We start from the raw sequence: 72,089 nt of genomic DNA, 5'->3' as shown, positions 1-72,089 counted from the left end.
ACTTCAGATTTGGCTTCGTCCGTAGTTTCCTCCACATACTACACTGTTCCCCTACCCTGGAATTCTCCTCACCTTTGTCCTGTCTTTGCCTGTTCAGCTCCTACTTATCCAAGAAACCTTCTCTAACTGGCTAAAATGTACCTCTGTGCTTCCACAGCCCCCTATTTATAGAGCATAGCTCATTCTCCTGAAATGATCTTTTACGTAACGATCTTCCCCAGTAGTATATGAGCCCCCTGAAGGAAGGTATTATGCCATGGCTTGTTCATCTTTGTATCTCCAGTGCCTGGAACTTAGTTACTTAGGAAATGTTTATGAACTGAACACTTAAACCAACAGTAGTTCTTAGGAACATCAGCCTCTAACAGTAAATATGCTGCCATCAACACAGAAATTGGCAGAGTAGCAAAATGACACAGTAATAAAAAGTAAAATACTGCCCGTTGTGCTAATCTGAATATTGATAACTTCTTAGGAAGGTTATTAGTAGGCAATGTCATTGACTCCAGGAGTTTGGACATGAATGTATTCTTTAACCAAATATGGGTGGTAGGAAATTTGATCTTTATTTAAAACATATTCTTGGACATTTTACCTACTATAATTGTGAGTATCCAAGTACATAGCTGCAGTGCTTATTAGAAATCTCACAAGAGCTCCAAGGTTTGCTCTTGGAAGGCAGGATTTCAAACTGGGTCTAGAGAATCCAGGCCAGGTTTTTGGTGCTCCCATTCAACTATTAGCACACTCACTTGTGTATCCATTTTCCGTGAAGGGTATTTGTAGGGCACAAATTTGTTTTAAGAGGTGAGTTACAGGTTAATTTAGCTTGATGTAAAGTGTCTGCAGAGTTCCCTTTTGAAGCTTGGTGCTGTGATGGAAGTATCAACTCCTGTTGCGTTGAATAATAAGGTGAAAGTGTAGTTTGAATGAGTACTTGTCATCTCTTCTCTAAAGGAAAAGCAGCCTCTGGGAGTGAGAGTTCTGAGAAGAAGGCTCAGGGTCCCAAAGGTGGTGGCAATGCAGTAAAGGTGAGTTACTTGTTCCTTTTATTATTTTAAATATAAATACATATACATCTGTTATTTTGGTACACAGAAAAGGAAAAGAAAGCATGCTTAACTCATCCTAAGGCTAGCCTAATACTGATAGAAGATCAAGATAACACAAAAGTGGAAAATAATAGATCACTCGCTTACGAAAAGTAATTCCTTTGAAATATTTCTGAAATGTTTTCTCAGACATCCAGAAATTCTTCATACTCTAGTATTTTTCCTTAAAATGTATTAAGTCTTTCCAAGTAAGTGACTGAGTTATTTCTCAGAATGAAATACTACTTGACAAAACCAAGAGCTGAGATGAGCAGGCAAAGGCATGGGTCTCATTAGACAGCTTCCTCACTGGTGAGCTACAAGCCAGAGCCCTGACCATGAAAATTAAGGTGGGAGACAATTGCAAATAATTACTTGAAGTTCCTGACATAGTGCCAGAGGTATGTCTGCCCTGGGATAATATAATCTGAAATAGAATTATACCGTTTAATGCTACATAAAAAGGCAATTTCCATGTTTCAGTCAGGATGTGGGATTCCATACTTTGATTCATTCATTCCTTAAGGATTTAGTGACATCTGCTCTGTGCCAAGCAGTGTACTAAATTCTGGGTATTAAAAAAAACAAACAAACAAACAGGTAAGAGATGTTCCCTGTTATTACAGTCTAGTTGGGAGCAGTTAGGTAAAGAAATTTCATTGCTATATGAGAAGAGCTATAGTGGAGTTGTAGCATATAAATGCACCTATATGTATGCAGCCAAAAAGAGAGCCAATGTAAACAGAGAGGGCCATTCTGCCCATTTTTCTACTCAGTGAACCCATAGAAAGATAGAGAGATGGGAGACATGAATTTGCTTTTCATGTATAATTGACCTTCATTCTCATATGAACATCCCACCATGTGAAGTGGGATTCTGGTATCCAAAGATAATTTTCATAAAACATGGTGCCTAAATGCAAGCCAGCTACTTTGTCCAGGCATCCAGCTGAAGAAGTGGCTTTAAAGAGGCATCTTGCCCTTTCTGGAAACAAAAATAAGTTCAGTGTGGCTATATTTGAGGTATATGGAAAGGTGGTGGTTGTTCAGTCACTCAGTCCTGTCCGACCCTTTGTGACCCCATAGACTGCAGCATGCCAGGCTTCCCTGTCCATCACCATCTCTCAGAGTTTGCTCAAATTCATATCCATTGAGTCAGTGATGGTATTCAACCATCTCATCCTCAGTCACCCCCTCCTCCTCCTGCCCTCAATCTTTCCCAGCATCAGGGTCTTTTCCAATGAGTTGGCTCTTTGCATAAGGTGGCCAAAGTATTGGAGGTTCAGCTTCAGTATCAGTCCTTCCAATGAATATTCAGGGTTGATTTCCTTGAGGATTGACTGGTTTGATCTTCTTGCTGTCCAAGGGACTCTCAAGAGTCTTCTCCAACACCAGTTTGAAAGCATCAATTAGCTAGGAAAGTCAGTTAAGGTTAAACTCTTTTGTTAAACTTTTCCTTTTGAAATAATTTTTGACTCACATTCAGTTGTAGGATAGATGTACTTTTTATACGTGTACATGTGCCTTTTATCAGGGGCTTTCCAGATGGTGCTAGTGGTAAAGAACCTGCCTGCTAGTGCAGGAGATGTAATAGACATGGATTCAATCCCTGGGTTAGGAAGATCCCCTGGAGGAGGGCATGGCAACACACTCCAGTATTCTTCCTGGATAATCCCATGGACAGAGGACGCTGGCGGGCCACAGTCCATAGGGTCGCAAAGAGTCGGACACAACTGAAATGACTTAGCACTATACCTTTTATCCTGTTTTCCCAATGGTAACATCTTACAAAACCCTAGTACATTAGCACAACCAGGAGGTTGACACCGCTACAGTCAAGATCTAGACATTTCCATCATCCCTCCTGTTGCCCTTTTATAGCCATACCCACTTCCCCCCTGGATCCCCTACCCCTGCCCTCCATGATCTCAGAGCAGCAGCTCATCTCTTCTCCATTTCTATAATTTTATAATTTCTATATAAGTGGAATGATACAGTGTGTAGCCTTTCGGGGTTGGCTTTTTTCACTCACCATAAACCTCTGGAGATTTCATTCCACTTGTTGTGTGTATCCAGTCTGTTCTTTGTATTACTGAGTAGTGTTCCATGGACACTTGAGAGTAGTATGTTGAACTTTTCACCTGCTAGGGGATGGCTGGTTTGTCTCCAGTGTTTGTGAAGGCCCCAGTAGCAGAGGGACCCCAAACCCTTCGGCCTTTTAGGGTCTAGACTCCTTCCACACCTGCCATTCTGCTGTAGACCGCACTCTTGAACCCAGCCCTGCCCTGTGTCACTAGAGCTGCCCAGATTCTGAAACCTACCTTCCGATCACAGCTTCCTTCCTCTTGTTTCCCACCTCCCCCAATCCTGTTCTGTTCCTCTCCATGCACAGACCTCTAGGCCCTCTAGCTTGCCCTGTGCTTCACCTTCTCCCAGGCTTTGTGTCTGTTCTCTGAGCCCTGTATGTCGTATAGGCTGGAAACTAGATGGATCATGGAGCCCTGACTCCTTTCCTTTTGGTGATCCACTACGTCTATCTGCCAGACCACAACTCAGGATCAGTCCAGTGATCTCCTTTCTTTACACTCAAACCCAGAACTGCTGGGGCCCACTGGAGAGTCACACAGCCTCGGGGGTTGGGGCCACTGATTCCTGGTCTGTACCCTGATCTGGGCCATCAGAACTGCACAGAGACCCCTTGCCATTTGCCTCAAGCCATCCACCACCCTCCTCCAGTCAATCAGCAGACAGCTTTGTCCAGTGGTTCTCAACCCTGGTATACATAAACTTCACCTGGAGAGCTTCTGAAAGTCTCCATGCCTAGGGATCTACCCCAGACCAGCTGCCTCACAGTCTCTAGGGGTGGGGACTAGATCTTGGTATATTTTTTAGAAGCTCTTGGGGTGACTCTGACATGTGCCAAGGTTGAGAAACACTGATTCAGTCTCACAGGGTTGGTGTGAAGATTTCATGAGATCACATATGTAAAGCACTTAGCACAGTTAGTATTAAGTACTCGATAACTGAAATATTGTTACAATTGTCACAAGAAAATGGAAACCAGACCTATAGTCAGGAACTCATTGACCAGCAAAGTTATCTTCACCACACCTCCCTCCTCATTCTTCTTACCTCTCTTCTTTTAAGGCTAATTTTTCCAGCAGTGCTCTGAATGCCTAGCCTCGCTCCTTCATTTATCTCTACCCTCTTTCTTTGCTCTGTCTTCAACTTTTCCCTCTTTACTGCATCTTTCCCTTCATTCTGAAAATATACCCAGGGATCTTTAAAATATATTAATGCATGTGACTCTTTCCCTCTGACCAGAGCCCTTTCTCCTTTTCTAACTCAGTTAGTTGGGGGAACCCTACCCACATTGCTGCTCCCTGGTGGTTCAGCAGTAAAGAATCTGACTGCCAAGCAGGAAACAGGGTTCAATCCCTGGGTCAGGAAGATCCCCTGGAGAAGGAAATTGCAACCCACTCCAGTATTCTTGCCTGGGAAATCCTATGGACAGAGGAGCCAGGCAGGTTACAGTCCATGGGGTCGCAAACAGTCAGACACGACTGAGCAACTAACCACCACCACCACCCTCATTACTGTCCTGCTTCCCATTATTTCCTCCGTCAGCTGCTGCACCCTGGCTTCTTCACTTACTGCTCTTCTGAAACAGCTTTTGCTAAGGACCTGGATCCTCATCATTCTGCAGCATTTAACCCTGTTGCCCATTTTCTCCTTGAAACTTTCTCTTGCCTTGATTTCTGTTAACACACCTTTCTCTCTACCTGTCTGGTTCTTTTTATTATGCTTGTTGAGCTTCTTTCTTTGCTTATTGTTTAAACACCAATATTCTCCACCGATGAGTCTTGAGTGTACTTTCCTCTTCTTCTTATTGTGTGTACTACTTCTCGTTCTGTGTAGCCTCCTTGGGTGATCCATCACCTCCCATAGCATCAGCTGCTACCTCCATGCTCATCGCTCCCACATTCTCTCTGGAGCTTGGCTCTCTTTTTTCTAATCTTTTGTCTGCACCACCAGGCATGAAGGATCTTAGTTCCCCGACCAGGGATCGAACCCAGGCCCACTGCATTGACTGCATGGAGTCTTAACCACTGCCAGGAAAGACCCTTGGCTCTCTTCTAAGATGTCAGTCTCATACAGTTGCCAGTTGGTCAGTCACACTTGCAAACTCCACAGGTACTACAGACTAATTTTGTCTAACCCGTCAAACTATGTAAAACCAGAATACTTGCTTATTCATTTATAAAGTGATAGATGGGATCCCCTTTCTGTGATCACGAATGCTGTGTGCACTTTCCCAGTCATTGAACCAGGTTTGTTTTGTGAATGTAAAAGCAGAAAGAGGGAAACAGTGGAGAAGTTTTAGCCAGGCTAAGATAAGGTCTGAGGAACCATCCTCATCCCCCAACATGTATCTCTCTAGTGTCCAGATTGTCCCTGTCTCCCCTAGGCAGTGCTGGACACATTCTATAGAAGTTTGCCTCTCTGAGCCCTGCTTTTTGACACATTCTTTTCTTTGCTGTGTCTGTCTTCTGTGTAGCTCCTCCAGTCCAGGATTCTGTCATCCCCAGTTTTACTAACTGAACCCTGAGGACATGGTTTGTCTGTCTCTAAATTTATAAGGGAGACATCTTTAGGCCCTATCCTAGTGTATCACCTATAATAAGAAATGAATAATGGATTCTGTTTGAATGAGAAATGGGAAATCCTACAAAACATATCTTGACAAAAGCATTTCTAAGGACATAGTGATTTTTTAAAAAACATGACTTTATATAAACATAAGTTGCATTTGAACACTTTTTTCGGGTTGAGTATTCTTAAAATTCAACATATTCTTTAAGTGTTAAATTGTGGAGGGGCTTTATACAATTGGCCTCTTTTGGTAAAAAGTATTTCTTTGCGGGTTTTTTTCATATCATTCTACCTCTGATAAATTAATAGGTAACCTTTATTGAGTGCTAGCTGCATTATCTCAGTCTTCACAACACAGTTACTGTTATTTCAGTGCACAAATGGGAAAACATTTAGATTTAAAACATGCCTAAAACCATACAGGAGAGTGGGGATTTGACTCCAGTACCCAGCTCTCAACCATTATCATGTTTCCTCCTCCTCATGTACCATTGAGGTACATGGTAAAGGATGGGAGCATTCCACAGCCAGGTGCCCATTTTCCACCTAAATCTGAGTTCTAAGATACTGTCTTATACAGGAAATGGGTTTTTGCCCCATTGGGCTATTGCGCACTTGGGCAGACTTCCAGGATTTTCCATTGCCATGAGTGAATGCATTTTTTTCCCCCACTAGTATGGGGGTAATCCCGATGTGACTGCTGTATTGTGAGAGGAAGGAAATCGTTTGGGTCTCCAGGTATTACATGAACATGTTTTTTCCTTGTAGGTCAGACACATTCTGTGCGAAAAACATGGAAAAATCTTGGAAGCCATGGAAAAGTTAAAGTCTGGAATGAAATTCAATGAAGTGGCTGCACAATATAGTGAAGATAAAGCCAGGCAAGGGGTATGGTGCACTCATCATTTAAAATGTCTCTCATGGAGGACACACAGCAGTAGGGATTATTCTGTTTTGCCATTAGTTTTAGGCATATCTTAAAGATCTTAAAAGCAGAAATGTCCAACTTGTGAACAGTTGAATACAGGTCACCTTTGTCTAAACCTTGGCATAACCAAATTTACACAGCTAACAGATACCTAGGGCTTCCCTGGTGGCTCAGATGGTAAAAAATCCACCTGCAATGAGACCTGGATTTGATCGCTGGGTTGGGAAGTTCCCTGAGGAGGGCAGCCAGCAACCCACTCCAGTATTCTTGCCTGGAGAATTCCATGGACAGAGGAACCTGGAGGGCTACAGTCCATGGGGTCACAGAGTCAGACACAACTGAGTGACTAAGTACAGAGTAGACACCCAGCAACATTGTGAGTGCTTGTGTATGCAGCCTGGGGTTGGACCTCTTCCCCATTTTGTGCCCATTGAGTCTTCTTCTCTCCAGCCCAGAAGAATAAACCTAGGAACCTTAGCATTCATGTTGGGAAGTTTTCAAGCTACAGTAGAACTGTTCCCTCTTCGGGGCCACTTGATATCACATATCTTTTGGATTTTCCAGGGTGACTTGGGTTGGATGACCAGAGGGTCCATGGTCGGACCATTTCAAGAAGCAGCATTCGCCTTGCCTATAAGTATGCTGGATAAGCCTGTGTTTACAGACCCTCCAGTAAAGACAAAATTTGGGTATCATATTATAATGGTTGAAGGGAGAAAATAAAATTGTATGAAAGACTACATGTTTTATACATTATTTCTTTAAAAGGTATTGAATAAGCATTGTATTTTATGAACTCTGTCATTGTGGGTTTGTGGGTACAAAATCAGGTGGGTAAAGGTTGGTGTGCACAACAGTAGGTATTTAGTTGATGGGCTTCCCTGGTGGCTCAGACGGTAAAGCATCTGCCTGCAATGTGTGAGACCCAGGTTCGATCCCTGGGTCGGGAAGATCCTCTGGAGAAGGAAATGGCAACACACTCCAGTACTCTTGCCTGGAAAATCTCATGGATGGAGCCTGGTAGGCTACAGTCCATGGGGTCACAAAGAGTCGGACACGACTGAGCGACTTCACTTCACTTCTCTAAGATAAGTCAAGCAGACTCCTTTTAAACCTGTTAGTCCTTTCCCTCCAAGAACTGCTTTATCTGATTCTCAGTATATCCCATAAATTAATTTAGAAAGCTTCTCTAGAAAAGTCAAATATCAGCTCATACAATTCAGACTGAATTGGATATTGAATAGATGGATTAGCATATGAATATCATAAAATAAGTTCCTAGACACTTGTTTTATAAGGTAGCCAACATGATCTGCCAGGACAGTTGTTATTAGCTCCAGTGTCATAACATAGCACATGGCACATTCAACATTATGGCCATTCAACATTAACTCCTTTCTTTTTAAATAAACATTTGTTGGAAGAAAAAACACTCAGTTCTTCTGTCAGTTTTTTGTACTAAACAGTAGCCATTCACCAACTGCTGATTAAAGGGAAAAATGTGGGCGTTCCCTGGCGATTCAGTGGTTAGGACTCTGAGCTTCCACTGCAGGCGTCTGGGTTTGATCCCTGGTCAGAGAACTAAGATCTCACAAGCCACAGGCCAAAAAAGAAAAACAAAACAAAACAGGGATGTCAGCCTAAAAACATTCCCTCATCCTCAAATGTATGGGTTACGTTATGACAGTCCTCTCCAGGGTCAATGTTCTGTGTATCTACATTTTTTAAATGCCACTTTTAAGACATAACAAAAAAGCATATAAATATTATAAATACTACACTTCAAAAATCAAAGTTTGCGAGTGCAACTGTGTGATTATTAACAGTGATTTTTTCAACACACTGTGTTCTCTCTCGGCTGCATTTGACATACCCACATTATGCCACATAGCAGCAGTTCACCTTAGAGAGTTAAGTTTCCCATTTTAGACATTTCTGACCACCTGTGCTTCCATGCAGTATTCCCCACTGAGCAGACTAAAGGCTGCCCCCTCCCTAGAATACATAGATATAGCAGCATCATACAGAGGGATGATCAAAATAGTAGGTATCAGATGAAACTGCTTTAAAACCACATATAAAACACTCTCTAAATAAGGGCTATAAATTCTGAAAATCTTGAAGAAAATTCTGAAAAGATTGTTCATTTTAAATGAATACATAGAACTACAAAGAACATCAATTATACTGAAATTGAGTAATCAAAAAATAGTTTAATTGTTTTATATAGCTCTATTAATACATTGGGATGTAGTGGTAGGACTAAAAACCACTGTGAGGGAATTCCCTGGTGGTCCAGTGATTAGGACTCTGCACTTCCACTGCCATGGGCCTAGGTTCAACCCCTGGTCAGGGAACTAAGATCCTCCAAGCCATGTAACATGGCCAAAATTAAAAGATAAAACCCACCATGATTTTGTGGTGGTGAATATCAATGGTGTTTTGAAATAGCTGCAATAACTATGGAATCTCTGATTTCTATTATCAAGAAAGTTGTGGTACTGCTAATATTTCTGTACTTTGTTGCCAACATTCATAATGAAAGGAAACATTAAATTCCAGATAGAGTACAGTAGTGGGGGAGGAGGGGGAGATGTAAGTCTTCCCATCCAGATTCAGACATGTGAATTCTTCAGTTTAAAAATCCCTGCCTTAGATACTGTTTTAACATTTTACCACGTACATGTATTCCGTGCCCCTCCCCCACCAAACTGTCATAATAGGTACTCAAGAAGCACTGTTGTTTTTCAGTGAGAAATACATCTAGGACCTTTAAGTCTTACTCTTCAGATCAAATGGACACAGGCCCTGAAAGCCTCCTGGCAGGCAAATAAATCACGTGGGGGCCTTTTTTTTCATATCAAGGGAGAGAATTTATCAGCTGAATTTTCATGAACATTGTGTTTGATGGGAGACTGAAAAACTTTAAGATGTAGGACACAGCCAATGATGCACTTGCATGACGATAGTCATTCAGTTCTTGTAGGGAAACTGGAACTGGAGTTAGATGCAGACTATGAATTGCTGAATCACAGTATTAATCGGATTTTTTTCAATGATACATACTCAATCATATCATCCTCTCTAAAGTAACAGTCGGCCCTCTCTTTCCATGGTTCTGCATTAGCAGATTCAACAACTGCAGATAAAAAATATATTTAATTTCCAGAAAGTTCCAAAAAGTAAAACTTGAATTTGCCATGCACTGGCAACTATTTACATAGCAGTTATACTGTATTTACAAACTTTGCAACTTACATTTATGTTGTATAAGTAATCTAGAGATGATTTAAAATATAATACATGTGAGAATGTATGTAGGATATATGTGAATACTACATCATTTTATATGGGCAACTTGAGCATCTGTGGACTCTAGTATCAGCAGAAAATACTGCAAGCAATCCCCCTTGGATCTGAGGGACACCTGCAATAATTTCTTTTGGTAAGAGCAAAGTTTTATACTATCAGATCAGATCAGATCAGTCGCTCAGTCATGTCCGACTCTTTGCGACCCCATGAATCGCAGCACACCAGGCCTCCCTGTCCATCACCAACTCCTGGAGTTCACTCAGACTCACGTCCATCGAGTCAGTGATGCCATCCAGCCATCTCATCCTCTGTCGTCCCCTTCTTCTCCTGCCCCCAATCCCTCCCAGCATCAGGGTCCTTTCCAATGAATCAACTCTTCGCATGAGGTGGCCAAAGTACTGGAGTTTCAGCTTTAGCATCATCCCTTCCAAAGAAATCCCAGGGCTGATCTCCTTCAGAATGAACTGGTTGGATCTCCTTGCAGTCCAAGGGACTCTCAAGAGTCTTCAACACCACAGTTCAAAAGCATCAATTCTTCGGCGCTCAGCCTTCTTCACAGTCCAACTCTCACATCCATACATGACCACAGGAAAAACCATAGCCTTGACTAGACGGACCTTTGTTGGCAAAGTAATGTCTCTGCTTTTCAATATGCTATCTAGGTTGGTCATAACTTTCCTTCCAAGGAGTAAGCGTCTTTTAATTTCATGGCTGCAGTCACCATCTGTAGTGATTTTGGAGCCCAGAAAAATAAAGTCTGACACTGTTTCCACTGTTTCCCCATCTATTTCCCATGAAGTGGTGGGACCAGATGCCATGATCTTCGTTTTCTGAATGTTGAGCTTTAAGCCAACTTTTTCACTCTCCACTTTCACTTTCATCAAGAGGCTTTTGAGTTCCTCTTCACTTTCTGCCATAAGGGTGGTGTCATCTGCATATCTGACGTTATTGATATTTCTCCCGGCAATCTTGATTCCAGCTTGTGTTTCTTCCAGTCCAGCGTTTCTCATGATGTACTCTGCATATAAGTGAAATAAACAGGGTGACAATATACAGCCTTGACGAACTCCTTTTCCTATTTGGAACCAGTCTGTTGTTCCATGTCCAGTTCTGTTGCTTCCTGATCTGCATACAAATTTCTCAAGAGGCAGATCAGGTGGTCTGATATTCCCATCTCTTTCAGAATTTTCCAGTTTATTGTGATCCACACAGTCAAAGGCTTTGGCATAGTCAATAAAGCAGAAGATAACCTATTATTTAAGCTTCAGCTCATCTTTTTCAAGATTCTATATATTTTATAATACATATAACAGTAACATGTATTACATGTCATTTACAAGTAGCTTTCATATGTGTGTATGTGTGTTAGTTGCTTAGTCATGTCTGACTCTTTGCAATCCTGTAGACCACAGCCCACCAGGCCCCTCCATCCATGGGATTCTCCAGGCAAGAACACAGGAGTGGGTTGCCATTTCCTTCTCTCCATAAGAAATGATAGAAAGAAAGAAAGTAAATTTGTTCAGTTGTGTCCAACTCTTTGCGACCCCATGGACTGTAGCCTATCAGGCTCCTCCATCCATGGAACTTTCATGTGTGTATGTGATAAAAAAAAAATATCTTTGTCCCTAGTTACTGGCAACATGGCTCCCTTGGAATCTATGTAGTGATTTGGCCTTTTTTATGTTAATGATATGATTGGTGGCTGAGGACCCCTCAATAGCTTCAGGATGGGAACTGGTCACCAGAAAGACTTAATTAGTGGCTTGGAACTCTTGGCCTCACCCCCTGGCCTCTAGGGAGAAGAGAGGTGCTAGAAATAGATATTTACTAATGGCCAGTGATTTAAATGATTTAAGCAATCATGCCTACACAATGGAACCTCTGTAAAAAAAAATTCTAAATGACAGGGTTCAGAGAGCTTCAGGTTGGTGAACACATCAAGATGCTGGAAGTGTGACCATGCCCAGAGAAGACACAGAAGCTCACACACACCTCATTCTCCATACCTTGCCCCATGCATCTTTCATTTGGCTGTTCCTGAGTTATAGTTATAAAGACCAGTAATAACAGGTTTTCCTAAGTTCTATGAGCTGTTCAAACAAATTACTGAACCTGAAGAAGCAGCCATCCTCAGGAACCCTCAATTTGTAGCCAAGCTGAAGAGAAGTGTGGATAACATGGGACCCTAATACTAGTAACTGGCATCTGATGTGAGGGCAGTCTTATGGGAGTGAGTCCTTAAACCTGTGTGCAGTTTGACTCTAATCCAGGGAGTGTCAGAATTGAGTTGAATTGTAGAATACCCAGTTGGTGTCTGCAAAGAAATGGAGAACTGCTAGGTGTGGAAAAACCCCACATTTGGTGTCAGAAATGTTGTGAGTAAAAGCAGCTCAGTTATTATACTGGCTTGTCACTAGGTAACACATGGTTAGCAATCCATTTCACCCCTTACTGTGTGATCTTGGGCAGGTCACAGTCTCACCAAGCCATTTCTTCAATTAAAAAATGGAAATGCTACCCTTGACCTCAAAGGATTACGGTAAGGATTAAACAAGAAACCTATGTAGAGTACCTAATACACAGATGGTACTTGATAAATTCTCCAGTGATAGAGCACAAAATGCTGTGCTGCACTTTTTGTTTTTAGGAGGGAACCAAACTCCTTTTTAGTCTACAACCTGGTGATCTGACGTGTTGGCACGTGTCAGAACTCAGGTGGTGCTGGGTGACAGATGGCCAAATGGCCTGCAAGGGCTCCAGGGGAGGCGCCAGCGATAAAGCAGCCCAGCACCAGGCACCTTACCCCAGTCTGCCTGCAGTAAACCAACAGCCTACATGCTAGTGTGTGTTACGTGGGTCTTTGATCTGGAATACTAATGACAGAATTCTGCCTAAATGATTTTTACATGTATTTGTCAATATCAACCATCTCAGTGAAAGAAACAATGAAAAATGCTTGAGAAAAGTAACTTTAATATTATTAATATCTGGACTGTGGTATACAAAACTGACATTCTCAGAGTAAAATTTAAAATGGCCAGAGTAATGTTACAAAAACTTCTCTAGAAATAACATAGTTCTATGAAGTTTACAGAGTATGCCTAAAAGAGAAATCTAAGAATACCTGAGCAAAGAAATATTAACCTAGTGCTCAGAATACCAAAATATATCTATGAGGGAAAGCAGGAGCAGGAAAAGCAGGAAAGCAGGAAAAGAGCAGGAAAGCAGTAACACAAAATTTGCAAAAAAAGTTAGAACAAAAACTCATTTTTTGAGTTCTATCACCTTAAGCCTGAAGGCTTCATGCTCCCAAAGAATCCAATTATGGGAACAAATTACCTCATACTCCAGTTTTGCTCTAAAATACTATAAAACAGGTTATATTCTCAAGTTTTATTAAGTTGTTTATACAAACTTAAAGTCATGAGCATGACTTCAGGATCTGAGCTTTTTATGTCAAGCGCTTTAACCAAGCAGTCTAAGGCCTCCTGTATTTTCCCACACTCTTTCAGTTCTTTTCCATGCAAGACAAGAGTGTCATAGTCATTCACAGCCTCCATTGCCTCATCCTGGGGAGAGCCAACCAACTGTCCATCAGACAAAGGCTCAGGGTCACCTGCAGAGGTCTCCTGAGCCAGAGCACCAGGCTTAGATGTATGTAACTGACTGGATTTATTTTCTGAAGACAGTGTTTCTCTGGAAGGATCTTCTTTTGTATGCTCTGGGGCTTCGTCACCACTTTCCTCTGCTCCTTCCTCCAGATAATCTTCAACAACCTTTGCTTCACTGCTGTTGTCAAGTCTTTCCTCCATATCTTCCACGTGGTCTAAAACCACATTAATAAGAGACCTCCTAGAAGCCAGGGATCTTCTAGAGTTTACAGACTTATTTATACTGTCAGATATTTTAGGTGAAAAGAACCTTTCAGGTAGACTGATGTCATTTTTGGGAGTTGAGGCATCAAATTGTTTTACAGATAAAAATGGGAAGGGAGATGTGTTGAATGGGTTTGTGCTTGAAGTATCTTTAAAAGTATGTTCATCTTCATCATCTGAATCAATTCGTCTGGCTTTTCTTCTGATTTTCACATTAACTACTTCTTCTGGCTCATCATCTTCCTCAGAAACATCCACACCGAGACATGCTTTGCTATGCACTGACTCTGCTCTGGAATTAGCTGCAGAGCCACACAAGCTATTTTCTTTCTCCACATGCTCCAAAAACTGACTGGAAAGATTTTGTCCATTGTCTGCAGAGTCTTCCAAAAAAAGATTGAAATCACATACATACTGTGCTGAAGAGGCTAAAGGTTCCTCTTCCAATTTGGCCTCATTTGCTTGAGCATCCTGCAGTGCACTGTGGGCTGCTGTTAAGTCATCATCAGCTATTTTAATAACAGATACATTCGATTCTGGCCTTTGATATTCCTTTGTTTTGGGATTAGCAGGCAAGGGATTGCAATGATGTAAAACCTCATCATCCTCTAGTTGATCTAGATTTGGTCCAAGATCAACTCTGGCTGACTTGCTAGGTAAATAATTAAAACTTCCCAGAGGGCTCTCTTGCTCTGACTCCTGCATAAACCCCTCTTGTGATGCCTCTTTTTGTAGCGCCATCCCTGATAAAGAGTCAGGGAAAATCTCTTTTACATCTCCACACCCTTTGGGTAAAGTAGTGACAAAGTCATCATCAAGTGTAATTACACATGGGTGCCTACCATCTTGTGGGATGGTATCATTCAGCTTTATCCTGGAGAGATTTTTCTCATCCTCTCTGGGCAGATCATCAATGATTACGCTGGCCATTACAGAACTGATTTCTTCTTCGTGGGTGTGATAAATAGGTAGATGAGATGAAGGTTGAGGCTGTGGTTTATTTACTTTGGGACGTTTCTTCTTTGTTTGATATACAGGTTCTCTCAGCCAGATGCCCTCATTCCCCATTTTTTGTCTTTCCATTAAGAGCTCTGTATTTTGAGACTCGGATTCAACAAGGAATTGAGCTTTCTGAACCCTTTGTTGAATATAGTGAGAGCCTTCGATCACATCAAGCTCTTCTTTAACAGACAGGTCACACGTGTACATCAAATCATGGTCTGAGATTCCAGCGATGCTCAAAGAGTGCAGGAAGGCAATATGTTCATCTAGGTTCTTATCAGATCTCCTCTGAGCAGCATGCAAAGACTGAAGCTGCAGCTGGGTTGCAGAGTTCTGAAAATCCTCAATTGTAAAGAGCTCTCTCAATTCTTGTTTACTAAAATATCGGAAAGGGTTCTTCTTATCACCAGTAGTTTGTCTTATTAATGAGTCCTTGAAAACCTGTCTTCTGTATATTTTTTCCTCTACAGTTCCACAAGTGATGAGCCTATAAACTACAACATTTTCTTTCTGTCCAATTCGGTAAACCCTATCCACAGCTTGAGCATCAGTTGCAGGATTCCAGCTAGGGTCAAAAATGACCACTCTGCTTGCTGCAGTTAGTGTTAAGCCAACACCACCTACTTGAGTGGTAAGCAGAAAAACAGAGTAATCTTTATTTTGCTGGAATAAACTAATTCTTTTTTCTCGTTCCACAAGATGAGTAATTGTTCCATCAATTCGCAATATCTTAAAGTGCCTATTCTTTAAGAGACGTTCAATGATGTTTAGAATTTGTCTTGACTGGGAAAACACCAGAGTTTGATGTCCTTCATCTCGCAGTTTCTTAAGCAGGTCCATTAGAAATAACATCTTTCCAGATTCTTCCATCAGTGTATCATCACTTATTTGATCAATATGGTCCACATCTGAGGAATCTTCCCCTTCAATTTCATCCTGAACACAGAATTTGGCAGCTCCTAGATTTAGCAAACCACAAGCTCGTGCAGATAGCAGCCTAGGATGATCACAGAGCTTCTTTAAGACACCCAGCTCAGCCAAAGGTGAGCGTGTCTCCATTAACAATTCCTTGATATGATCTAGAGACACAAATTTCCTGTATATTTCTTCTTGTAAAGGTACAAGACGTATCCAAATAATTAAATCATTTTTCCTGGAAAGGGAAGGCATTTCACATATGGCACCAACATCTGGATTCTTTTCACTATGCTGGACCTCTGGGTTGCTTGACTTTTTCTTCTGTACCTCTTCTTTAGTCCTCCTGAGAAAATAGGGCTTTATGATTGCCATTAAGTTTTCAGATATTTTAAATCCCAAAGCTTTTTCCCCTGGGGTAGCATCCTTCTCTCTTGCTCTAGTAATAGGATTTTCATACTCCATTTTAAAAGTTCTTAGTGTTCCTAGCAGGGACCCTTGACAAGCAAAATCAAATAGGGACCATAGTTCTTGTAAATTATTCTGGATTGGGGTTCCTGTGAGGAGGATGCGATTACTGGCAGGGATTGCACGAGCACATATTGCTGACTTGGTAGACGAGCTTTTTATTTTATGTGCTTCATCAAGGATGACATAGTCCCACAAAAACTCTTGGCCATTCAAGCTGGAAAGCTGCTGCCAATTATTGATTAACATTTGGTATGTGGTGATAATGACACCATTCCTTTGCTGAATCCGACAGAGGTTTCTGGTACGTTCATCCTTGCTAGGACCATGAAAGGTTTTGACTCTCATTCCTGGAGTCCACTTGACAAATTCTCTTAGCCATATGCTGATGAGACTGGTTGGCATGATCAGCAGCACATGGTTCACAAGTGAAGCATCAAACATACCAGAAAGGAAAGCAATGATTTGAACAGTCTTTCCTAACCCCATATCGTCTGCCAGAATGCCACCTCTCCTTCCATCCCTATACAGGCTGTACAGGAAAGCTATACCTTCCTTCTGGTACTCATATAGTTGGTCATGCAGTTCTTGATAAAGCAGCAGGCCAGAGTTGCACACATCTATGAATTCATCATCTCCATGTTCTGCCAACTCCTCCAAGGCTTCCTGTATTTTTTGGATTCTGCTCATCACCTTTTCGTTAGGAAAAATGTCCTTTGCCAAGTTGAAAAGTTTAAGTGCTTGTTCCAGATCTCCATTCTTAGTTGCTTCTTTGGCCTCCTTCACGTATCTGTAAAAATAAGGTTAAAAAAAGCTATGCATACATAGAGAGAGACTGATAGATAGAAGATTAGAAAGAAAGGAAACAAATTGAACATTCAGTCTAAGAATGCTTTAGAGTCCATTTGGAACCCAAACCATAGTTGAGCTTTCACTATCTTCAATTCAGGATGGCAAAGATTAGCACAGAAGATACCACTTAAGAAGACACAAATATCCACCAAACCCTGCTAGCAACAACTTCAGGTACTAATTGTAGGAAATAACCAACCTATATTGTGGGAGCATGGAAACAAGAACATACATAAGCACTTCTCAGGCCTTATTTTTCTGGATCTCTGTGATACATTTCACAGTTGATCACTCTGTCCTCGCAAATCCCTCCCTCCACTGGATTCATATAGATTCCTCCTGGTTTCCTCCCCCATCACTGGCCATTTCCTCTCTGGGTCTTTCTCAGGTTCCTATTCTTCCTCCCCAAAGGCTCAGTCCTAGCCCTCTTCTCACTCCTTTTCCTTTCTCCTTATTGTCTCCTAGAGCTGCTACTCCCACCTATGTGTTCCTAACTCCCAAAACACTTTCTCCAACCCAAGGCTTGCCCTCAAGCTCTAGTGTAGACCCATATTCCAACTGCCTTCTGTACATCTCCACTTGAAAGTTTCACAGGCACCTCCAATTCAATTAATTTCAAATTAAACTTATTATTTCCCCTCTTAAGGCGTGCTTCTCCATTTGTATGGTAATAAATGACAGTAACATTCACTCAGCCATACAAGCTAAAAATCTAAAGATCATCCTTGACTCCAACCCAAATGAGTGATCCTTGCCTTCTCTCTCTTTCTAACCACCTCGTCCCTTAGCCAACAGTCCCCCAAGCCCTCCTAACTTTATTTCCCAAAGATAACCTGTGTCTTGCTCTCTCATCTCTACCACTACTGTGGTCCAAGTCACCATCATCTCTGGATTGGATAACTGCAACTTCCTACTCACTGGTTTCCCTATGTCCACTCTTGGCCCCTCCAACATATTCTCTGCACAGGAGCCAGAGATACTGTCTTAAAACATAGAAGAAATTGTCAGTCCTTTGCTTAAAAGTCTTCAGTGGTTTACAGTTGATAGATTTTGAAAGGGTGCCACAACAATTCACTGAGGAAAGAGTAGTCTTTTTAACTAAATATCCATGTGCAAAAGAATGAAATTGGTCCCCCACCTCACAACATACACAAAAATTAATTCAAAATGAATCAAAGACCTAAATATAAGTGCTGAAACCACAAAACTCTTAGAAGAAAGTTAGGTGTAATAGGTGTAATTCTGTCATGACCTTGGATTTGGCAATGGTTTCTTAGATATGATGCCAAACACATATGCAACCAAAGTAAAAAATAAATTGGGCTTCATAAAAGCTAAAAACATTTGTGCTACAAAGGATACCATGAAGAAAGTGAAAAGACAACCCAAGGAATGAGAGGAAATACTTGCAAATCTTGTACCTGATAAAGGATTTGTACCTAGAATATATAAAGAACTCATACAACTCAATAATTAAAAGACAAAGAGGGACTTCCCTGGTGGTCCAGTGGTTAGGATTCAACACTTTCACTGCCACGGCCCTGGGTTCAATCCTTCATCAGGAAACTAAGATCTCGCCTCCCCCCCCAAAAAAAGACAAGTAACCCAATTAAAATGGGCAAAGTATCTGACTATTTCTCCAAGGAAGATATACAAATAGCTTACAACCACATGAAAAGATGCTCAACATTATTAGTCATTAGGGAAAATGCAAACCAAAACCACAATAACACTTCATGCCCATTAGGATGACTAGAATCAAAAAGAGAAAATACCAAGTGTTGACAGGAACACAAAAAAGTGGAAAAATTGAAACTCTATAACACTGTTGGTAGGAATGTAAAATGGAGTCAATGCTTCAGAAATTAGTCCATCAGTTCCTTAAAAAGTTACACATAGAGTTACCATGTAATTTAGGAATTCTACTCCCAGGTATATACCCAAGAGAAATGAAAACATTTGGTCACAGAAAATCTTGCACATGAATGTTCACAGCAGTATTATATTCTTCACTAAACCAAAAGGGGAAATAACACAAATGTCCATCAAATGATGATATACCAGATAAAAAGGTGATATACCCATACAAGGGAATATATGCAGCCATAAAAAGGAATGAAATAATGCTACAGCATGAATGAGTCTTAAAAACATTTTGCTACATGAAATAATAAGCCAGTCACTCACTGATACAGAGGACAAATTAGTGGTTACCATTGGGGAGAGGAATGGGGGTCGTGGCGGGCAACATAGGGGTAAGGGATTAAGAGGTACTAACTATCAGGTATAAAATAAGTTACAAGGGTATATTGTACAACACAGGAAATATAGCCAATATTTTCTAATAACTATATATGGAATATAAGCTTTAAAAATTGTGAATCACTATATCATACACCTGTAACTTACATAATATTGTACATCAACTATACATAAAAAAGCCAGTCATAAAAGGGCATATATTTTATGATTCTGTTTATATGAAATGTCCAAGTTAGGCAAATTCACAGAGAAAGTATATTAGTAGTTGCCAGGGGCTGGCGGCTGGGGCATTCATGGACAAGAGGGTATGATGGCTGAAAGGTAAAGAATTTCTTTTAAGGGCGATGAAAATGTTCTAAAACTAACTGTGGTGATGGGGTGCACAACTCTGTGAACATACTAAAAATTATTAAACTGTACTCTTTTATAGTTTGAGAATGGAATGGTACCTCAACAAATCTGTTAACAACAACAACAAAATCTTCAGTGGCTTCCTATGGCCTAAGAATGAAGTTTAAGCTCTGTAGCCTGGCATTCCAGGCCCTGACTGATACAGCCAGGAACTGCTGATCTCTCTGCCTTAACTTCTGCCACTTCCTGCCTCAAACATTTTCTTTTAACCCCTTATGCTCATCATACTACTTTGTCCTCCAAAGCTTAGCCTCACACTACCTTCTTCTTCTGGACTATACTCCTCTCCAAGCTGACCTCACTCATCCTTTAAGACACTGTTTCTCAATGTTCTGCACAATCTCCTGGCTGCTGCTGCTGCTGTGTCACTTCAGTCGTGTCCGACTCTGTGCGACCCCATAGATGGCAGCCCACCAGGCTCCCCCGTCCCTGGGATTCTCCAGGCAAGAACATTGGAGTGGGTTGCCATTTCCTTCTCCAATACATGAAAGTGAAAAGTGAAAGTCAAGTTGCTCAGTTGTGTCCGACTCTTCACAACCCCATGGACTGCAGCCTACCAGGCTCCTCCACCCATGGGATTTTCCAGGCTAGAGTACTGGAGTGGGTTGCCATTGCCTTCTCCACAATCTCCTGGAAGGCTTGTTAAAACATAGATTGCTGGACCCCAACATCAGATTTTCTGATTCTGTAGTGAGGCCCAAGAATTTGTAGTTCTACAAAGTTGCCAGGTGATGCTAATGCTTCTGGTCCAGAACCCACATTTCAAGACACATGTACCCCAATGTTCATCGCAGCACTGTTTATAATAGCCAGGGCATGGAAGCAACCTAGATGTCCATCAGCAGATGAATGGATAAGAAAGCTGTGGCACATAGACACAATGGAGTATTACTCAGCCATTAAAAAGAATACATTTGAATCAGTTCTAATGAGGTGGATGAAACTGGAGCCTATTATACAGAGTGAAGTAAGCCAGAAAGAAAAACACCAATATAGTATACTAACGCATATATATGGAATTTAGAAAGATGGTAACAATAACCCTGTATGCGAGACAGCAAAAGAGATAGATGTATAGAACAGTCTTTTGGACTCTGTGCGGGGGGGGTGATGATTTGGGAGAATGGCATTGAAACTTGTATAATATCATATAAGAAATGAATTTCCAGTCCAGGTTCGATGCAGGATACAGGAAGCTTGGGGCTGGTGCACTGGGGTGACCCAGAGGGATGGTATGGGGAGGGAGGTGGGAGGGGGGTTCAGGATTGGGAACACGTGTACACCCGTGGCGGATTCATGTTGACGTATGACAAAACCAATACAATATTGTAAAGTAATTAGCCTCTAATTAAAATAAATAAATTTAAATTAAAAAAAAAGAAACCTGTTCCATTGCTTAACAGTTAACCATCTTAAATAGTCATATATTTAATAAACTAAAATAACCATGTTAAAAAAAAATAAATAAAATAAAATCAGGCCTCACCTGTGGTTCCTCTAGGATGCCTTTCATCCCTACCCTCCCCCATCAGTTGTTCTACCTCAATACTCCCCTATATGTTCATCTCTATCAGTACATTTAACACACTGTATTAAAATCACCATGAAACCATCTAGCTGTATTACAAATGTATGAAACAACCTCACTGAAGAGGGTGGAGGGAAAATGTGCTGACCTAAGTAACCTAGGAAATGAATGAAGTCTGTGAGAGTAAAACCAAAAGAAACATAAGCATGTACTCTAGAGGATACAGTTGTTTCCCATGGGGGTATGACGTAAAAGTTCTGATACTGAAATGCATGTATGCTAGAGTTAAAGCATTAAGTAAATGGATGGCAGATAGTGGGAGCCAGGTTTCTCACTGTTGGAATGGGAGTTTACAGACTGGTTAAGAGAAGGTTACATTGATCCAGGCGGTAATGGATCAGAATTAGAAACATCACTATAAACCCATGTTCAACATAAATACAGATCAGTTCAGTTCAGTCGCTCAGGCGTGTCCAACTCTTTGTGACCCCATGGACTACAGCACGCCAGGCTTCCCTGTCCATCACCAACTCCCAAAGCTTGCTCAAACTCATGTCCAAGTCGGTGATGCCATCTAGATAGATAAACACAGACAGTTACACCTAAAAATATTTACAGACATGTGGATATATGTGGGTTAGTATATACACATATTTCCTTGCTCTGTCAGCTAAGAGGGCCTAGAAGCAAGGAAACCCCAGCAGTAACAAGCACATCAAGCACCCAGATCTTGATTTCTAGTACCATTTGCCAATAAAAGGACCAGGCCTCCTTGGAAAAATGGCATTCTAGGGTTATGGCAAGAAATCTATAAGATCAGCCTGGAGCATGCTGTATTGTCGGAAAGTAAGGAAGTGGTCAAATACAAACAACATCCCACAATGATAGGAGTGTGTCAGAGACACAAGTGCCAAATGAAAGAGCTCCCAATGGTCAAAGCCAGAACAATTTGAGCAATACAATAAAGTAATATTGGATTATAACTCAAAGTATAAAATAAATAGTCATGAGTCCACAGATATATTAGTCCAATATAAATGAGTGAATAAGTATAGGAAATGAGGCAAATCTCCTGTGCAGAAGAATTTCAAATAATTTATACAGATACTCTACCCTCAGGAAACGTAATTCCTAATACTTAACTATGGAGTACACGTAGTAACATCCTTCCAAAGAGTACAGTATGGAAAAGTGCAGTGTGGAAAAAAGTACCTTTAAAGTGAAGAAACTGGGAATTTCCTGGTGGGCCAGTGGTTAGGACTCCGTGCTTCCACTGCAGGGGGCATGGGTTTGATCCCTGGTCGGAGAACTAAGATCCCACAAACCATGTGGTGTGGCCAAAACCAAAACAAAAATAAAGTGAAGAACCTGGCAAACAGTACCTCACCCAGGTGATTATGGTCAACATCAACAGTGATAAGTCATATGGATAATATGTACCCTTTTTTGGTTTCCCTGATAGCTTAGTTGGTAAAGAATCCACTTGCAATGCAGGACACCCCGGTTTGATTCCTGGGTTGGGAAGATCCGCTGGAGAAGGGATAGGCTACCCACTCCAGTACTCTTGGGCTTCCCTTGTAGCTCAGCTGGTAAAGAATCTGCCTACAATGTGGGAGACCTGGGTTCGATCCCTGGGTTGGGAAGATCCCCTGGAGAAGGAAAGAGCTACCCACTCCAGTATTCTGGCCTGAAGAATTCCATGACTGTATAGTCCAAGGGGTCACAAAGAGTCAGACACGACTGAGTGACTTACACTTTCACTTTGACATGATTTAATGAAAAGGGTAATTTACCTCTGTAGTCTCCCTGCCCCCCACCCCAAAACCAAAAGCTGCAGTCTAAACATAAGAAAGTACACTGACAAATCCCAACTAGGGGAACAGTATACAAACTGCCTGATCAGTACTCCTCAAAATGGTCACGGTCATCAAAAATACTGGCAAGTCTAAGAAACTGTCAGAGGCAAGAAGAACCTAAAGAGACAGATGACAAAATGTAATGTGGTGTCCTAGACAGGACGCTGGAATACAAAAAGGATATCAGGCAAAACCTAAGGAAATCCAAATAAGTATGGATTTACTGAGTAATAATGTATCAGTACTGGTTTATTAACTGTAATTGATGTACCACACAAATGTAAGATGTTAAGAATACAGGAAACTAGGTGTCGGATATATGGGAACTCTCTGTATTATCTTTGTGATATACTTGTAAATCTAAAACTACTCTGGAATTAAAAGTTTTTTTAAAAAAAAGAAAAAAAAAAGTCCATTTGTGGACTTGCCTGTTGGTGCGGTGGATAAGAATCCACCTACCAATGCAGGGGACATGGGTTCGATCCCTCGTTCAGGAAGAGCCCATATGACATGGAGCAAATAAGCCTGAACACCACAACTACTGAAGCTGAAGCTCCAATACTTTGGTCACCTGATGCAAAGAGCTGACACATTAGAAAAGACCCTGACATGGGGAAAGACTGAGGGAGAAAGTGGAGAAGGGGACGACAGAGGATGAGATGGTTAGATGGCATCACTGACTCAATGGACATGAGTTTGAGCAAGCTCTGGGAGCTGGTGAAGGACAGGGAAGCCTGGGAGCAGAGAGGAGGTGGGGAGGGGCAGGATTGATTCATTCTCCCTAGGAGAACACAGGGAGCAATTTCCAGGCTGGGAACAACAGGGAGGGAACACATTTCCGCCCATCAACAGAATTTGGATTAAAGATTTACTGTGCATGGCCCTGCCTATCAGAACAAGACCCAGTTTCCCCCCCAGTCAGTCTCTCTCATCAGGAAGATTCCATAAGCCTCTTATCCTTATCCCTCAGAGGGAAAATTGATATTGCTCAGTTGTGTCCCACTCTTTGCGACCCCGTGCACTGTAGCCTACCAGACTCCTCTGTCCATGGAATTCTCCAACAAGAATACTGGAGTGGGTTGCCATTTCCTTCTCCAGGGGATCTTCCCAACCCAGGGATCGAACATGGGTCTCCCACATTGCAGGCAGACGCTTTACCCTCTGAGCCACCAGGGAAGTATCCCTCGGGGGAAGACAGAATGAAAACCACAATCACAGAAAACTAATCAAACTGATCACATGGACCACAGCCTCGTCTAACTCAATGAAACTATGAGCCAGGCCGTGTAGGGCCACCCAAGACAGACAGGTCATGGTGGAGAGTTCTGACAAAACGTGGTCCACTGGAGAAGGGAATGGCAAAGCACTTCAGTATTCTTGCCTTCAAAACCCCATGAACAGCATGAAAAGGCAAAAAGATAGGACACTGAAAGATGAACTCCCCAGGCTAGTAGGTGCCCAATATGCTATGGAGAAGAATGGAGAAATAACTCCAGAAAGAATGAAGAGACAGAGCCAAAGTGGAAACAACACCCAGTTGTGGATGTGACTCGTGATGGAAGTAAAGTCTGATGGTGTAAAGAACAATACTGCATAGGAACCTGGAATGTTAGGTCCATGAATCAAGGTAAATTGGAAGTGGTCAAACAAGAGATGGCAAGAGTGAACATCGACATTTTAGGAAACAGTGAACTAAAATGGAATGGAATGGCATTTAACTAAGATGACCATTATATCTACTATTGTAGGCAAGAATCCCTTAGGGAAATGGAATAGCCCTCATAGTCAACAAAAGAGTCCAAAATGCAGTACTCAGATGTAATCTCAAAAACAATGATCTCTGTTAATTTCCAAGGCATGCCATTCAACATCACAGTAATCCAAGTCTATGCCCTGACCAGTAATGCTGAAGAAGCTGAAGTTGAATGGTTGTATGAAGAACTACAGGACCTTCTAGAACTAACACCCAAAAAAGATGTCCTTTTATCATAGGGGACTAGAATGCAAAAGTAGGAAGTCAAGAGATAACTGGCTGCTGCTGCTGCTAAGTCGCTTCAGTCGTGTCCAACTCTGTGCGACCCCATAGACGGCAGCACACAAGGCTCCCCCATTCCTGGTATTCTCCAGGCAAGAACACTGGAGTGGGTTGCCATTTCCTTCTCCAATGCATGAAAGTGAAAAGTGAAAGTGAAGTCGTTCAGTCGTGTCTGACTCTTTGCGACCCCACTGACTGCAGCCCACTAGGCTCCTCCATCTATGGGATTTTCCAGACAAGAGTACTGGAGTGGGGTGCCATTGCCTTCTCCCAGAGATGCCTGGAGTAACAGGCAAATTTGGCCTTGGAGTACAGAATGAAGCAGGGCAAAGGATAACAGAGTTTTGCCAAGAGAAAGCACTGGTCATAGCAAACACCCTCTTCCAAGAACACAGGAGAAGACTCTACACATGGACATCACCAGATGGCCAACACCGAAACCAGATTGATTATATTCTTTGTAGCCAAAGATGGAGAAGCTCTATACAATCAACAAAAACAAGACCAGGAGCTGACTGTGGCTCCAATCATGAGCTCCTTATTGCAAAATTCAGACTTAAATTGAAGAAAGTGGGGAAAACCACTAGACCATTCAGGTATAACCTAAATCAAATCCCTTATGATTATACAGTAGAAGTGATAAATAGATTCAAGGGATTAGATCTGATAGACAGAGTGCCTGAAGAACTATGGATGGAGGTTCATGACATTGTACAGGAGGCAGTGATCAAGACCATCCCCCAAAAAAGAGATGTAAAAAGGCAAAATGGTTGTCTGAGGAGGCCTTACAAATAGCTAAGAAAAGAAGAGAAGCTAAAGGCAAAGGAGAAAAGGAAAGATATAATCATGTGAATGCAGACTTCCAAAGAATAGCAAGGAGAGATAAGAAAGCCTTCCTCCATGATCAATGCAAAGAAACAGGAAAACAACAGAATGGGAAAGACTAGAGATCTCTTCAAGAAAATTAGAGATACCAAGGCAACATTTCATGCAAAGATGGGCACAATAAAGGACAGAAATAGTATGGACCTAACAGAAGCAGAAGATATTAAGAAGAGATAGCAAGAATACACAGAAGAACTATACAAAAAAGATCTTAATGACCCAGATAACCACAATGGTGTGATCACTCACCTAGAGTCAGACATCTTGGAATGTGAAGTCAAGTGGGCCTTAGGAAGCATCACTACACACAAAGCTAGTGGAGGTGATGGAATTCCAGTTGAGCTATTTCAAATCCTGAAAGACGATGCTGTGAAAGTGCTTCACTCAACATGCCAGGAAATTTGGAAAACTCAGCAGTGGCCACAGGACTGGAAAAGGTCCAATACCACAGAAAGGCAATGCCAAAGAATGTTCAAACTACTGCACCATCGCGCTCATCTCACATGCTAGCAAAGTAATGCTCAAAATTCTCCAAGACAGGCTTCAACAGTACATGAACCATGAACTTTCAAATGTTCAAGCTGGATTTAGAAAAGGCAGAGGAACCAGAGATCAAATTGCCAACATCCGCTGGATCCTTGAAAAAGCAAGAGAGCTCCAGAAAAACATCTACTTCTGCTTTATTGACTATGCCAAAGCCTTTGACTGTGTGGATCACAACAAACTGTGGAACATTCTTCAAGAGATGGGAATACCAGAATGCCTTACCTGCCTCCTGAGAAATCTGTATGCAGGTCAAGAAGAAATTACAACTGGACATGGAAACAGAGGGGTTCCAAATTGGGAAAGGAGTATGTCAAGTCTATATACTGTCCCTGTTTATTTAACTTATATGCAGAGTCCATCATGCAAAATGCCGGGCTGGATGAAGCACAAGTTGGAATCAAGATTGCTGGGAGAAATCAATAACCTCAGATACGTATATGACACCACCCTTACAGCAGAAAGTGAAGAAGAACTAAAGAGCCTCTTGATGAAAGTGAAAGAGGAGAGTGAAAAAGTTGGCTTAAAACTCACCGTTTAAAAAACTATGATCATGGCATCTGGTCACACTCTTCATGGCAAATAGTTGGGGAAACAATGGAAACAGTGAGAGACTTTTTTGGGGGCTCCAAAATCACTGCAGATGGTAACTGCAGACATGAAATTAAAAATGCTTACTCTTGGAAGAAAAGCTATGACCAACCTAGACAGCATATTAAAAAGGAGAGACATTACTTTGTCAACAAAGGTCCGTCTAGTCAAAACTATGGTTTTTCCAGCAGTCATGTATGGATGTGAGAGTGGGACTATAAAGAAAGCTGAGTGCCGAAGAATTGATGCTTTTGAACTGTGGTGTTGCAGAAGACTATTGAGAGTCCCTTGGACTACAAGGAGATCCAACCAGTCCATCCTAAAGGAGATCAGTCCTGGGTGTTCATTGGAAGGACTGATGTCGAAGCTGAAACTCCAATACTTTGGCCACCTGATGCGAAGAACTGACTTATTTGAAAAGACCCTGATTATGGGAAAGATTGAGGGCAGCAGCAGAAGGGGACAACAGAGGATGAGACGGTCGGATGGCATAACCAACTCGATGGACATGAGTTTGAGCAAGCTCCGGAAGTTGGTGATGGACAGGGAGGCCTGGCGTGCTGCAGTCCATGGGGTCGCAAATAGTCAGGCATGACTGAGTGACTGAACAACCACAACTACCGGAGCCTGTGCACTCTAGGGCCCGCGAGCTGCAACTACAGAGCCCGTGTGCCACAACTACTGAAGCCAGCATGCCTAGAGCCTGCTGTGCTCCACATCAAGAGAAGCCAGAGCAATGAAAAGCCTGCACACCTCAACAAAGAGTAGCTCCCACTGGCTGTAACCAGAGAAAGCCTGTATGTAACAAGGAAGACCCAGTGCAGCCAAAAATAAAAAAAATATATTTTTAAATGGTGACTGTCTGCCTAGACTTCTTACCACCAGCCCAAGACTCATACTTCTGGGTTCTTGCTACCCATCCTCTGAAACATCCACATTTGTCAACCTTCTGCCTGGACCACAACTGGAGTTTACAGTTATTTGTTAGCACCATTTTCTGGCTGGGTCAAACCCCTGCTGTCAGCCAAATTACCTTCCCAGTCCCTGGAACACCCTAATTGGCAGATCTAATACTGTATCTCAGTTCTTCCCCTCCACCCTGTCTGCTCCAACAATAAAGTTAGACCTAGGACAGTATTCTTTCCCTATAATGGAACTGGGGGGAAAATGAAACCTGCTTTTTATAGCACTGCTCTGGATATCTTGTTATTTACAAGACTACAATGCTTTCTGTAATACAGTTTGGTTTAGCCACTTAACCTCCAATCCTGGGCTTGGAAGGAAAACATGTCATTTTTACTACTACTGCCATCATGTGTCCATCTATAACACACTGTATCCCTAATGATCTGGAGAACTCAGCTAATAGTTTAAGGGCTCAAATATTTTTTCCAAAATTGCTCCCCTATTCTCCTTGGGCCTGGCTTGGGAGCCAAGAGGACAACCAATTCAGCAGAAAAACATCTTCTCAAGCAGGACAACAAGGAGAAAAAGAGTGCTAGAGTGTGGGGGGAGAGTGTCAGTTTTATTTTCATTTACCAATTTAATACTTTTCAAAAGATATTTACATATGAAGCTCTAGTATGTTAAAGAACTATTCAGATGCAAAACCATCAACCCAAAAGAGATTTTAATTTCAAGGGATAATAAAACCCTTTACATTTTAATGATTATACTCAGATCACATGCTTAGAATATGGTTCCCTTTAAGGAATGTTTTGAAGGACACACAGACTGTATGCAAACAACTGCTGGAGAAAGACACAACCGTTAAACACAGCCTCTACCTGCAAAGCTACCCTTTCACTGGCGGAACTGCCCAGCTGCTAATTCCCTGGATCCTAAACCCACCTGAATATTTTTGCCTTAAAGTAGCCACTTAAAACCATTTCTTCCCAAAAGCACTTTCTACTTCCCCAGATGCAAAAATCTGCCTCAACCACAGCCAACTAACAATCCCATCACATCTCAACAATCCCATCCCATGTTCCATCCTTCCAATGCTTGCCTGATCCCTTGAGAAGCATTTTGTCTCCACAGAGGGAATGCCAGGCTTAGATACTGCAATGTTTTCCCACCCAGAGAAACCAATTAGTTATGGTTTCTATACCATAATTATACCCCCAAAGCTAAGCCCCACTAAATACAGCAGTGTTTGCAAATCACCAGCTGAAAAGACACAAGCTTAAACTGCAGAGACAAGCACTAGGTTTTCCTTAATCTGGGGGGCCCTCTGCAACATGCCCTATGCTGTTCTTCTGGAATGTGACAAGATAAGGAACTAAATGCAAAGACCCTGACCCAGTAAAACTTTATTGACGTCACATGCAAAGCAACCAGAAGTTGCTCTTTTCTAACCTGACCACCAACCACAGGGTACAGAAGCCTGGTCTTGCGAATTTTGGTCCATGTGAGTAGAATTATGGCTCTCCTTCCCACAAGAACTCAGTTTGCTATAACCTATAATGGAAAAAAAAATCTAAAAAAGAATATACCCACCCACACATATATATATGAATCACTTTGCTGTGATTTGCTATTAAATAACACAACATTGTAATCAACTATACTTCAATAAAAAAAATTTTTTTTAAAGAATTCAGGGACTTCCCTGGTGATTAAGTGGTTAAGAGTCCACCTGCCAATGCAAGGGACATGGGTTCAATCCCTGATCTGGATTCCACATGCCACGGAGCAACTGAGCCCATATGTCACAACTACTGAAGCCCATGCACCTAGAGCCCGAGCTCTGCAAGTAGAGGCCACTGCAGTGAGAAGCCTGCACACCATAACAATGAGTAGCTCTCTGGTCACCACACCTAGAGAAAGCCCTCGCACAGCAATGAAGACCCAGCATAGCCAAAAAAAAATCAAGAAATCAGTTCCCCTATCCTGATCCAGCCCCCTGATAAGGAGCTCCTTGACACATCTCTATATCTACAGTCCCCATGTCAAGATGCATGTGGATACATCATATACAATTGGTTAAGTCTTTTGATTCTCAGTCAGAATCAGTAAGTCATGTGTGGCTGACATAAAAATTGCAGATGACCTGAACGCCAGTACTGGAAACTGGCCCATTAAAGCCTGGATCATAGAATTAGCCTGGGAAGATGGCTGACTTTTGGCCTTACTTCCAGGGTGATCATTTTAATCAAAGTGGAAAATAATTTATCATAATGTTAGGTAGGAAGTTAAACATGAGCAATAAGGGGTGACCCAGCTGAAAAGGATGCAAGCTGATCTCTAAAGCCCATCCCAGACACACCCAGAAGAGCTCAAAGATATGCAACAAAATAAACAGACTTTTCCAACTACTGCACATGCGCCCTAGGCACACAGCGGATACAAACTCACCACAGGGGCTTCCTCAAGTAACCTTAGGCAGGTAGGAGCCCATTCACAAGTATTTACACATATATACATCTGATTATAACAGACTGAATTATGGTAAGACATGCACAACAAAGCCTATTGTTATGTAACTTGCAACTGTCAATAGGCCTTGAGCATATGCCTATTTCCATTCCCTTTCTTGACTGGTGGTGGGTATAAGCCCTATTTTGCACAGAGCACAACCAAAAGGAGGAAACCTGAAGTATAAAAACGGGGAAGCCAAGAGAGATTGTTACACTGTTTACACAGGTGTAAAGTGCTGCACTCAATATGCCAGCAAATTTGGAAAATTCAGCAGTGGCCACAGGACTGGAAAAGGTCAGTTTTCATTCCAATCCCAAAGAATAGCAATGCCAAAGAATGCTCAAACTACCACACAATTGCACTCATCTCACACGCTAGTAAAGTAATGCTCAAAATTCTCCAAGCCAGGCTTCAGCAACAGGTGAACCGTGAACTTCCAGATGTTCAAGCTGATTTTAGAAAAGGCAGAGGAACCAGAGATCAAATTGCCAACATCCACTGGATCATCAAAAAAGCAAGAGAGTTCCAGAAAAACATCTATTTCTACTTTATTGACTATGCCAAAGCCTTTGACTGTGTGGATCACAATAAACTGTGGAAAATTCTAAAAGAGATGGGAATATCAGACCACCTGAGCTGCTTCTTGAGAAACCTATATGCAGGTCAGGAAGCAACAGTTAGAACTGGACATGGAACAACAGACTGGTTCCAAATAGGAAAAGGAGTACGTCAAGGCTGTATATTGTCACCCTGCTTGTTAACTTATATGCAGAGTACATCATGAGAAACGCTGGGCTGGAAGAAGCACAAGCTGGCATCAAGATTTCCGGGAGAAATATCAATAACCTCAGATATGCAGATGACACCACCCTTATGGCAGAAAGTGAAGAGGAACTAAAAAGCCTCTTGATGAAAGTGAAAGAGGAGAGTGAAAAGGTTGGCTTAAAGCTCAACATTCAGAAAACTAAGATCGTGGCATCTGGTCCCATCACTTCATGGCAAATAGATGGGGAATCAGTGGAAACAGTGTCAGACTATTTTGGGGGGCTCCAAAATCACTGCAGATGGTGAATGCAGCCACGAAATTAAAAGACGCTTACTCCTTGGAAGAAAAGTTATGACCAACATAGATAGCATACTGAAAAGCAGAGACATTACTTTGCCAACAAAGGTCCGTCTAGTCAAGGCTATGGTTTTTCCTGTGGTCATGTATGGATGTGAGAGTTGGACTGTGAAGAAAGCTGAGTGCCAAAGAATTGATGCTTTTGAACTGTGGTGTTGGAGAAGACTCTTGAGAGTCCCTTGGACTGCAAGGAGATCCAACCAGTCCATTCTGAAGGAGATCAGCCCTGGGTGTTCTTTGGAAGGAATGATGCTAAAGCTTTGGCCACCTCATGTGAAGAGTTGACTCATTGGAAAAGACTCTGATGCTGGGAGGGGTTGGGGGCAGGAGGAGAAGGGGACGACAGAGGATGAGATGGCTGGATGGCATCACTGACTCAATGGACGTGAGTTTGAGTGAACTCCGGGAGATGGTGATGGACAGGGAGGCCTGGTGTGCTGCGATTCATAGGGTCGCAAAGAGTTGGACATGACTGAGCGACTGAACTGAACTGAAGCATTTCTTGGTATGTAAATTTTACTTCAAAAGAAGAAAACCCTAAAATATTGAAGTCTAGTTAATGGTATAGGACTTCCCTGGTGGTCCAATGGTTAAGAATCCACGTGCCAAGGCAGTGGACAGGGGTTCAATCCCCGGTTCAGAAAGATTCCACATGCTGCAAGGCAACTAAGTCCATGCAACACAACTATTGAGCCCTCGTGCCCTAGAGCCCATGCTTCGCAACAGGAGAAGCCACCACAATAAGCCCACACACTGCAAATAGAGTAGCCCCTCCCTGCAACTAGAGAAAGACTGAGCCCAGCAACAAAGACCCAGAGCAGCCAAAAATAATACATAAATTTTAAAAAATAAAAATAGTTAATGGTATTATGCTGAAGTAGGAGGACATATCCTGATGTCTACAACTTACTTTGAAATGCATCCAAAAAATAAGATGAATTGGTATAACAGGTATGTGATAAAACAAGTATAGTGAGATATTAATAATAGGATCTGAGTAGTGGGTCAAAAAAAAAAGAAGGGGACCACTTTGCCCATAGACTGCTGCCTCTCAGTTCAAAGGCTCACAAAACGGAGACATAATACACGACAATGTGGCTTCTCACCTAAGCACCCTAATGCAGCTGTTTTCACCAAGGGCACCAACAACCTCCATACTGCCAAATCAAATGGCCATTTCTTGGTCTTTCTTGACCTTTGTGCTGCATTTAAAACCACTGACCACCATCTCCTTCATTAAGTATTCCCTTCTCCTCGGGTATAGTGGTATACAACACTTTCTCCTGGATTTCTTCCTGCTCTCTAATCATTCCTTCTCAGTCTGAGTCTTGAATTCCTTCCTTTCTGCCTATCCTCATATAGACGTTGGTATTCCCAAGGATCTTTGTATTGTCATTGCCCTTCTGACTCTATGTACTTTCCTCCAGAAGATTTTATCCACAGCAGTGGCTTCCTATTGGATCGAACAGTATCCCCCCAAATTTCATGTTGACCTGGAATGTATGAATGACCTTATTTGGGAAAATAGGGTATTGGCAGATGTAATCAAGTTAATATGCAGTCATCCTGGATTAAGGTGGGTCCTAATCCAACATGACTATTATCCTTATAAGAGGTATATTGCACACAAAGAGAGAGACAAAGTGGAGAATGCCATGTGAAGACAGATGCAGAGAATGGAGTGATGCATCTACATGCCAAGGTATTCCAAGGATCATCAGCACCACCAGAAGCTAAAAGAAGCACAGAACAGATTCTCTCTCACAGCCTCCAAAAAGACACTAACCCTGCTGACACCCTGTTGATTTCAGACTTCTGGCCTCTGGAAGTCAGAGAAAGAATAAATTTCTGGAGAATTTTTTTTTGTGGTGAAATCTAACTAAGATGAAATTTGCTATTTTAACCATTCCAATTGTACTTCAATAGCATTAATTACACTCATCATGTTGTAAAACTATCACCACTATCTATTTCTAAAACTTATGCATCATCCCAAGCAGAAACTCTGTCTCCATTCCCTCCTGCCCAGCCCCTAATAACCTCTATTCTACTTTCTGTCTCTATGTGAATTTGCCTATTCTAGGTATCTTATACAAGTAGAATCACACAATATTGGTCCTTTTGTTCCTGGCTTATTTCACCTAGCATGTTTTCAAGGTTCATCCATATTGTAACATGTATCACAATTTTACTCATTTTCAAGTCTGAATACTCCACTGCATGGAAACCTATTTTATCCATTTATCAGTGGACACTTGGGCTGTTTCCACCTTTCAGCTCTTATAAATACTGCTGCAATGAACACTGGTATGCAAGTATATGTTTGGGTCCCTGTTTTCAATTCTATTGGGTATACCCCTAAGAGTGGAACTGCTGGGTCACATCAAAATTCTATGTTTAACTTTTTGAGGAACTGCCATTTGTTCAAGAGGATGGGTGTAGAAAGGTGGGAAGTAGAGCAATCCAGAAGAGATACGATAATCTGGCTAAGAGAAGGAACAGAACAACTGACCCAGGCCCAGATATCCTGATTTTATAACATAAGGAAAGTGAGACTCAGCATGTCGTGGTCAAATGAATTGTCTGAAGTTACCCAGCTAGCAAAGCAAGTGGCAGAGTTAGAATTTTAACTGAAGCCTGAAAAATCCAAAGCCACTGCTCTATCTTTCTACCTTGCCTCCATGTTATATTTTTCCCAGGCAGGGAAAAGTTCCAAAGATCTGCTTTCACTCCTCCAATTTTCACCATATTCCAGCAATCCTAAACTCCTACCCTGCCCTGAAGGGGCCATGCTTCCTCTTGCTTCTAAATCTTTACACATAAAACTGTCTAGTATGCCATGTACAACAGCTTCTTCCCCACTGCTTAATTCCCACTAATCTTTAAAAGTCAGTATTTTTTTCTTAAGAAGGCTTCTCTGACAACTTCCCCCTTCACACAAACATACACATAATCTGGATTGGAGACATATCTTGTGTTTTTTTTAATCTATCATATGAAATTTTCCATGTCATCATATGAAACTGGTGGCTCAGACAGTCAAGAATCCACCTGCAATGCCCAAGACCTGGGTTCGATCCCTGGGTTGGGAAGGTCCTCTGAAGAAGGGATAGGCTACCACTCCAGTGTCCTTGCCTGGAGAATTCCATGGACAGAGGAGCCTGGCAGGCTACAGTCCATGGGGTCGCAAAGAGTCGGACACAAGTGAGCGACTTTCTCTCTCTCTCTCTCTCTCTCACACACACACACACACACACGATTTTAAGGACATGTATGTCTTTCACCACTGCATTCTAAGCAACCAGCAGAGTGAGCTGGTCCACAGGAGGCATTTGGTATATGTTCACCAAAGGTATGCAATGGTGAGATCAGGATACTCAGAAAGTTAAACAACTTTCAGATACAGTGGGCAGTCTTTTGTCTTTCCAGGAGTTTGCAACTCTCCAAAAACTTCACTAGCAGACTATAATCTGACTGACCATCTAAGACCTGGAGGTTTGAAAACCACTGCCTTCAAGACAGGATATAAAGCAGAATTCAGAGAAAGTCACTTCAACATTAACACAATTAAAATGCTTTTATAAGCAGCCTTATTTAAAAACAGCCTTGTTCAGGTAGCTGAAACCTCAGGCTACTAGAGATCTTAATGGAGGAACTTGAGCTTCGCTATAAGGTCCAGCAGAAGCTTAGATCCTGAGACATAATTGCTTCTGAATTAGCACAGATTTTTCCAGTAGTCATGTATGGATGTGAGAGTTGGACTATAAAGAAAGCTGAGCGTCAAAGAATTGATGCTTTTGAACTGTGGTGTTGGAGAAGACTCTTGAGAGTCCCTTGGACTGGAAGGCGATCCAACCAGTCCATCCTCAAGGAAATCAGTCCTGAATATTCATTGGAAGAACTGATGCTGAAGCTGAAACTCTAATACTTTAGCCACCTGATGTGAAGAACTGACTGGAAAAGACCCTCAATGGAAAAGATTGAAGGTGGGAGGAGAAGGGGACGACAGAGGATGGGATGATTGGATGGCATCACTGACGCGATGGACATGAGTGTGAGTAGGTTCCGGGAGTTGGTGATGGGCAGGGAAGCCTGGCGTGCTGTAGTCCATGGGGTTGCAAGGGGTCAGACACGACTGAGCGCCAACTGAACTAGCACAGGTAGCACGGAGGCACCAATCCCCAGTGGGCTCTGTCTCAGAATACTCCTCTGTGATAATCACCCAATGAATACGGGTTCTCCACTGGTGAAATTGTAACCACTGTCATTGGAGGATATTTGACCAACCAAAGTAAGCTACGCAACATTCACTTCATCAAATTTGTATTAAGCATTTGCTGTGCTGTGCTTAGTTGCTCTGTCATGTCTGACTCTTTGCAACCCCACGGACTGTAGTCCACCAGGCTCCATGGGATTCTCCAGGCAAGAATACTGGAGTGGGTTGCCATGTCCTCCTCTAGGGGATCTTCCCAACCAAGAGATTGAACCCAGGTCTTCTGCATTGCAGGCGGATTCTTATCACATGTCAAACATTGTGCTAAACACTGGAGATACAGCTAAGAACAAAACAGGTCTCTGCCTTCGTGCAGCTCATGGTACAGGAGACTGACATTTATCAAAGTATCACATAAGTAGCTACAAACTGTTGTAATGGCTGTGAAGGAAAAGTATAGAGGGCTATTAAAGCATATAAGAGAGGGGTTCAGGGATGAAGAGCTGCTGCTGCTGCTGCTAAGTCGCTTCAGTCGTGTCCGACTCTGTGCGACCCCATAGACGGCAGCCCACCAGGCTCCTCCATCCCTGGGATTCTCCAGGCAAGAACACTGGAGTGGGGTGTCATTTCCTTCTCCAATGCATGAAAGTGAAGAGTGAAAGTGAAGTTGCTCAGTCGTGTCCAACTCTTTGCGACCCCATGGACTGCAGCCCACCAGGCTCCTCTGTCTATGGGATTTTCCAGACAAGAGTACTTGAGTGGGGTGCCATTGCCTTCTCTGGGATGAAGAGCAGTGGGCCTCAAACCTTACAGAATTCTATTTTAACTCGTCAGGTTTGGTCCGTGCCCAATACACCCAACGTATAGAGGTCATAAAGCAAAGACCTATAGGGATAAAGCAAGTAACAGAGGTGTGAAGCTGCTATATTGAAAGCAACACTGAGGAATATGCCCCATGTAAAGGAGGCAAGCTGTAATTCATCTCTGGATGGTAATTCCAACACAGGAATAAGAGCCCAGAGTTCTCAGGGCTTGGTGTGGCAGCCCTGCCGCATGTTGGGACCAGGGTCCAATATGGAAAGCCCATCATCCTGGGACACGGGGTGCAGCTGGAAAGGTGGCCGTCCCCTTGCCCATCACTTCACCATCATTTCACTCCTGTGGAAACTGGTGTTAAACCATTCATAGAGGACCTGCCTCCAAGTCTGGGTTTCATACACAGCAGAGCAGCTACCTCCCTGCAATCTATTGAAACTCAGCCCTCCAAGGGTTTGTAAAAATAAAACAAACCAAAGGGAAAATGAGAAATTAGTTTAAAAAGAATGTAGTAAACTAAGATTTAAAAATTAAAAATTTATTTTAAAAAAATAGAAAAAAAGTTAAAAAAAAAAAAACAAAAACGAGTCCAGAGTTGCCAAGATCTTCTGATAGTTGAAAGACAGTTGGAAATTCTGATTTTTATGTGAATTCTCCTGATTTTTAAATAGTAACTAATGCATACATGTTTAAAACACTGGGTCAGACAAATAAAATTTATCTGTGAATGTGGCTCATGGACTGCCAGTTCATGACTCCTCGTTTATCTTAGAAAGAAAAAGTACCATCAACTTTGACTGTATCCCTTCTCCAAATGTTTTCCCCCACTCCTACCCCCAAATGGTAAGCCTAGGGCTCTGAGGATAAGACCCTACACAAGCTTTTCACATTGTCCATATATGTACTCTGTTTCCCCCTATTACCTAAAACAGTGTAAGGCTTTCTGTAGTATTTATTATCTGTGTCACTGGCTTGGGAACTATCTGGACCAAACCAAATGGACCAAAAGAGACCCAAGGTTCTTAGTGCTCTTTCAGGTCCTCTGAACCCTGTCAGAAAGAGAATATAAGGAGGCAAGAAGAGCAAGGCCTGTTTCAAAGGCAGACAGGGATCTGCCACCTTCTTTGTAACTTAAGACCTGAAAATTTTGGTTGAACTGGACAAATACCTTCTACCAGAAAAAACAGGAAGATAGCATCTCTTACATGCTAACAACATACCATCAGAAGGCAGCTGAATCTGCTCCTAATTACTCCAGAAAAAGCAGCTAATTAGTAATTATGCCAAAACCAAAAAAAGTTTTGACATAGGGGATGTGCTTTGGCATTCAGATAGATTATACCAACTAATACTCTTCAGCAGGAAAAAGTTTCATTATTCGGGGGAGCATCTGGTGGTTAACATCCTGACTGGCCCTTTGGGATAAAGTCTAATAAAAATGAAAAATTCTCCAGGAACAATATTAAGTTCCTTTATGGTAGAAAAGAACTTTGGTACCTCCAGCCCTCGATCTTTCAGCCCAAGGTTATCTGGTTAACTACGACACTGGAGCACAAAACTCTGGGGCTTCAAGCAAGCAATTAACCCAAAATCTGAACAAACCTAGGGTTGTTTTGGAAAAAGTCCTGAACCCTCAAGTGTGCCTTCAGTTAACCTTCAGGCCACCTCAGTGTGCAAACAGATAAGACTTTCCATTAAGATAAGAATATAAATCTAAAAACAAACCATGACCTAGGTAGTAGTTACAATGATAATTCATTACATTGAATATTTACATTTTCTTATATATGTCTTATATTTCAGAACAAGAATGTTAAAAACTATTATCTTGCCCACCCTAGTGGCCAAAGGATAAGATCACCAGAAGAGGGTGGATGTGAAAGCTTCCTGTACAGATTAAAAAAAAAACAAACCCGAAACAAAACACTATAGCAACCATAATCCCCTACACCTAGTAAATACCTGAAGTATGGGTACTTTAGCTATTCTTGCCTGGGAAATACTATGGACAGAGGAGCCTGGCAGGCTACAGTCCATGGGGTCACAAGAGTCAGACACAACTTAGTGACTAAACGACAACAAAAAATGGGTGCTTTATGTTGTTACAGGAAAGAAGAGTCTAGACTCTTCAGTTCTATTCCATTTATCTCTATGTTTATACTTATATATGTATCCTGACCACCATAGCTTTGTAGTTAGTTTTGAAATCAGGTACAGTGAGTCCTCCAATTTTGTTATTTTTCAAGATCTGTCCTCTGCTTTTGGACAAGTTAAGTTTGATATGTCTATTATCAAGTAGAGATACAGAGTAAGTAGCTGGATACAGGAGTCTAGTGTTCAGAATAGGTCAGAACTAAAGACAAAAATGTGAAAATTCACAACATAAAGACAGGATTTAGGGACTTCCCTGGTGGTCCAGTGGTTGGGAGTCCGCCTTTCAATACAGGGGACACAAGTTCAATCCCCAGTCTGGGAAGATCCCACACGCCACAGAGAAACTAAGCCCGTGAGCCACAGCTACTGAGCCCACATGCCACAACTACTGAAATGCCCATGCTGCAGAGTCCGTGCTCCCTCAAGAGAAGAGAACAAGAGAAGCCACCACAACGAGAAGTCCATACAAGGCAACGAAGAGTAGCCCCCATCTGCCACAACTAGAGGAAGCCTGTATGTGGCAATGAAGACCCACTGCACCCAAAAATAAGTTTTTTTTAAAGATGAAATTTAAAACCAAGAATCTGAATAGGATCACCAAAGAAAGGAGTATAATTTTTAAAAATGGCATTCCAACATTAACAGAAAGAATTCCAGCTAATTAATACAGAAAAGAATGGTGAAACTAGAAAACCACCACTTGTAATACCTAATGAAATAATTGATTTAGGTATTGATAATAATGATATTATTGATGGTAATGATTATCAATGAATGAAAGGCTGATGGGGAAGTGGATATTCATAGGATGCTAAAGTATCCCTGACATATTATTTATTCATCACAAGGGGGGAAATGAAGCTTTGTAAAGGAGTGATCTGCCTATGACTACCTGAACTCACTGATCAACCATAAAATTACTAAAAGTAGAAAAATCAGGCAGTGTATACTTCCTGATATGTTGCAATATGAAGTACATGACCTTACCTATGAAGAATTCTTGACAAAAATACTGAACCTTAAATCTTTTTGTCTTGGCTCTAGAATAGTCTTTTTTTTTTAATTTTTATTGAGATATAATCAGCAAACAGCACTGTATTAGTTTCAGGTGTACAACCTAATGACTTGATATTTATATGTACTGTGAAATGATCACCACAATAGGTCTAGTTACCATCTGTCACCACACATAATTATAGACTTTTTTGTGATGAGAACTTTTAAGAATTTTAAAGATTTACTCTTACCAACTTTCAAACATGCACTATATATATATTGTGTGTGTGTGTGTGTGTGTGTGTGTAGTTTCCCTAGTGGCTCAGATGGTAAAGAGTCTACCTGCAATGAGGGGGACCTGGGTTCAATCCCTGGGTCGGGAAGATCCCCTGGAGAAGGGAATGGGAACCCACTCCAGTATTCTTGCCTGGAAAATCCCATGGACGGAGGAGCCTCGCGGACCCCAATCCATGAGCTTGCAAAGAGTCAGACACTCTGCGACCTCAAGTCAGGAGAGTGAGGGGCCCCAGTGGCCAAATGGATCTAGCATTTTGTGGAGAACTGTTCTACTCTGTCAAGTACTACTGGTAGGCAAAGGAAGAGGAGAATTATGAACTGACCATTAGGTTTAGCTATATGAAAGTCATTTGTGACCTTGACAAAAGCAATGGGAGTAGAATGAAACAGAAGAAATAGTAGAAATGAAACAGAAATTAAATAGCAGAAGAAAGTGGGTGACATAGAGAAAGAGAAGAGATGGGTGACAGCAAGAGAACATAGAGGACAAGCAAGTGGCTCACAAAGAGAGAGTGACAGACAGTGAGTGACATGGGAGAGAGGGTGGGTCATAGATAAATAGAGGTCAGATAACTCTGTCAGTCATCATTTATCGCGTCTCAGTTCCAAATTTACCCCTCAATACCTGCTCTATGATGACAGAACTCCTTTAAGCATCTGTCCTCTACAGCCAGCATGATGCTAAGCTTTCTCAGTAAAGGATGCCTGAGGCACACTGAAGGAGGACGGGGCTCTCCTGAAGTTGCCAGCTGCTGCTGCACATGGATGAGCAAAGTGACACGCGGCCACTCACCCGGAACACACAGTCCTTCATTGACCTTGAAGTCTCTACCTGGCCTCGCAGTAACCTTCTTGCACCCCTCTCTCCATGGAAACAAGCCACCTCAGTGGCTGCCTGTGCCCTGAGCCCCACCCCTTCTGTGCTCCTACACCATGGGTTTTGGAGTTTGCAATTAGCAGATGCAAGCTATTATATATATAATGGATAAACAAGGTATATAGCACAGGGAACCATATTCAATATCCTGTGATAAACCATAATGAAAAAAATATGAAAAAGTATACCTGAAACTATAATAACATGATGTTGTAAATCAACAATACTTGAATTAAAAAGTTTTTAAATCCTAAAAATATACATGTATAAATCAATCACTTTCCTGTAAAGCAGAAATTAAACACATTGTAAATCAACTATACTTTAATAAAAAATAAATTAAAAAAAAACAGCTAAGATGTTAAATTTTATGTTTTATTTTATAACAATTTTTTAAAACATTTAAATGTTCATTCCCCCATCCTTGGCCATCTGGTGAAGGAACATTCCTTTCTCAACACTAAAGTCTCCTGTGAGCCCTTCCCTCAGCCCACTGACCCTTGTAGTTGGCCATTCCCCACACATTTATCAAGCAATATACCAACTGTGGTTTACCTATCTCTTTCCACCACTAGAGTATAAGCAATTTGGGGGCAGGGCCAGTGTTTTACTCCTCTGTATCCCCTAGGCCTGGAGCTTGGTAGACTGGAAAGACCCAAGAAAAGCTTTTTTTTGTTGGGGGGGGGATGTTAAAATTAACGTGTATGTTTGTATATCAACGCACAACATGCAAAAAAATCGTTGGAAAAATAAAAAGGGAAAATATTTTACTACATATAATGTGAATTTTATATCTTTAATATGTTACATATCAAAAAAAAAATTTAACTATTTCCAAACAGAAAGATGAGTGCTCAACCCTGACTGAAAACGATACATTAAATTATAAAAGTAAAATATTTAAATTTAGTAAGAACAATACCATAATGTATCACCACTTTTTATGTATTGAAATAAAATGGATTTCAAAATAGTAATTTTGAAAGCTGAAGACCCGAGAAAGCCTGGATCGATTGAAGTTCTGGCTCTTCAATCGAGTACATACGGGAGAGTTATTTGACCCGGCATCGGGGGCTCCCCAGGATTTAGAAATCTGCAGATATTCCCACTCCCTCTTCGGAGGACAATGGCGCGCGTCTCGCGCGCGCCCTTGTCAGCACTTTGGGCCCCTGGGGGAGTCCAAGGGACCTTCATCCCCACTCCCGGCCAGGGCCGGTGAACCAGACCCGCCCATCGTCCCAGACATACCTCAGGTAACTGGCAGCCTGCTCCGGGCTTAAGGCCCCAGCTTCCGCAAAACCTCGGGACACCTCCATGACGCCTCAGAGAGTTTCCTCTCGGCCGGGGATTGAATTTCCCTCGTTTCCGCCCTGCACATGCGCCAGGCGAATGGAGGCGGGGCCGGGTCAACCGTCGACGTCCCGGCGGCCAATCCGCTGTATCATGCTCTGGCGCCACCGCCTGAGCCCCGCCCATGAAGGTCGCCCGCCTGCGCATACGCAGGCTCGGGCTTGGGGGGTGGGTTGGAGGCGGTCGCTGGCGCAGTGGCGCGTGCTGGATTGCGTCTTTTTTTTTTGCATTTCAGTCCAATCCAAATCATGCTGTGGCAGATTCATGTGTGTGTATGTGTGTGGGTGTGATATCCTTGTGAGTGGGGTAGACTGTTTCAAAGGATCTCAGTCTTTTTAATGGCCTCTAGAAAGCTCCTCCACAGCGTCCCCAAATATCCTCCTTTCCCTGTTGAGTGATGTCCGACGCTGAGGGTGCTTTAAATTCAAGCACCCTAGGAGGCATAGCGGAGAAGGCAATGGCACCCAACTCCAGTACTCTTGCCTGGAAAAGCCCATGGACGGAGGAGCCTTGTAGGCTGCAGTCCATGGGGTCGCTAAGAGTTGGACACGACTGAGCGACTTCACTTTCACTTTTCACTTCTATGCACTGGAGAAGGAAATGGCAACCCACTCCAGTGTTCTTGCCTGGAGAATCCCAGGGACGGGGGAGCCTGGTGGGCTGCCGTCTCTGGGGTCGCACAGAGTCGGACACGACAGAAGCGACTTAGCAGCAGCAGCAGGAGGCATAGACCTCGTTGTAGTGTAAGGGAGTTAGAGAAGGCGAGGTTCAGAAAAAGGAGACCGGCACTTCTTACAGGAACAATCACCTTTAATGAGGAGACAAGGGGGCAGGAGTCAGATTAGCCAGCTGCTGCACTTATCCAGGAAAAGAGTAAGTATATATGGGCATGTATATGTGGAAAGTTACTGTCTTAAGGGGGCCTGTTCTTCTCCAAGGTTGTTCAGAGTAGTTATCTCTTAAACGGCTGGGGCAAGGAATTTTGGAGATCGACCAGAGGCTGGACAGGCTAGGAGCTGGGAGTAATCAACCTTAATGTCCATTTTTTTCTTCAGGTGAGAGAGTCCTTTGTTTTGCATAGAATGGTGGGGAGGACCTGGAGGGGAGTTTTAACTCCAGGCTATTTTGAGCCATGTAACTTTCCTTCACTCCTAATTTAAATTTACAGCAAAGAGGTGGCTAGACTTTTTCTAGCCAAAAGTCTCTTTTAAGAAATAAGCAGTGAGACTTCTCTGGTGGTCCAGTGGCTAAGACTCTGTGCTTCCAATGCAGGAGATTCAGTTTCAAACCCTGGTCAGGGAATAAGATCCCACAAGCTGCAATTAAAACCTCATGCAGCCAAATAAATAAATAAATTTAAAAAGAAAAGAAGTAGTGATGTGGTGTATTGTTGCTGTTAAATCACTAAGTCGTGTCCAACCCTTTGTGACCCCATGGCCTGCAGCACCCCAGCCTTCCCTGTCCTTTACCATCCCCTGGAGTTTACTCAAACTCATGTTCACTTAGCCAGTGATGCCATCCAACTATCTCATCCTCTGTCGCACCCTTTTCCTCCTGTTGTCTATCTTTCCCAGCATCAGGGTCTTTCCCAATGAGTTGGCTTACCACATCAGGTGGCCAAAGTATTGTAGCTTCAGCTTCAGCATCAGTCCTTCCAATGAAGAATATTCAGGGATTGTTTCCTTTAGGATTGATTAGTTTGAGCTCTTTGCTGTCCAAGGAGTCCAAGAAGACTTTCAAGAGTCTTCTGCCCCACAGTTCGAAAGCATCAGTTCTTTACCACTCGGTTTTCTTTATGGTCCAAATCTCACATCCATACATGACTACTGGAAAAAGCATAGCCTTGACTAGACGGACCTTTGTTGGCAAAGTAATGTCTCTGCTTTTAAATATGCTGTCTAGATTGGTCATAGCTTTGCTTCCAAGGAGCAAGCATCTTTAAATTTCATGGCTGCAGTCACCATCTGCAGTGATTTTGGAGCCCAAGAAAATAAAACCTGTCACTGTTTCCATGTTTTTCCCATCTATTAACCATGAAGTGATGGGACCAGATGCCATGATCTTTGTTTTTTGAATGTTGAGTTTTAAGCCAACTTTTTCACTCTCCTCTTTCACTTTCATCAAGAGGCTCTTTGGTTCTTCTTTGCTTTCTACCATAAGGGTCATGTCATCTGCATATCTGAGGTTATTCATATTTCTCCCGGCAATCTTGATTCCAGCTTGTGCTTCATCCAGCCCAGCATTTTGCATGATGTACTCTGCATATAAGTTAGATAAGCAGGGTGACAATATACAGCCTTGACGTACTCCTTTTCCGATTTGGAACAAGTCTTCTGTTCCATGTCCAGTTCTAACTGTTGCTTCTTGACCTGCATACAGATTTCTCAGGAGGCAGGGCAGATGGTCTGGTATTCCCATCTCTTTAAGGATGTTCCACAGTTGGTTGTGATCCACACTCAAAGGCTTTAGTGTAGTCAATAAAGCAAAAGTAGATGTCTTTCTGGAACTGTCTTGCTTTTTCAATGATCCAGCGGATGTTGGCAATTTGATCTCTGGTTCCTCTGCCTTTTCTAAATCCACCTTAAACATCTGGAATATCTACTGTACATGTAACATGTACTGTGCATATAAGTTAAATAAGCAGGGTGACAATATACAGCCTTGACATACTCCTTTCCCAATTTTGAACCAGTCCATTGTTTCATGTCCGGTTCTAACTGTTGCTTCTTCACCTGCATACAAGTTTCTGAGGAGACAAGTAATGTGGTCTTAGTATTACCATCTCTTAAAGAATTTTCCAGTTTGTTTTGATCCACACAGTCAAAGGCTTTAGCATAGTCAATGAAGCAGATGTTTTTCTGAAATTCTCTGGCTTTTTCTATGATCCAATGAATGTTGGGAATTTGATTTCTGGTTCCTCTGCCTTTTCTAAATCCAGCTTGAACATCTGGAAATTCATGGTTCGTGTACTGTTGAAGCCTAGCTTGAAGAATTTTGAGCATTAACTTTCTAGCATGTGAAATGAGCACAATTGTATAATAGTTTGAACATTCTTTGACATTGTCTTTCTTTGGGATTGGAATGAAAACGGAACTTTTCCAGTCCTGTGGCCACAGCTGAGTTTTAAAAATTGCTGGCATATTGAGTGCAGCACTTTAACAGCATCATCTTTTAGGATTTGAAATAGCTCAGCTGGCATTCCATCACCTCCACTAGCTTTGTTCATAGTGATGCTTCCTAAGGCCCACTTGACTTTATACTCCAGTATGTCTGCCTCTAGGTGAGTGACCACACCACTGTGATTATCCAGGTCATTATGACCTTTTCTATATGGTTCTTCTGTGTATTCTTGCCATCTCTTAATCTCTTCTGCTTCTGTTAGATCCTTGCCATTTGTTACTTATGGTGCCCATCTTTTCATGAAATGTTCCTTTGGTATTTCCAAGTTTCTTGAAAGAATCTAGTCTTTCCCATTCTATTGTTCTCCTCTGTTTCTTGGCATTGTTCAGTTAAGAAGGCTTTCTTATCTCTCCTCTCTATTCTCTGGAACTCTGCATTCAGTTGGATATGTCTTTCCCTTTCTTCTTTGCCTTTTGCTTCTCTTCCATTCTCAGCTATTTTTAAGGCCTCCTCAGACAACCACTTTGCCTTCTTGCATTTCTTTTTGTTTCAGATGGTTTTGGTCACCACCTCCCATACAAGGTTATGAACCTCCATCCATAGTTCTTCAGGCACTCTTGTCTACCAGATCTCATCTCTTGAATCTAATCGTCACCTCCACTGTATAATCATAAGGGATTTGATTTAGGTCATACCTGAATGGCTTAGTGGTTTCCCCTACTTTCTTCAATTTAAGTTTGAATTTTGCAATAAGGAGCTCATGATCTGAGCCACAGTCAGCTCCAGGTCTTGTTGTTGCTGAATGTATAGAGCTTCTCCATATGTGGCTCCAAAGAGTATAATCAATCTGATTTCAGTATTGACCATTTGGTGATGTCAACATGCAGAGTCATCTCTTGTGTTGTTGGAAGAGTGTTTGCTATGACCAGTGTGTTCTCTCGGCAAAACTTTGTTAGCCTTTCACTGATTCATTTTGTACTCCAAGGCCAAACTTGCTTGTTAGTCCAGGTATCAGTGGTGTATGTTCACTACCGTTTTTTTGGAAGCTCCAACTTAAATGCAGCATATTTTCAAAAGCAGACCTTAGGGCTTCAGGTAACGCGGTTATTGAGTTTTAAGTGGCTTCCTTGTGTGATACTAAATAGGTTTGTGAGCCAACAAAAATTGTTCTTGTTCATATAGTGGTAAGAACATGACATTACGATTCCTCAAGGCACTAATTAACAGTTAGCATTTGAAAATTCACCTGTTGCCCCTGTCACATGCCTACCACATGTCCAGAGGATTTTAAACTTTTTATAAATTTCGTAGGTCATTCAGAGTTAAAAAGGGAACTGAGAGAAGATGGTCTGCTCTCCTGGTTTATATGACTTTAAATCATATATTTATATGCTTTAGGCCCTCTGTTATGAGGACTTTTCCCCATTTTTCAGATGTGAAAATTGAGGTTCAGAGAAAAAAATGGCTTGGCCCAAGGTTCCAAAGTTAGGAAATGGCAGAGCCAGAATTCCATACCAGGTAAATATGGACACAAATCTGTGCTCATTCACTGTGTCACACTGCCTATTGCTGGAAAAAAGAGGGGAGTGGTAGAAAATGAGGTTGCAAGGGTAGTTAGAAGCCAGTTTGTGAAGGAGTTTGTTTAGGCTGCTGAAGTGTTTGAATCACTTCTTTTCCTGGAGCCGTGTTAGTATTGGGATTTGGAGTTGGGGTGGGGCAGGTAAAGTGTATAGGTGCCCTGGGTACCCAGAGGATGTGTGGTGAGAAGAAGGGCTGGTGGAGAGAATTCCATAGAAAAGAAAAGAGAGATGGGAGCACAAAAATCTTTATCTCAAATCTGAGGAAAGCCATCTCTAGTTGTGGGAACTCAAGATGAAGCAAAGCAGAACCCTGATTGCTGCCTTAGGCAGCTGCCCCTATGTTGGCTTTAGAGAAACACTCAAAGGAATGCCCTCAGGAGCTGTGCTGCTCCCTCTCTGTTTCCCAGTGACGGTGATATCTTCCCCTGATCCTTAGATGAAAGGACCAACCCTCCTGCTTGCCTGCCTTTAGGTTATTGGATTTTCCTCAGTGCCATTTTCACACAACCACGAGACTCCTCTTTAAACCCACTAAGTCTACCCAGTCCGACAGTAGCCACTTCCTTGGGGCTGTTTTCAGTGCCTTCTGGGGTCCCAGTTCCCATTCCAGAGTGCCGATAACCCAGGAAGCTTGCCACCCAGGACTCCTAGTCCTCCTATCACAGGCCAAAAATAAGAGAGAGGTTGGGGAGGATTTAGAGTGGATAAATGGAGAGAATGAAAGAGGATCAAAATAAGAGTTACTACTATATTCCATTTATATGCCAGGTCCTGTTCAGAGCACTCATATTAACTCTCGTGGCTGTTCCTCATTTCACATCTACCCCTAAAGCAAGGGATTGAATTCTCTCAGCTTCTCTCAAGGGAATGGAGTTTTTTAAACCTTCCCTAATTATTGTTCATTTTAAAAGTGTGATGATGGTATTGTATGTTTTAAAGCCCTTATCTGTTAGAAATACGTAATAGAGTATTCTCAGATAAAATGATATGACATCTGGGATTTACATTAAAATATTCGGTAGAGAAAAAAATGAGAGATAGATGAACATAGATTGGCAAAATGTTGATAATTGTTGAAGCTTGTTTCAGAGGTTCATTATCCTCTTCTCTCTACTTGTCTGTGTGTTTGAAATTTTCCATAATAAAAAAAGACCCTTTGCTTTCTAGTCTGCAAATTACACTGAGTCACCCATACTCACAGACCGGAAATAAGATAATGAGACCATGTGGTAGAGTTCAGAATAGGTAAATGCAGAAATGGATGAGGCAGAATAAGAACAGTAGCTATTACTAATGGAGCACTTGAGTGTCAGGCCCTGTTCTATGTGCTTAATACACCTATATTAAGTTTAATATAGGTGTATTTAATCCTATGTTAATCCTCACAACAACCTTGTTAGGTAGTGTATACTATTGTTAAAGTCACTTTATATTGATAGATAAGGAACCTGAGGCACAAGGAAGATTTAATAAGTTACACAAGTTTGTATAGCTTGTGAGTGGTAAAGTTGAGTTCTAAACCCAAGCAGCCTGGCTTTTGACTTTTTACTCTTAAACATAATGCTAGTTAGGTGTTAAACATGATGCAAGCAGCTGATACGTGAAGAGAAGGAATCATTCATTTTTTATTCATTTATTTAATAAATATGTGTTAAGTCTTTACAAGATTGCCAGTCAAGGATATGTTTGCTGGGGTACAGTGGTGAGCAAAACAGACAGGTTCTTATCAGGAATTTAAAGTTTGATGTGGGCCTGGGGGTGGGGGTAGGTAGACTTGAAACGGGCTTTCACAAGCCTGTGGAAAATTGCAAACTATGATGAGGTTTGTAGGCAGGAAAATTCCAGGGACTTCTGAGAGCATCTGATGAGGTACCTGACCCAGTCTGGAAGGCCTGGGAAAGGGTTCTCTGAGAAAGTAGTATTTGAGCTGAGAGCTAAGGATAAAGAGGAGTTAATTAAACAAAAGGAGGGAAGGGAAGAGCATTTCAGGCAGAGGGAAGAGCATGACTAAAAACCCTGTGACAGAAGAAAGCTTGATGCATGGGAAGAAGTGAGAAAGCTAAGGTGATTGGAGCAAAGCCAGGAACGCCAGAGTTGGAGCAGTTTCTGGAGTCCAGTGCAATGTCACAGGTGAGGGAACTGCCCCTGAGAAAGAAGGAAGTGATTGTCCAAGGTTACAGCCTGAATCATTGGCAGAAACGGGATTCAAACCTAAGTTCCTTCACTCCCAGCCAAGTGGTCTTTCCAGCACAAGCCTTGGCTTCCCTGTGTATGAGGAGGAGGAAAGCCAACTGGGTGCCAGCAAAACGCTGCACTTGGGGACTGAGAATAGGAGAGGGTATTTTTAGAGATAGATATAAATGAACAAGTGAAGTTTTCTTGGGCAAGGAGGTCAAGAGTGGGCTTGGGGCGGAAAAAAAGAAGAAAGTGATTTGGAAACAGGAAGAATTTAATTTGTGATTCCCAGATGCCTAATTAGGCTTTTTGCCCCTATTTCTATCTAGGGTTCTAAAATGAGTGGAGGGTTTGTTTGTTTGCCTTTTTTTTTTTTTTTTTTTTGGCGGGTGGAGAAGAGGACTGAGGTTAAGGTCTTAATTCCCTGTTTGAGGATGAGAGGGATCTTGTCCCAGTTTGAAACCGGGAGGAAGGGTGCCCTCCAGCTCTGCGCCAGGAGGTGCGTCATCTCCAGCTCTGCCAGCAGGGGGAGCCAGAAACCAAATTTCCTAAGAATGGTAGCTGGCCTGGCCCCAGGGTTGGATAAATTCTTATTGGAAACTGGTCAAGTCAGCCTAAGATGCTGTGGAAATGACAGGAACTGAGAGGAAAGAGGGAGCCAAGAGTTAGGATTATCCACAGGGTCTTTGCATTAAATTGCAAAGTGTGATAAGTGCTTTCTAAACTACCTCCTACGGTTTGAGCTGAAGCAGGCACCAAAGTGGAGGGAATCCTTTGACAGGAAGAACGGCTGCAAAAAAACATGGCATCATCCATTCTCGGGCTACCTCATTCACTCCCCAAAAGTCAGAATTCTGTCTCTAGCCTCATCCTCCCTTCCTGAGTTTCAGACCTAGATGTCCAGATGGCTACAAGACATGTCTTCCTGGAAAATTGAACTCAACATGACACTGACTTCATTTCTCACCCTCCCCTAACTACACCTGTTCCCTCAGTACTCCCATCCCCAAGAACAGCTCTACCAACCCCTCAATTGTTCAAGTCAGAAACTGACAGGCATCTTTACAATCTACCTATAAGTCCTGTTGACTCCACTTCCAAAATATATCTCAAATCTAAACATTTCTTTCCATTTCCACTGCCACCATTCTGGTCTCTAGTGTGGCTCACTGCAGTTGCCTCATGACTTTATTCCAGCTTTTATATTTGTGCCTGTTCCCCACCCTCTCTGCACCCAGAAATCAGAGTGATCTTGCAAAAACACCAATCTGATCATGTCCTGGGCCAGTCTAAACCCTTTAAAGCTTCCTCCTTGTACTCAAAATCAAATCTTTCCTCCTCACCATGGCTTACAATGCCTCCCTCAGTCTGGTGCCTGACTGCTTCTCCCACCTTATGTCCCACCTTCCACTTTCATGGCCCCTACACACACGCACACACACGCACACACATACACACCACAGTCCTCTCAAACTGAACCACCTCCACTTACCCAACTCTTGCCTCTAGGCCCCCTCACATGCTGATTCCTCTGTCTAGACTTTCCACTTTGTCTAACTATGCCCCTATCTACTCCATGACTCTCAGGTCTCCCTCCTTCCAGGGACCTTCCATGATCCTTCCCAGCAGTGGTTCTCTGTGAGGCAATATGACACACCCTGCCTTTATCTTTGGGTTTAGTCTATGGAATGCGACTGCCTGATTACCTCCCTGGCTTTCCCATGTTCACGTGAGCTCTGTGAAGGACAGATCTTTCTTTTGCACAGTTATAGTTTCACAGAGTTTAGCAAGTACCTACACATAGTAGCTGATAAGTAAATATTTGTTGACGGTGAAGGACAGGGAAGCCTGGCGTGCTGCAGTCCATGGGGTCACAAAGAATTGGACACAACTGAGTGACTGAACAACAACAACAAAATATTTGTTGGAGGGGTGGATGGATGAATTGTCAGTTCACTAATCCTGAAAGAGAGCAGTGGGTACCATGTTGGAGAGCCCGAATGAGGCTGTGAGTGGGATTGATACATTCAAAGCAATAATGAGGACCAGGAACCAGAGAAGAGGGGATGTCCAAGCATGCCCATCCCAACCACTCCTCTTGCCAGCATTGCTCCGTCTCCCTCCTGAACCTGCCTCAAGAGGGACCTGGAAATAGTGTAGAGGAATCTGAGTTACACCCAGGGACCGGATATTCCTTTTCTATTCCTTTCCCAAATCGTGTGCAGGGATAAAGCCACACATGCTTGGCTGTGAGATGGATGGGCCAAGTGTTGGTAGATTCTCTGAGCCCTGCACTTGTTTCCCAGGTTAGGGGCATTTCTGGGAGCTCCCTGTGAATTCCTTTTCAGCATCTTCACCCTCTTGAAGCAGCAGAGAAACCCTCCCTACATGGATGAGTGCCTCTCCCAAAAGCTAGAATCAAGGCTCCTCTCTGGTGCCAGTCCAACAAGGGATTGGGGGGTGGGGGGTACCTAATCTTAACATCTTAACCACTGTGGTCCTTTTTCCTACCTCTTTGGCACTAAAAGAGACAGACAGTAAAAACTACAAGCTCTCGAGTTGGGGATGAAGGTTATGTTTTTCCCCAGTCCTTCGAAGGCCTTGGCCCCCTGCCCAGATCTGAGTCAGGAACTGTATGTCCCAGAGAACTGGCTTTCCAGCCATCTGCTCTGAGCTTAAAGAGCCTAGGGGCCCTCGTGGGATGCTCTGTTCAAATTAGCCAAGAAAGGCAGGGCAAGGACAACAGAGTAGGGGGGACCTTGGCCAGTCTAGGCTTCTGAAGGTGTGGAGAGGAGGAGCAGATACATGACACCGGGGCATGTTAAGGGCATGGCAAATCCCCAAGCAGAGAGCTCCTTTCACAGTACAGCTGCACTGCTCCTAAAGCCAAGCTTTCCCAGCTTCCCTTTCAAGGGAACTGATGGCTTTGTGTGCACCTACTTTATGCCAGGCATTTCCCCCACAACAAGCAAGAAATGACTGTTCTCCTTCATCAGCCACAGGAATCAAAACTCAGGGAGGTTAATTGCATCATGCAAGGTCATGCAGCAAGTGCACAGCACATTCAAAGAGACCAGAACAAGGCTATCAACTCTCAGCCCCTTGCTGAACGGTTGCCAAGCTATTAGAAAGTGAGTCTCCCTTTCAGTGAGTAGGTAGGCAGACTGAGGACAATGGGTGGGAGGAGATATAGAAATTCACATTCCTTCTGTGCCTGGGATATATCTTGCTCCATTCAGGAGAAAAATTTGTCTTTGTCTCTTTGACACACGGGCATCCCTGATAGCTCACTTGGTAAAGAATCTGCAGGAGACCCCTGTTTGATTCCTGGGTCGGGAAGATCTGCTGGCGAAGGGATAGGCTACCCACTCCAGTATTCTTGGGCTTCCCTTCTGGCTCAGCTGGTAAAGAATCCGCCTGCAATGTGGGAGACCTGGGTTCGAGCTATGGTTTGGGAAGATCCCCTGGAGAAAGGAAAGGCTACCCACTCCAGTATTCTGGCCTGGAGAATTCCATGGACTGTATAATCCATGGGGTCACAAAGAGCTGGACACAACTGAGTGACTTTCACTTTCACTTTGACACACACCATCTCAAGGTGGTAGGAATGGGTCAAGCAATAAGATCAAGTTTCACATGAAGACAATTTTAGGGTAGACACAAGAAAACACTCACCTACAATCTCACATCAGAGGATAAGAGAACAGTTCAGATGAATAGACCTGTTCAAGAAGCCAGACAGATCCACAGAAGGCTGGCAAGGCACCCCTCACTCCTAAAATCCTCATAGCCCTGAATATTCATAGGATTGAAGAATCAGTCCTCAGGCATTGTTGCCAGGAGGCAGATTTGGGGATCCATAAAGTTAGGGCACCTCTGGGGCTGATCTTTAGTATACCAGGAGTTCTCAACCCTAGATTCATGATAGAATCACTGGGGATCTTTTAAATGGTGATTTTATTTGCAATACATGTATCTGACAAAGGACTAGTATCCAGAATATATAAAGAGTTCCTCCAAATCAATAATAAAATGATTGACTGTAAAATATGTCCCTGGTCCAAATGTCCCTGGATGTGTGAATGGCTAAACAAACTTTGATGTATTTCAAAGATACATCAAGAGAATACCACACAACAGTAAAAAGGAAGTTGATTAGTACAACAGTTTGGATGGTATTAGCATTGCAAAGCCATTATGCTAAGTGAAAGAAGCCAATCTCAAAATATTACATACTGCTTGATTCCATTTATATACATTTTTAAGAACAATCAAAATGAATCTATAATAGAAATCAGACTGGTGATTGCCTCTGGCAGGGGTGGGGGCATTGACTGGGACAGTGGAAATGGTCTATATTTTTATTGGGGCAGTGGTTACACAAGTGCCTACAATTATCACAATTCATTGAACTATATGCCTAAGACCTATGCATTTTACTGTGTGTTAATCACACCTCAATTTAAAAAATCATGCCCAGGCCCCACCCTTGACTAATTAAATAAAAAGTCTCTAGAGGTGGGGCCTGGGCAAGGGCATTTTTTAAATCTTCCCTGCACTAATGTGCGGCAGTCTGAGAACCACTGATTAAGATTAGCACCACCTTTCCCTAGCAACAAACCCTCTCAGCCTCCTCGGTCATGGAGGCTTTTCAAAGGTGCCCATTGGAAAAAAAATCCCTCCCACTATTACAAGCAGAGGTGGGAACAGAAGGTGAGTGAGGGTAGGCACTTACCAATATATTTCAGATGGTGTTTAATATCAAAACGTAAAGACACTGCTGCTGCTGTTGTACTAATCAACTTCAGTCGTGTCCGACTCTGTAGGACCCCATAGACAGCAGCCCACCAGGCTTCCCATCCCTGGGATTCTCCAGGCAAGAACACTGGAGTGGGTTGCCATTTCCTTCTCCAATGCGTGAAAGTGAAAAGTGAAAGTGAAGTCGCTCAGTCGTGTCCGACTCTTAGCGACCCCATGGACTGCAGCCCACCAGGCTCCTCCGACCATGTGATTTTCCAGGCAAGAGTACTGGAGTGGGGTGCCATCGCCTTCTCCGAAAGACACTAAACATTACACTTTAAAATGGTTAAAATAGTGAAGTTAATGTTATGTGAATTTTATCTCAATTAAAAAATAAAATAATAATAAATAAAAACATCAAGAGCTTCCTTTGTTTTAATGGCTGTATATATGCCATTGTAAGAGTGCATTTTAATTCATTTGGCCAGTCCCATTGATGGATATTTTTTCCAATCTTTTGCTATCACAAATATTGTGGCAATAAATATCCTGGTACATACATTTTTGTGAATATATGTGAGTATATCTGTAGGATAATTTCCTAAAAGAGAAGTTGTTGGATCAAAATGTATATATCTTTCTCATTTTGATAGAACTTGCTAAATTGCCCTCCATGAAGGTGAAAGAGGAGAGTGTAAAAGCTGGCTTAAAACTCAACATTCAAAAAACTAAGATCATGGCATCCAGTCCCATCCCTTCATGGCAAATAGATGGGGAAACCATGGAAACAGTGACAGACTTTATTTTCTTGGGTTCCAAAATCACTGCAGATGGTGACTGCAGCCATGACATTAAAAGATGCTTGCTCCTTGGAAGAAAAGTTATGACAAACCTAGATAGTGTATTAAAAAGCAGAGACATTACTTAGCCAACAAAGGTCCATATAGTCAAAACTATGGTTTTTCCAGTAGTCATGTATGGATGTGAGAGTTGGACCATAAAGAAGGTTGAGCACCGAAGGTGCTTTTGAACTGTGGTGTTGGAGAAGACTCTTGAGAGTCCCTTGCACTGCAAGGAGATCCTAAAGGAAATCAGTCCTGAATAATCATTGGAAGGGCTGATGCTGAAGCTCCACTTCTGAAGAGCCAACTCATTAGAAAAGACCCTGATGCTGGGAAAGACTGAAGATGGGCGGAGAAGGGTATGACAGAGGATGAGATGGTTGGATGGCATCACCAACTCGATGGATATGAGTTTGAGCAAGCTTTGGGAGCAGGTGATGGATAGGGAAGCCTGGTGTGCTGCCGTCCATGGGGTGGCAGAGGTGGACATGACTGAGTGACTGAATAACAACAGCAAAGGGATAGGTAAACTTACATTCCCATCAACCTCCTGGTTTTATTTTGTCTTTCTGAGAGTAAGTCTGCACTGAGACAGATCAAGGGTATTCTTTTGGAGGGCAAGGGTATTGTTTTGGAGGCAGGGAGGGAGGCAGTTATTCCCCTCTCACTTCTGTTCTAGCCTAGGGTCAGCTTTGAACAAGTCAGCAAAAATTCCAAGAACTCTTAGCTAAATATTAAGGACTCCCAAATGTCTTTCTTAGGTCCAAACCTCTCATGTGAACTTCGGGCTCCTATATCAAAGTCTCCCTGACATCTCACATTGAAAACACCAAAAAGAGAAGTATCAGTTCCCAACCCTCAAATCTGATCTGCTCCAGTCTTCTCCATCTCTGTAAATGACACCACTCACCACTCAGTTGCTCAAGTCCCAAACCCAGAAACCAGAAACATTCTCTTCTCTGTCTCTCATCTAATCCATCACCAAGCCCAGTGGGCTCTGTCTTCAAAATACATGCTGAATCTCTCCACCTCTCCCCACCCAACTGCAAGTACCCAAGCCTAAGCCACCTGGCATTTACCAATGGCTTCCTAACCACCCCTGTACTCCTATTCCTGTCTCTCAGTTCATTTTCTTATTAGGAAAATCTAATCTGCTCTTCAAATAGCAGCCAATAATCTTTTTAAAAAATATAAACCAGATCACATCACGCCTTTGCTTAAGACCTTTCCGTGAGTTCACAATGCACTGAAAAAATGAACCAAACTCCTCACTGTGGCTGCAAGTCCCTAGTGACCTGGCTGGTCCAAATCTCAGCCTGTTTGTTCAGTTTGCCTTAACCACATTGGCTTTATTTCTCTTCTTTGAACCACCAAGCCCATTTCCACAATCTTTGCATTTGCTATTCCCTCTGCCAGGAACACTGTCCCCTAAAATCTTAGTATGGCTGGCTCCACCTTATCATTCAGATCTCAGCCACCTCTCCCTCAAGACCTTCCTGTTTATATTCTTTACAGCCCTTACTATTATTTAAAATTATTTCCTTTTTATTTACTTCCATATTATCTGTTCCTCCTCTAACACGTGCAATAGTTCTGGTGCATAGTAGGTGCTTAAAAAATGTTTGGAATGAATGAATAGTTCAATAGTACTTTCTTGTTTTCAAAGCTTTGTCCTGGTCAGGATCTCAGATTTAGAGAGAGAGAAGAGGCTATTGCAGAAGGAAGGCTTTCTTGCTTTTCATCTCAAAACTGATTTTTAAAGGACTTTTAAGGTCTGCATCTATCCAAACAATTAGCAAAAGTGGTATCTGGTATCTATTCACTAATTAAGGCTTTCCTTTGAAACACTCGGGAGCTTCCTTTGAATTATCGCGTGTCATTGCAGGCAATAAAACGGCCTTTGTCAATATTCTATGCTTCAAAGTTGTCACTAATTCCAGCTGGCCTCGTCCCAGCCCAACTGAATGACTGAAAGGCAGAGTAAATACAATTTAATCAGCGGCTCGGCCCCCGCGGGATGAGCTGGGGGTGTCTCTGTGGGCCGCATCACTAAAAGGTGTTCCAGGGCCGTGATTTTTGCACTGAATAAAGGCTGGCCAGCAGGGCCCCGGCTTCTGAGGCGGCGGGGGAATATGGCAGGCGCTGGTTCCGGGCGGGGGCGAGGGGACCAGGGGGAGTCGCAGAAAGGCGGGGAGAAATAAATGGGAAAGGAGACCATTCCACGGAGAAGAATAGTCATTGTTCTCATAGCTAGCCCGCGATTTACACTTTTACAGATTGCTTCAACCATTATCTGGTTTCTGCCCCACAACAGCCCGCATGCGGGTCAGTATAGCATCCGGCGGGAGGTACCGGGAAACCGAGGCTCTGGGAGGCGGGGCTGGGAGGGCTTCTGTGCCAGGGAGCCCTACCCGCCGCCCGGAACCCGGCAGCGCCGGGGCCGTTGCTATGGCATTTCTGGAGTGCCACAAGTGCCCAGGAAGCATACAAATCGACCTGCGTGAGACACAGCCCTGTGCAAAACAACTTCCAATTTACTCGCAATAATTACCATCCTCAGATAATCGCCTGTACCCGGGCGGGCGAGGAGGGCTTGGCTGGGGGAAGGAAAGGGTCAACGGAGGGAGGGAGGTCGAGCAGAGGCGATCGAGGCTGGGGTTTCAAGGAGGAGTGGGGGAAACAGGGCGTCTTCCTGCATTCGGTACTGTGGAGGACTCAGTCCTGTACCCTTTGAAGAAAAACACACAGCCTAACAGGTTCAAGTTGTTTTTTGTGGGGAGGCGGACACGGGATTGGGTGGGGAAGAAAACCTGTAGCCTGAGAGTCAACATCTCACATAGCTCTCAGGAACTGCTCCTAAGGAGAAGTCAGGATACACAGGAATTTTTCTTTGCCTGAGAAACAGGTAATGTCAAGCATACATCTTGGGAAAAGTTACTGCTAGTCATGAGGATCAGATATCTCAGTTAATTGTTTTAGTGCTCTTTCTACTTCTGAGAAGATGCAGGAGTTCTGGGTCACTGAAATTCTTCCTTAGATATGCATCTTAACTATCTAAGGCCAGTCAATATCCAAAGCAAGGGAATGTTTTCTGTTTTTCTCCATCTGAATTCCCTTCAGGGTGCACCTTGTCAGGTGGCCTTGGGGGTGGGATGGGGAGGCTGCAGGGCTTGATGGCGGCAACATTTTATGTTTACTGGAATGGCAGGCCAACATTCTTTGTCCATACCTCTTTGGTTCTGGAAGCATACCTCTTTGGTTCAGCATTCTGGATGGATCATATCAAGGCATTTCGTTCAATATGTACAGGGAACCTTTGGTGGAAGGTGCTTTGCCTGGCATTGGGGATGCAAAAGCCAGTCTGTGGTGGAGTATGTCACAGACTCCTGGGAGACACACAAAAGACACACAAAGTACAATTATAAGGGCCATCATTCATTCAACAGGTTTATTAAGCACCAAGCGTTGTGCTGAAGATACAGCAGTGAACAAAACACACAAAAATCTGTGCCTTCGGGAAGTTTACGTTGATGTAATGGGAGACCAACAACTTTTTCCTTAAATAACAAAGGTATACTGTTGGTTGGTGTATTTGTCTGGGTTCCCCAGAAAAACAGAACCAATAAAATAGGATGTGTATATATACATTAAAAGATTTATTAAAAGGAATTGGATCGTGCAGTTTTGAAAGCTGAGAAGTCCAAGATATGCAGTGGGTGAGTTGGAGCCCCAGGAGAGCCAATGGTATATATAGTTCTTGTCCAAGGTTAAAGGCCTGGACCAAGAAAACCAATAGTATAAGTTCCACTACTAGACCAAATGCAAGAAAGAACTGATATCCCTCAGGCACAGAAAAAGGATTTTTTTCTTCAATCTTTTATCATATTCATGCTTTCAATGGATTGAGTGAGACCCACTCACATTGGAGAGGGCAATCTGCTTTTCTCAGTCAAATCTCATCCAGAAACACTCTCACAGATACACCCAGAGAGATACTGCTTAGCCAAATATCTGGGCACCCTGTGACCCAGTCAAGTTGATACATAAAATGAGCCATAACAGTTATAAGTGCTAACAAGGGAGAAAAATTAAACAGGTGAATAGGAATAGGAAGTGTTGGTGGGGCAGGGGTGGAAAATTTGAACAGGGTAATGGTAAAAGTCTCACTGAGATAATTATCATTTGAATGACGATTTGAAAGAAATGAGGTAGTAAGCTGTGCAGATTTTTAAGAATGTTCCAAACAGAAGAAACTAAATACAAAGGCCCTGAGGGACTTCCCTGGTGGTTGAGTGGTTAAAACTTTACCTTATAAAGCAGAGGGTGTGGGTTTGATCCCTGGTTGGGGAGCCAAGATCACATGTGCCTTGTGGCCAAGAAACCAAAACATAAAACAGAAACAATATTATAACAAATTCAACAAAGACTTTAAAAACAGTCCACATCAAAAAAGAATAAAAGACTCTGAGACAAGAGCATGTCTAGTGTATCCAGAGGAGCAGCAGTGAGTCCAGAATAGCTGGAGCAGAGTGAGCGAGGGAGAGAGGGCTAGGAGAGAGGCAGAGACAGAGCACGCAGGCCATGAGGGGCAACATAAGGACAGACACTGTAAGGGAAAGAAGAGCCAGGGCAGGATTTTGAGTTGGGGACATGACATGATTTGACTTGTGTTTTAAAAGTTCCCTCTGTCTTCTGTGTGATAAATAGACTGTGTGTGTGTTGAGGCAAAGAGTGATAAGAGGTAGGGGTGAAGCAGTGAAGCACTGTGGGGAGCAAAAGAGCAGTCAGAGTACTATTGAAGTAATCCAGGAGAAAGGTGATGGAAGCTTAGTCCAGGGTGGTGTCTGGGGAGATGGTGAAGTGGTAAATTCTGGATATAACTTAGCCAATGGGATTTGCTGGGACATCGTGGTGGGATAAAAAGAAAGAAATTGAAGGTGATCAAGGATGGGCGGTGCCATCTAATCCAGAGAGAGTTCAAGTCCATAGCGCCTTGGGAGTTAAATTGAGCTAGATTTCATCCCTTCTTAGCTGTGGAAATTTGGGCAGGTTGCTTTCTGTCTCCGAATCCGGGTTCCTTTACCTGTAGAATCTCACGGAGTTCCTGTGAAGATTGAATGAAGTGAGGTGTGCAAATCCCCCAGGGCTACAGCTGGCACAGAGTAGGTGCCCCCTGATCACTTGTCCCCTTGCCCTCCCTTTCTGGGGAAGCTGAAGAAGCTTCACAGCAGAACCAACATAGGAGGGGACTGTAAGGGTGAATGGGGCTTTGTTAAAAGGAAAAGAGGGGCAAAGAGAGTCATCCTCATAACAGGCAGGGTGAAATGGAGCCAATAGCCAGGCAGGCCTTAATGGACATCCTGGGGTGTAGAAAGCTGCAGGAGAACAGGGAGCATCTGGGCTTAGAAAGATGTGAGGGAAAGTCCTGTGCGAGGAAAGGAACCCCAACAGAACTGTGTGAGGGGCTGGGAGGCCAACCTTCCTCCTACCTGGCTGTGCCTCTGGCCAGCCTCAGCCCAGAGGATCTTTGAAACCTTCTGAGTTATGGGATGAAGCTGGTTGTAACTATGGCACACAGATTCCAACCTGGTGAGGGGTAGTGAGCTCTGTGCTGTGTGGAGTCACACAACGAACATCTGGCTTGGTCACTGGTCAGGACAGGGCCCCTCACCCCCACCCTTCAGACCGAGGTGCATATACTGATTGTGAACATAAGGCCCCCAAGAAGGGGGCTTTCCAAAAGAGCCATCTTTACCTTCTGGCCTGAATTGGCCTGGCCTGGGTCTGCCACCAGGGCCCTCTTACTCCTTTACTGTTGTATGGAAGTATGAATTACCCTCACTTGGGACTACTTAGACTGAGGAACGCCCCTCCAGAACCATGAACACCAAATGTCTACTTCTTGGGAGGCTTTGACAACAGGCTGCCTGGGTTTCTATCCAGTCCCATCCCTGCTCATTGTGTGAATTTGGGTCACGTTCTTGACCTCTCTGAGCCTTATTTTCCATCTCTACAAAGATAGATATAAATTACGCCTCCTTTGCAGACTTGAAAAGAGGCTTAAATGGAAATACCTGAGACTATGATCCAGAGGCTCAGTACTGAAAAGGTGTAGATTCTTCCTCGACACCCCTCTACCAACTCCACATCAATATTACTGCTATTTGTAGGTGATTCAGAGTAAAACTTATCACAAAATGTAAAAAGGGGGAGAAAGTCCAGCTAAGTTCTAATCTTTCCTGTGTTGAACCCAAAGCATTTTTATTGAGCAATCAGGCCCTGAAGAATTTGGATTTGGAAACTGTAATGGATCAGATACATTCTTGTTGGCCAGGATCAGCTAACACTCAATAGAGTGTGGTACCTGCCACAGAATGTTCTAGTTCATTTTATCCTCACAACAAATGACATTGGTACAATTATTATCCCCCTTTATGGATGGGAAAACTGAGAATTGGGGCAGGGGCTGAATTTACTTGCCCAACATTGCACAGCTAGTGAATTTTGGTGGAGGTTTTGAAAAGAGACTGTCTCGCTGTAAAGACCATATGCTTAACAACAAGGTCCTACTGTGTAGCACGGGGAACTCAACTCAGTATCCTATGATAAACCATAATGGAAAAGAATATTAAAAAAAAAAATATATATATATATAACTGAATCACTTTGCTGTACACCAGAAAGTAACACAACACTGTAAATCAACTACACTTCAACACAAATTTTTAAAAACAATAAAACTAAATTTTAAAAAAGAGACCAAGCTATTTCTTTAAACAAAGGGCCATATGCTAGACCAATATGCTATACTGTCTCTTCAAACAGTTGGATCAAACCCTTGTCACACAGGTAAGAGCTTTATATGCCAGGGAGGGCTGGGATGGGTCGAGGGAGTGAAAATGGCTCTCAGTAGCCCCCTCCATGGCTGGAGACCCAGTCCCCCAGCCCATGCTCACTACAAAATACATGAGTGCTGAAATTGGCATTTGGGCTGCCCAGTGTCCCTCTTTGGGGAGGCATCTATAATTAAGAGAGAGGCTTGAACTAAATACTTTCCAAAGGTGCTTTCAGTTCAAGAAGTCAAAGTCTCAAATGTATCTCAGGCTTGCCAGCTATCTCCTTCCAGAGGAGCAAGCTGACTCTTGGCTGCTCCCTGCAGACCCTCCTCCCTTGGCCCTCCCTCAAACGAGTAAGGTACATTCACCCTTGCCTTGCTCTCTGTGTGCACATGGGAGACCTCATCCCTCTATGGCTGGAGTCCTCTTCTTCTTCCTGATGCCTGATCCACACCTCTTCACTTAGCTCTAGAACCATCTCTCTAGCTGCCTTTCGAGCCTTTCCTCCAAGGACCTGGCACTTGCCCTGCAGTGTGAACTCTACAGGTGTCTTCATCCCTAGAACCTTTCTCCTCCCATGATCCTCATCTTTTTTGTTTTTTAATGTTTTTCCATTTTTATTGAAAGTATTTTTCAAACAATAAGTATATCTCTTATTACTTTAACAGATATTTTCATTTTTCCTAAGCCTGACACAGGCATATATAATTTTTACATAGTAGTAATTCATGTCCATATAACTCTGTATTTTTTTGTTTAGTTGATTGTGTTTTGTTGTTGTTTGGCTGCACCGTGTGTTTGCAGAATCTCAGTTTCCTGACCAGATATTGAACCTGGGCCCTGTCAGTGAATGCCCAGAATCCTAACCACTAGGCAACCAAGGAACTCCTTGTATTTTTTTTAAAGTGAAAATGAAAGTCACTCAGTCGTGTCCAACTCTTTGCACCCCCATGGACTATACACTCCATTGATTTCTCCAGGCAGAATACTGGAGTGGGTAGCCTTTCCCTTCTCCAGGGGATCTTCCCAACCCAGGGATCAAACCCAGGTCTTCTGCATTACAGGCAGATTCTTTACCAGTTGAGCCACAAGGGAAGCAAAATCAAACATTAAATAGGAATGGGCATCCTTTGTCAGTCATACACTTAAAAGTGTCCCATACTAGTTTGATTTTCTTGGTAGCTGCTGTGAAAACAAGTCTTCTTTCTTAAGAGGCTGCCTTAGGAAGATGTCTGTGTGTCTCACAGGTTTATAGTCTGCAGACTGGAAATCCATGTGGGACACCTGGATTTTTTTTTTTTTTTTGCTGTATTGGGTCTCCATTGCTGCACACAGGCTTTCTCTGGTTGTGGAGAGAGAGGGCTACTCTTTTGTTGCAGTCCATGGGCTTCTCACTGCATTGAGTTCTCTTGTTGCGGAGCACGGGCTTTAGGCACATGGGCTTCAGTAGTTGCAGCACAGGGGCTCAGTAGTTGTGGCTCTCAGGCCCTAGAGCTTGCAGGCATCAGTAGCTGTGGTACGTCGGCTCGGTAGTTGCCACCCTGCTCCTCTTCTTGAGGAATGGCTCCTCCATTTATTCATTTGCTTAAGCCAGAAACCTGGGAGGCATTCTCCAAGTTTTCCTTGCCCTCACTCTCACAGGCACCAGGGCCTGTCAATATTACCTCTTATGTACCTCATGAATCCACTGCCTTCTCTCCATCCCAATCGCCACCTTCCTAGTCCAAGCCACCACCATCTGAAAGAGGAAGTAGAAAGCAAAGCCTTCCCCTGCCCACTCTGCCTCTATTCTCTTCCTTCCAATTCATCCTCCACCCTGCAGCCAGAATGAGCTTTTGAAAACAAAATTTGAGTGTCTCTCCTCTGCCCAAAACTCTTCTATGACTTTCTTTTAAGATTAAGTCCAAATTCTTATACACATCTGTTGAGGCACTGTGCTATTAGGCAAACCATTTTCCAGGAAGGGTTCTGGAGTCTATATATATATGTTTTTAATTGAAGTATAGTTGATTTACAATGTTGTGTTAGTTCCAGGTGTACAGCACAATGATATATATATATATATTCTTTTTCAGATTCTTTTCCCTTATAGGTTATTAGAAAATATTGACTATAGTTCTCTGTGCTATACAGTAGGTCCTTGTTGTTTATATGTAGTACTGTGTAATGTTAATCCCAGACTCCTAATTTATCCCTTCTGGAGTTGATATTAAACCTCAATCTTGATGTCAGACCAGCCACTTAATAGCAAATGTGACTTTCAGTACATTTCTTAACTTCTCTAACCTGCAGTTTTCTCATTTGTAAGGTAGGACAATAGTAAGACCTACCTGGTAGGCTTATTGTGAGAGTGACAGAAGATAATGCCTGGAATGCACTGAGCTTCATGCCCTGCCAAGATGTGCTTTATTCATTCAATGCAAATGAGATCTTATGATTATATAGTTAGCAGTGTCAGTCATATGAACTATTATTGATTGAATCAACTAATGATGAATAATTACAATTAGTAACATCATGGATCTTCTTATATTATATTAGACATTATTATTATATTACTTTGGATTTTATGATTATTTATCCAGCCTCACCTCTCACAAGCCCCTGCCCCACATATTTTCCCTTCTTTTCATTGCCACAAACTTTTGTCCCCCCAAGCCTTTTCACTCTCTCCTTGGAAAGTTCTTTTTTAAAAAAAAAAAAAAGATTTATTGTTTTTGGTGTTTAAATAAAAATTAAAATTAAAAAAATAACATCAATACAGTATACTAACGCATATATATGGAATTTAGAAAGATGATAATGATAATCCTGTATGCGAGAGAACAATTGAGACACAGATGTATAGAACAGTCTTTTGGACTCTGTGGGAGAGGGAGAGGGTGGGATGATTTGGGAGAATGGCATTGAAACATGCATAATATCATATAAGAAACGAATCACCAGTCCAGGTTCGATGCATGATACAGGGTGCTCAGGGCTGGTGCACTGGGGTGACCCAGAGGGATGGTATGGGGAGGGAGGTGGGAGGGGGGTTCAGGATGGGGAACACGTGTACACCCGTGGCAGATTCATGTTGATGTATGGCAAAACTAATACAATATTGTAAAGTAATTAGCCTCCAATTAAAATAAATAAATTTAAATTAAAAAAATTAAAATTATTTATTTAACTATGTTGATTAAGTTTTAGATATACAGCACAGTGATTCAGTTATACATATATATATATAATATATATTATTTTTCAGAATCTTTTGCCTTATACATTATTACATAATATTGAGATTAGTTCCCTGTGCTACACAGTAGATCCTTGTTGGTTATCTAACCTTGGAAAGTTCTTTTCTCCTCATCCTCTGATTCCTCCAGCCCCTTTCTATATTGCTAAGTCCCTTCCGGTATCAACTCAGGCATCAGTTCCCCTGGGAAGCGTTCCCAGACCCTCCCCAGACCAGTCTAGATGGCTCTTCTATGGGTTCCCAGAGCACTCCGTGCTTCCCTTCTCAAAGCCTCTGTCACACCATGTTTGTAAACATTTGCTTGTCAGACTCCCAGAATTAGGCCCTCAGTTTGGGGAGGAGCTCTGTCTCATTCACCACTATAGCCCAAGCTCTTAGCATTGTTGTGCACATAGTAGTTGTCCAGTAAATGTTTGCTGAATGAACAAAAGACTGGCCTGGCAGCAGTCCTCCCCAGCACCCCTCCCCACTCTCCCTTCAAGGGGCCCAAGGCTGTAAGCCAAACTTCTTCAAAGCCAAAAGCTGTTAACTGAGCACAGAATCAGACTGAACCCAACTGGGTGGGTTGACTATCTGGTCATGGCAAGAACTTTCTGTTCCTGCTCTGGAGGTATTTCTGTCCTTGGGTTCATAAACTTCTTACTCCTCCAGGTTTAGTGAAGTTGTGGGTGTTTGTGGTAGGGAGCGATTTAGGGCAAGTTGACTCACCTCCCTGAACTTTATTTTTGTCATCTGTAAAACGACAAATAAGGCCCACTTAGTGGGATCATCATGGAGATTCACTGAGGTAACACACCAGAGGTGCTTTGTAAACTGCAAAGGACTGCACGAGCGCTTGATGACAATCAAACACAGAAAATGTGTCACTCTTGGGCTCAACTCTTTTCAAGACCCCATGTAGACAAGGGCCCTCCTGCCCATACAGCATTATCTACAGGAATTAGGTTACAATTGATTGACATTATCACTTTCTTTGTATTTGTCAGATTCCCAGCCTGTGGCAACATGCTGGTCACCATAGAGATCCAAGAAGCACCCTTGTCGCATTGATACTACATTTTCAAACCAACTCTTAAAGTGGATTATTTTGCAGATGGCTGATCTCTTCTATTCAGTGTCAATTGTATTAGTTCCAATTTGAGAAGGTGACATTTTCTGACCTTGTCCCCTTAAGCACAGGCAAAAGCTGTGGCTTTTTAATTTAGAAAATGAAAAACTACAAGGTGTTCTTATGGAACAATAAGGAAAGATGGAGGCAAGGGTCTGTAGGGGAACTGCACAATATACCTCTCATTCATTAATTCAGCACTCACAATATGCCAGTTACTGGGCTAGATCCTGGGGATACAGCGGTGAGCAAGATTAGCCTTAAAGACCTCTCAGTCTCCTGGGAGGGACAGACAATTAAATACACAATTATAATACAGTGTGCTAAATAAATCCCATGATGAGAAGAAGAGGGAAATGGAGGGCCATGGGCCCCTAATCTTTCCAGAGGTTTCCCGGAGGATGCAATATTTCAGCTGAGACTGGAAGGATGGATGAGAGTCCACCAGAAAAAGACAGATAAGGGAGGGCATGCAGGAGAATGGAATGGAAAAAAAATGTTCCTGGAAGAAAAGCATCCAAATAATATTAAGAGAGACAACAAAAGGGTAAATTTGAGGGCCTAAATGAAAATCATGGGCTATAGGAATAGAAGCACTGTGGGGGTGGGAGGGAGAGGAAAGGATGCGTTCTACTTGGAACATGCTGAGGGAATGTCCAAGAGGAGACTCCGGGTGGCAGGTGGTTATGTGGGTCTGACTCCAAGAGTGAAGTTGTGGGGAATTAGAAACCTGGGAGTCGGGAGCTAGTATGTTGTCCCCTATTGAAAAAACAGCTTAGGATCATATTGTGCAGTGTGGGGGTGGGGAAACTTGCAAGGGTAGTCCAGGCATTTGGACTTGATTCTACAGACAGTGCATTTAAACAAGAGGTTTTGAAGAGGGAGTGACACAACTCAGGTGGGAGCATAGAAAGTTGCCTATGGCAGAGGCGGCCAAAGTGATGGAGAAGGAGGGCATATGTGAGAGGTCCTGAGGAGGCACACTCAACAGGACCAGAGCAGCCAGCTGGATCTCAGCATGACCCACTGGGCTGTGCTGAAGTGGGCTCATACCAGCTCACCAGAGCCAACTGATAAATTTTCAGGAATTTCCTGAGCCACTTGTTAAAAATAGCCTTTATTTTAAAAATATAAAAGAGAGGGAGGGGTGACATAAAAATATAAAAGAGAGGAAAGTAGGGGTGTGGGATTAAGAGATACAAACAACTATGTATAAAATAAATTAGCAGCAAGAATATATTGTACAGTGCAGGAAAAGATAGCCATTATTTTGTAATAACTTTAAATGGAGTATAATCTATAAAAACATTGAATCTCTTTTGTACACTTGAAACTAATACAATATTGTAAATCAACCAAAATTTTAAAATACATTAATACTAAAAAATTTCTAAATGTTAATATATAAACTTACAATTAAGTGAATTATATTTAATACAAAGCTAATAAATAAATATTAAAACTCATTGTTAATTATTTTACTACATTTTACTATTACCTATAACCTTGAAGTTATTTGCACCTGTTGTATCCGAGTGGTGGAAATGTGATATAATGGCATGCTACTTCATACTTCTTCCCAGCTGCCTGATCATGGGGGTAGCTTGAAATTAGCCATGGAAATTGGTAAACATTATAAGTCAGAACTTGGTTAACTGTTTTGCTGATGATCTAGCATTAAGGAACTGATGGAAAAATGTCAAAATGCTGATAAAACTTAGAAATGTGTTGTGTTTTGTAGCTATTAAATTGTAAATCGTACAAAAATTATGGAAACACTCAACATTTGAAAACTGTTATCTGATTCAGCAAATAAGTTGCTCCCATCATTGACGAATGAGTGAAGCCCTAACATAGGTTTGATTGTTTCACTTTTGTCTTATTTGTCAATACAAACAAAAATATCAACCAACACTCTTTTCAGAACTACATTTCTTTGTCAATTGCAACCAAGATGATAGGTTGATATGGATATAAGAGTTTGGCAAAAATCAATGAAAACATTTTGTGAGCATCAACTGACTATATGGAATTCACAGTAAAGAGTCTTGCCTACTTTTATTTTCAAGTTGTGATATACACCCTTTTTATCAGTAAAATTTACAATTAACCTATGTTTATACACACACACATTTTTTTTCCAGAGAGCTGGATGTTAAAGATTTACCAGCACATCACTAATTATACATGTTCACCATTTCTAGAAAAGCTGAGAAAAATACAAGAGCATATCCCTATAAAAGCCTCTGGAATAAACTGAAAATCTGTTGGCCATTGAGAAGTTTCTTCTTTCTGTTGTTGTTGCTGTTAAAAGCTATTTGTTGTCTCCAGGGAACATTTGTTTTTATTGTTATTATGATAATTATTCATTTATTATCCAGACAATACCACATCCTCAGAAGGCAAAGTGATAGAGAAAAAATATGACTCACAAACTCCTGCCTGAACAACTCAAATCTTTTCACTTTTCATTTTCTCTTTGGACTTTAGAATTGATCTTTGGGTTTGGAGAATTTTCCAGGCTCAACAACCTGGGGCAGATGAGTGGATTCCCCTGATTTAGTATGGATAAGTCCTCCCTGAAAAGAAAGTGAGAACTGGACCGTAAAGAAAGCTAAGCGCTGAAGAATTGATGCTTTTGGACTGTTGTGTTGGAGAAGACTCTTGAGAGTCCCTTGGACTGCAAGATCAAACTAGTCAATCCTAAAGGAAAACCCTGGATATTCATTGGAAGGACAAATGCTGATGCTGAAGCTCCAGTACTTTGGCCACCTGATGCAAAGAACTGACTCATTGGAAAAGACCCTGTTGCTAGGAAAGATTGAAGGCAGGAGGAGAAGGGGATGACAGAGGATGAGATGGTTGGATGGCATCACCGATTCAAGGGACATGAGTTTGAGCAAGCTCCAGGAGTTGGTGCTGGACAGGGAGACCTGGCATGTTGCAGTTCATGGGTCTCAAAGAGTCAGACACAACTGAGCGACTGGACTGAACTGAACAGAACTGAAAAGATAGCATCCCTCTTGGGTATCTAGTTACCCAAGGTAATACAGAGGCAGTGATCAAGATATACCCATCTGAATGCAAAGCTCCAAAGAATAGCAAGGAGCAATAAGAAAGCCTTCCTCCGTGATCAATGCAAAGAAATAGAGGAAAACAATAGACTGGGAAAGACTCATAGAGATCTCAAGACAATTAGAGATACCAAAGGAACACTTCATGCAAAGATGGGCACAATAAAGGACAGAAATGGTATGGACCTAACAGAAGCAGGAGATATTAAGAAGAGGTGGCAAGAATATACAGAAGAACTTTACAAAAAAGATCTTCATGAACCAGATAACCACGATGGTGTAATCACTCACCTAGAGCCAGACATCCTGGAATGAAAGTCAAGTGGGCCTTAGGAAGCAGTGCTATAAACAAAGCTAGTGGAGGTGATGGAATTCCAGTTGAGCTACTTCAAATCCTGAAAGATGATGCTGTGAAAGTGCTGCACTCGATATGCCAGCAAATTCGGAAAATTCAGCAGTGGCCACAGGACCGGAAAAGGTCAGTTTTCATTCCAATCCCAAAGAAAGGCAATGCCAAAGAATGCACAATTGCACTCATCTCACACCCTAGCAAAGTAATGCTCAAAATTCTCCAAGTCAGGCTGCAATAGTACATGAACTGAGAAATTCCAGGTGTTCAAGCTGAATTTAGAAAAGGCAGAGGAACTAGAGATCAAATTGCCAACATCCATTGGGTCATAGAAAAAGCAAGAGAGTTCCAGAAAAACATTTACTTCTGCTTTATTGACTACACCAAGCCTTTGACTGTGTGGATCACAACAAACTGTGGAAAATTCTTAAATTTATGGAAATTCCAGACCACCCTACCTGCCTCCTGAGAAATCTGTATACATGTCAAGAAACAGTTAGAACTGGACATGGAACCACAGACTGGTTCCAAATTGGGAAAGGAGTACATCAAGGCTGTATTTTGTCACCTTGCTTATTTAACTTATATGCAGAGTCCATCATGTGAAATGCCAGGCTGGATGAAGCACAAGCTGGAATCAAGATTGCCAGGAGAAATATCAATAACCTCAGATATGCAGATGACACCACTCTTATGGCAGAAAGCAAAGAGGAACTAAATAGCCTCTTGATGAAAGTGAAAGTGGAGAGTGAAAAAGTTGGCTTAAAGCTCAACATTCAGAAAACAAAGATCATGGCATCCAGTCCCATCGCTTCACGGGAAATAGATGGAGAAACAGTGCAAACAGTGTCAGACTTTATTTTTTTGGGCTCCAAAATCACTGCAGATGGTGACTGCAGCCATGAAATTAAAAGACGCTTACTCCTTGGAAGGAAAGTTATGATTAACCTAGACAGCATATTGAAAAGCAGAGACATTACTTTGCCAACAAAGGGCAAAGTGGGATTGTTGGGACATATAAATGTTTTATTCTTGGTTTTTTAAGGAATCTCCATTAGTGGGTGTATCAATTTACATTCCCACCAACAGTACAAGAGAGTTCCCTTTTCTCCATACCCTCTCCAGCATTTATCGTTTGTAGACTTTTTGATGATGGTCATTTTGACAAATGTGAGGTGATACCTCATTGTAGTTTTGATCTGCATTTTAAAAATAATGAGTGATGCTGAGTATCTTTTCATGTATTTATTAGCCATCTGTATGTCTTATTTGGAGAAATGTCTGAATAAACTGGATTTTATTTTCTTAGCATTTATCCCTTCAGTACATTCAACCGTGTCTTGCTTTGGTGGGCAGGGCCTTGCTCAGTAAAGCTTTAATCCGATTATCTACTAAAAGGTGGGGTTGTGCTCCCTCCCTGGTAGTTGTTTGGCCTGTGGCGATGCAACTCTGGGGTCTACAGGCTCTATGGGGGACAGCAAGGGGGACTTTCTGGACCTCTTGCTGCCAGTGTCCCTGTCTCTGTGGTGAGCCCCTGCCAACCCACGCCTCCACAGGAGGCCCTCCAACACTAGCAGGTAGTTTTGGTTCAGTCTCCTGTGGAGTCACTGCTCCTTTCCTCTGGGTCTTAGTGCACAGAAGATTTCGTTTGTGCCCTGCAAGACTGGAGTCTCTGTTTCCCTCAGTCCTGTGGAAGTTCTACAATCAAATTTCACTGGCCTTCAAGGGCAGATTCCCTGGGGATTCCCAGCCCCTTCGTTGTACCCCCAGGCTGTGAATCCTGACATGGGGTTCAGAACCTTCACAACAGTGTGAAAACTTTGGTATTATTGTTCTCCAGTTTGTGGGTCACCCATCAATGTGATGTGAAAAGACACATTTCATTTTCACCAAGAACTTCATTGAACGATGTATTCACCATTTTGTTCCACTACCTTCTGCATTTTCCAGGGAACTTCATAATTCAATCTTACCAAAACTTTTTATCTTTTTGAGCAAAGAACCATTCTGGGTACCTTTTACAGTCTTCCAATGAGTGGAAATATTTTCCATTAAGAGAATTTTTTAAAAACCAAAATAAATGGGCATCTGAAGGTGCAATGTCTTGGTGAATATGGTGGATGAATCAGAGCTTCCCAGCCAAGCTGTGACTGTTTTTGCCTTGTCACCAAAGGAAAATGTGGTCTTGAGTTATCCTGATAGAAGATTATGCATTTTCTGTTGACTAATTCCAGATACTTTTTTGGAAAGCAGTTGAATGCTGCTTTCAGTTGGTTTAACTAGGAGCAGTACTTGTTGGAATTATCATTTGGTTTTCCGAAAGGAGCTCATAATAAAGGACTCTTCCAATCCCACTGTACACACACCATCACCTTCTTTGGATGAAGACTGGCCTTTGGTGAGCTTGGCAGTTGTTCATTTTGATTGCTGCATGATCTTTTCTATTCCACATTATTGTACAGTATACATTTTTCATTGTCCATCGCAGTTTGTTTTTAAAACAGAAAAGAATTTGTTATGTTTAAATATAGAATTGCATTCGGAAATATGTTTAAGAAGATTTTTTTTTTT

General features: G+C 42.4%; 2 protein-coding genes and 1 non-coding gene across 3 annotated transcripts in view; 2 read left to right on the top strand and 1 right to left on the bottom strand.

Annotated features, from left to right (window-relative positions):
* Positions 1 to 7,412, top strand: part of PIN4 (peptidylprolyl cis/trans isomerase, NIMA-interacting 4) — a 9,268-nt gene extending 1,856 nt beyond the window's left edge. Inside the window, exons 2-4 of the mRNA XM_055563217.1 lie at positions 958 to 1,031; positions 6,513 to 6,632; positions 7,237 to 7,412. Of these exons, the coding sequence (XP_055419192.1) occupies positions 958 to 1,031; positions 6,513 to 6,632; positions 7,237 to 7,395 (353 nt within the window). The 3' untranslated portion in view covers positions 7,396 to 7,412. The remainder of the gene's footprint in view (positions 1 to 957; positions 1,032 to 6,512; positions 6,633 to 7,236) is intronic.
* A 1,544-nt stretch (positions 7,413 to 8,956) lies between these two features.
* Positions 8,957 to 9,029, top strand: TRNAG-UCC (transfer RNA glycine (anticodon UCC)). Its single transcript has one exon. It is a non-coding gene; the product is annotated as a tRNA-Gly (tRNA).
* A 3,908-nt stretch (positions 9,030 to 12,937) lies between these two features.
* ERCC6L (ERCC excision repair 6 like, spindle assembly checkpoint helicase) lies at positions 12,938 to 42,510 on the bottom strand. The gene is made up of 2 exons (XM_055563216.1): positions 42,352 to 42,510; positions 12,938 to 17,034 (listed from the first exon to the last, which is right to left on the bottom strand). The coding sequence occupies exons 1-2, from the start codon at positions 42,417 to 42,419 to the stop codon at positions 13,371 to 13,373; spliced, it is 3,732 nt and encodes a 1,243-aa protein (XP_055419191.1). The 5' UTR covers positions 42,420 to 42,510; the 3' UTR covers positions 12,938 to 13,370.
* Between the last annotated feature and the right edge of the window lie 29,579 nt (positions 42,511 to 72,089).

The sequence above is a fragment of the Bubalus kerabau genome, chromosome X (assembly GCF_029407905.1).
Source record: "Bubalus kerabau isolate K-KA32 ecotype Philippines breed swamp buffalo chromosome X, PCC_UOA_SB_1v2, whole genome shotgun sequence".
Lineage (NCBI taxonomy): Eukaryota > Metazoa > Chordata > Mammalia > Artiodactyla > Bovidae > Bubalus > Bubalus kerabau.
Note: the sequence above shows the minus strand (reverse complement) of the source record. Positions and strands in the feature narration are given on the sequence as shown.

Bases quoted from the DNA above. Each gene is read 5' to 3' on its own strand.
- ERCC6L (XM_055563216.1), bottom strand. From the start codon at position 42,419: ATGGAGGTGTCCCGAGGTTTTGCGGAAGCTGGGGCCTTAAGCCCGGAG. The intron at 17,035-42,351 runs GTATGTCTGGGA...TTATTTTTACAG, and splicing joins CAGGCTGCCAGTTACCTGAG to ATACGTGAAGGAGGCCAAAG.